The 71,709-nt window shown below is 42.5% G+C and overlaps 3 protein-coding genes and 1 long non-coding RNA gene across 5 annotated transcripts; 1 reads left to right on the top strand and 3 right to left on the bottom strand.

The window, feature by feature from the left end:
• Positions 1 to 6,215: 6,215 nt before the first annotated feature.
• LOC136751507 (uncharacterized) lies at positions 6,216 to 16,195 on the bottom strand. The gene is made up of 4 exons (XR_010817017.1): positions 15,590 to 16,195; positions 11,849 to 11,935; positions 11,645 to 11,708; positions 6,216 to 11,526 (listed from the first exon to the last, which is right to left on the bottom strand). It is a non-coding gene; the product is annotated as an uncharacterized LOC136751507 (long non-coding RNA).
• Positions 16,196 to 17,753: 1,558 nt separating this feature from the next.
• On the bottom strand, positions 17,754 to 24,678 carry LOC136751505 (beta-galactoside-binding lectin). Its single transcript, XM_066707170.1, has 4 exons — positions 23,987 to 24,678; positions 23,081 to 23,157; positions 22,678 to 22,837; positions 17,754 to 20,404 (listed from the first exon to the last, which is right to left on the bottom strand). Exons 1-4 carry the CDS (start codon positions 24,140 to 24,142, stop codon positions 20,237 to 20,239), a joined length of 561 nt encoding a protein of 186 aa, XP_066563267.1. The 5' UTR covers positions 24,143 to 24,678; the 3' UTR covers positions 17,754 to 20,236.
• A 115-nt stretch (positions 24,679 to 24,793) lies between these two features.
• LOC136751506 (beta-galactoside-binding lectin) lies at positions 24,794 to 34,706 on the bottom strand. Its single transcript, XM_066707171.1, has 4 exons — positions 34,601 to 34,706; positions 26,955 to 27,034; positions 26,263 to 26,434; positions 24,794 to 25,688 (listed from the first exon to the last, which is right to left on the bottom strand). Exons 1-4 carry the CDS (start codon positions 34,604 to 34,606, stop codon positions 25,542 to 25,544), a joined length of 405 nt encoding a protein of 134 aa, XP_066563268.1. The 5' UTR covers positions 34,607 to 34,706; the 3' UTR covers positions 24,794 to 25,541.
• Positions 34,707 to 37,182: 2,476 nt separating this feature from the next.
• On the top strand, positions 37,183 to 67,183 carry LOC136751504 (GTP-binding protein 1). 2 transcript variants are annotated; one of them, XM_066707167.1, is made up of 12 exons: positions 37,183 to 37,406; positions 37,982 to 38,179; positions 43,229 to 43,683; positions 47,403 to 47,751; positions 48,038 to 48,161; positions 48,412 to 48,526; positions 49,461 to 49,605; positions 49,709 to 49,891; positions 50,058 to 50,193; positions 51,050 to 51,228; positions 51,335 to 51,496; positions 64,458 to 67,183. In XM_066707167.1, the coding sequence occupies exons 2-12, from the start codon at positions 37,991 to 37,993 to the stop codon at positions 64,560 to 64,562; spliced, it is 2,142 nt and encodes a 713-aa protein (XP_066563264.1). In that variant the 5' UTR covers positions 37,183 to 37,406; positions 37,982 to 37,990; the 3' UTR covers positions 64,563 to 67,183. The 2 variants fall into 2 exon arrangements, with proteins under 2 accessions (XP_066563264.1, XP_066563266.1); XM_066707169.1 differs by lacking the exon at positions 37,183 to 37,406 and having other exon boundaries at positions 37,657 to 38,179; positions 43,229 to 43,340; positions 43,503 to 43,683.
• Positions 67,184 to 71,709: the final 4,526 nt, after the last annotated feature.

The following is a 71,709-nucleotide window of genomic DNA, read 5'->3' as shown; positions in this document are numbered from 1 at the left end:
TGGTGGAGAGTTTGGAATCTGATTGATTGATTGCTTCTGTGGACAGGTGTCTTTTATACAGGTAACGAGCTGATTAGGAGCACTCCCTTTAAGAGAGTGCTCCTAATCTCAGCTCGTTACCTGTATAAAAGACACCTGGGAGCCAGAAATCTTGCTGATTGATAGGGGATCAAATACTTATTTCCCTGATTAACATGCAAATCATTTTATAACTTTTTTGACATGCGTTTTTCTGTATTTTTTTGTTGTTATTCTGTCTCTCACTATTAAAATACACCTACCATTAAAATTATAGACTGATCATTTCTTTGTCAGTGGGCAAACATACAAAATCAGCAGGGGATCAAATACTTTTTTCCCTCACTGTATATGCAACCAGGTCAATAGAGAGTAAAAATCCAGTGAGGCAGTCACTGGTGGAAAACAACAAACATGTACTACTCTCTATTAACCACGCAGAGAGACAGCACCGGGCTAAACGCACCGAGGTGCACCAAAACGCACAAGCGCTGGGGCCTGCGGGTAGCGGAGCACACTTTGCAAAGTCAAGGTCGATGTTAAGATCACACTGGATACAGCGGAGCTGTACTCTGACTCAGGACTTGCTGTGGAGCGGCACCGAGACGCGGAAGCACCGAGGCGCACCAGGCTGAAGATCGGCAGGGCCCGCAGGTACATAGCGTTTAAACATACTGAGGCTGACTAAAGTCACACTGGACACAGCGGAGATGCACTCAAGCACTCAGTGTGCAGGCGAGAGCCATTTCCCTGAAAACAAAAACACTCCTAGAGCCCTAGGAGGAAGGGAAATGCGATCCTAATCTTTAGCCGCAGCCGCGGGCTACAGTTGATGGTGTAGTCGGGGAAGGTGCCACCTTCCCGGCTAGGAATCGGCAACCGAGGACCGGGGGGTCCAGGGACCAAGGGGGCCTAGCAGACTTTTTTTTTCTGCGCTCAATTGCCTGAAAGGAAATTGATTGCTGTGGAAAGAAACCCTGCTGATGAAGGGGGATTAGACACAGCAATACAATTTAATAAGACAATGAAAGTCTATATGTAAATTGTCTTTAATGTTCACGGATCCGTGGTTCGAGTCCCAGTTGTGAACGGCAAAAGAGGAAGAATGGGGGTGTGTGACCCACAATTATAGCAGACGGAAGAGGGGGTCTGCTGTGGGGGACACACACCCCCCCGGTCCGGTAGGCAGCTTTGACACACGTTCACAGAGTTCCATGATTAACTGCATAGCCCCTCCCCCTTTGGTCGGTTTCTCGACTCGAAGGATAACAGCCCTGACCCGTCGAGGCATGGACTCCACTAGACCTCTGAAGGTGTGCTGTGGTATCTGGCACCAAGACGTTAGCAGCAGATCCTTTAAGTTGCGAGGTGGGGCCTCCATGGATCAGACTTGTTTGTCCAGCACATCCCACAGATGCTCGATTGGATTGAGATCTGGGGAATTTGGAGGCCAAGTCAACACCTTGAACTTATGATTCATCAGACTAGGCCACCTTTTTCCATTGCTCCGTGGTCCAGTTCTGATGCTCACGTGCCTATTGTAGGTGCTTTCGGCAGTGGACAGGGGTCAGCAGGGGCACCCTGACTGGTCTGCGGCTACACAGCTCCATACTCAACAAACTGCGATGTGCTGTGTGTTCTGACACCTTTCTATCAGAACCAGCATTAACCTTTTCAGCAATTTGAGCTACAGTAGCTCGTCTGTTTGATCGGACCACACGGGCCAGCCTTCGCTCTCCACATGTATCAATGAGCCTTGGCTGCCCATGACCCTGTCGCCGGTTCACCGCTTTTCCTTCCTTGGACCACTTTTGATAGGTACTGACCATTGCAGACCGCGAATACCCCACAAGAGCTGCAGTTTTGGAGATGCTCTGACCCAGTTGTCTAGCCATCACAATTTGGCCCTTGTCAAAGTCGCTCAGATCCTTACGCTTGCCCATTTTTCCTGCTTCTAACACATCACCTTTGAGGACAAAATGTTCACTTGCTGCCTAAAATATCCCACCCATTGATAGGTGCCATGATGACGAGATTATCACTTCACCTGTCAGTGGTCATAATGTTATGGCTGATTGGTGTATATATTATGTACAAGATATACAGTACTGTGCAAAAGTTTTAGGCAGGTGTGAAAAAATGCTGTCAAGTAAGAATGCTTTCAAAATAGGCATGTTAATAGATTTTATTTATCAATTAACAAAATGCAAAGTGAGTGAACAGGAGAAAAATCTACATCAAATCAATATTTGGTGTGACCACCCTTTGCTTTCAAAACAGCATCGATTCTTCTAGGTACACTTGCACAGAGTTTTTGAAGGAACTCAGAAGAACTAACTACAGTTCTTCTGTGGATTTAGGCAGCCTCAGTTGCTTCTCTCTCTTCATGTAATCCCAAACAGACTCGATGATGTTGAGATCAGTGCTCTGTGGGGGCCATAACATCACTTCCAGGACTCTTTGTTCTTCTTTACGCTAAAAATAGTTTTTAATGACTTTTGTTGTATGTTTGGGGTCATTGTCATGCTGCAGAATAAATTTGGGGTCAATCAGATGCCTCCCTGATGGTATTGCATGATGGATAAGTATCTACCTGTACTTCTCAGCATTGAGGAGACCATTAATTCTGACCAAATCCCCAACTCCATTTGCAGAAATGCAGCCCCAAGGGGGTGTCAAGGATAGGCTGCAGCTGGTGGGGCTGGGCTGTGGAGACAGACACACTTCACAGGCTGTGAGATGACATGGAGCCTGAAGAGCTGGGCAGGGGCCAAGAGAGACAGACACACAAGGGGAAAGACGGGTTTGTGGTCCTGGGGCCAGCAGTGCTGCATAAGGGCCTGGAACAGCTGCTGCACAGCATCAGTGGGAAGAGCATTCTGCACAGCTCAGAGAAGTCTAGTTATGACTCTCAGTGACCACATACTCATCCTGTCAGCCAGGCTGTTCACAGGACCGACATGAAGCTGCTGGAGAGCAAATGTGGGCAGCTAAACATGGGGTTCCACAGCAGCGTCTCTTCCAACAGCCATTACAGGCTGCTACTCAGTGACAAGCTCTGCCACACCTTTAAAAACTCGGTGAAGAAAGGGCGTTGGGAGGTCTAGTAATTAAAACATGTGTCTGTCATAACCCCCCTTCCCCCCACCCCCACAGAATGGCAGAAGCAAGTAGTGTCCAGGGAAGGGGACACTGGGGATCTGGAGGATACAGCAGCCTCTGGGCCCCCTGAAGGCACTCAGCCTGCTGTTGAAATCAACCAGCCCCTTCCTCTCCTCCTGGTATGGCAGTTACAGCACAGCCCATCCCAGAAGAAATCTAGGAGCAAGGTAAAAGTGTGCCAGACCATACAGACTACCATGTTAATAATGAGCGCTCTCCCCCTGAAGAAGAGCCGGGGCAGTAGCCAGTGCCAAATATCTGACTTCCTTTTGTGGAGAGGCAGTGAGGAGAGCCTGGGTGTATGAGTAGGAGAGAAGAGCGAGCAAGCAAGAGAGTGAGAGAAGTGAATTGAAACAACGGTAATGGGACTTTGTGCATTAACTCTGTTTACAGATACAGATTATGGACTTGGTTTGGCTGCTACTCTGTTTGTTATTATTATTAGAGTTTTGTGTAGTGAGGGACCTGCAAACCAGTTTCGTTTAGGCTTGACATGAGTTAGGTTTTTGTTTTGATGCATGCACAGAGCACTGTACAATAAATCTGCACTAATTACACCACATCCCCGCCTTTGTGTTCATTAAACCAAGCCTGAAGCCCCAACAGTGCTGGACTTACACCCCACCCCACACACACACACACACACACACTGCCACCATACATCCTCGCATCAAAGCTTCGTGGTATATGGGTATGGCTTAATTTAGAAAAAAAAAAAGCTAAATTGGTCATCCATAAAACAACATATTACTGGTGCCACTCCACTGGTGACACTTCCATTTTTAGGGTTTAGAAAAACGATTTCAACAATAACTAATAATCCTATTATACTGAATACAATCAACTGCTGGTGGGAGAGCCATACTCTCCTTGGTCTCCAAGACATTTTATTTAGAAACACCCCATTTAAAGATAACTTATCGATTCCTAAAGATGTAGTGAATGGGATTTTTGAAGTCTGGAGAAGGAAGGGAGTTGAGCATCTTGGAGATCTGTATAAGAACAATATTTTTTTAAGCTTTTCACATATAACTGAGATATTTAGAATACCCAAAACATATTTCTTTAAATACTTTGAATAAACTCAAAAATGTTTCCAAAGCTTCCTGAATCCCCATTAGAATAATATTTACAGTTTTTCCCAATTGTTTACACACTAAAATTGGAACATGAAATGCAATCACCGAAACCTGAAAATTGCAAGCACAATTCCTGCTTTACACTCAGTTTCCAATTCTGTATCACACTTTTTCCAAAACACTAAACACAGTTCTCTACATTAGGCACAACATTCAAAATTAAAATCTCTGTAGTCCCTTTGGAAAGCAACACCAATCACAATGCCAAGCACTATACATCAATTGGCAACACCCACTCCTCACACGTGTAAACACTAATTGCTGAATTGTTCACTTAGAAATCAGAGCTTTAGCACTAGAAAAGGCCTCAGATGAGCTCTCCTGTTTTGGAGGAAAATGGAAGTCAATGGTGAAGCAAGAGCTAGAGGTCAAGGAGTGAGAGTAAGAGGAGGAAGAGGAAAATGAGGACGAGGAAGGACAAGTTGTCTCAGATGAGATCAGGGCCACATTGGTTGACCATGTGCTCAACCATGGATTGAGTATGAGGGAGGCTGGGCAGAGAGTTCAGCCCAACCTGAGCCGCTACACGGTTGCATCTATCATCCGTACATTCAGAAATGAGAACCGGTAGGTTACCTACCATCTACACTATGCTCTTTATGAATGTATACTGTAGTATACTGCAGTCTGTCATACCATAGGCCTATGTTACTCAGTGATTGTTGGCCAATGTTACAGTAATGTAATTTCATATTGAAAGAAAATAGATTATTTTAGCTTACTGTAACCAATCATATCATATCTGTGGATCTTCTGCAGAACTGAGAGATGGTCAGGCCATGGTGGAAGACACAGGCTGTTCACACCAGAACAGGAGACTGCTATTGTGAACATGGTGGTGGCAAACAATACCATTAGACTACAAGAAATCCAGAACCACATAATTGCTGAAAACACAATATTCAATAACATTCACCAGGTTGGCTTGTCTACATTGGGCCATGTATTACAGAGCAACCGAATCCGGATTAAACAGGTCTACAGGGTGCCATTTGAGCGAAACTCAGAGAGGGTTAAAGAACAGCGCTATGAATATGTGCAAGTAAGTACTATACTGTGAATTTACTATCATATCAGCACTGTATAGACACATTACTGTAATCCAGTGTATTGTGCCTCAGCATATTAACTGCTCTAGGTCTATTTTACATATTGTTTCAGAGAGTCTTGGAGCTGGATGCCACTGCAATTCAGCACATTTATAATTACATTGATAAGACTGGCTTCAAGCTAGTCAAAAGAAGGGGACAGGGACGGACCATTATCGGCCACCGTGCCATTGTGAATGTCCCCGGAGAGTGTGGAGGGAATATCACCATGTGCGCAGCTGTTAGCCAGCAAGGCGTCCTCCATCACAATGCCAACCTTGGTCCCTACAACACCGCCCTTCTCATCACAGTCCTGGACACACTACATGGCATCTTCATTCCAGCCGAGCAGAGGGGTGGACCAGAGCAGCCCAGGTATCTTGTCATCTGGGACAACGTGAGTTTCCACCGGGCTGCTCTGGTCATCAACCACCCACAATTTATTGTTCTATACCTCCCACCATATTCCCCATTCCTAAACCCAATTGAAGAGATTTTTTCGGCATGGAGATGGAAGGTGTATGATCACCATCCCCTCGCACGTAGGCCTCTTCTCCAGGTAATGGAGGATGCACGTGGATGCGGGGGCTTTCAGCGTCTGGTTCCGTCACTCCAGAAGATTCTTTCCCTGTTGTTTCGCCAGGGAGAACATCGCTTGTGATGTAGATGAGGTGCTGTGGCCAGACCAAAATAGGAGGCGGGATGCAGCCTAATTTCTTTTGTCTTACATTTTGCATGTGTTTTTGTCTTTTTCTGTTTACAGTTTTGAAAGAATGAGCCACTTATTTTTGTACAGAAAACCCTTTATTTTACTGAATGTTTTTCCTGGTTTTCTCCAAAGATTCAGCAAACGTGTAAACAATAGGGAAAAACTATAATTAACATAACATTAACACCCAAGGGGTAAAAATCTAGATTGTACAATGTTCTGAATATTACAGTTTTTCTCGATTGCTTAAACACTACAACCAGGCTTTTGAACTAAAATTTCAAAACCATAACGCCATTTATCAAAAAGCACACCCATATCCCTAAACTATAAACACTATAAACACATGAGTCAGATTTTTTGAATTGTCACTGCAAAACAGAAGCAGGAGCAGGAGCAGGAGCAGGAGGGAGGGAGGCTGGGCAATGAGTATAGCTTCACTGTCACTTCGATCATAAGAACCTTCAGGGAGGAAAACAGGTAGGTGTACTTCAGACTGCTCTCTACTGTAACTTTTGAGTGCTGTACTCTGCTGTTACAACATATACATGTACTGTAGCTGTTGCACTATACTAATAAAAAGAAATGCATCAAATTGCCTCACATACAGATGGAGGTTCTGTATGCTTCCATTTTGTAAAAAGGATGTTACAGTTACAGTAATCAGTACTTATATTTTTGTAGGACACAGACGATCACCTGGTGGAGGCAGGCTAAGGCTTTTGTCGGAGGAGCAAGAGTGAGCTGGTAAATATGGTCATTGCCAACAATGTAATCCGGCTGTGAGAGATTCAAAGGAGAGTGATTGAAGACAATCACCCATTTCGAGGGATAAATGCCATCAGCCTCTACACAACTGATCGCATCCTCCAAAAGCACAGGTTCCGGATGAAACAGGCCTTTACAACATCTTTCTGCTGCACACTCTCCCTTTCTAAACCCGATAGAGGAGGTTTTTTTTGGCATGGCGGTGGAAAGTGTATGACTGAGAACCTCACATCTGTGTTCACATGCGTGCCAGGGGTGGATCAGGCATGCAAGAGGTTTTTACCCTGCTGCCTGGCTAGGGCCAATATAGCCTGTGATGTTGATGAGATTCTCTGGCCTGTCCCAGACCAAAGATGGGATGCTGGAGCAGAATAATTTGTTTGGTGTATTGTACAGTACATTAAGGAATAAAAAATGTCCAAATATATACATTTGTGTCTTTTGTTGTGTTCGTCATGTGAAAAGGTTTTTGAGGGGGAGAACCACAAGCAACATAACTTACTGCCGGTTTTTGTAGTATTGTTTTGAATTTCTCACTGGTGTGTAAGACTATGTTGTAGTGTGTGTGTTTTTGAGGGCTTGTGTGTAATGTCTGAGGGTAAAGTTTGTTTTTTCAGGAAGATTGAATGGTTTTGAGTGGAGAGCTTCATTTTGACCTGAAAATAGGAAGTTTGGGGAATTGGGAGAGAAGTTATGGATTTGTTTAGAGTTTCGAGAAAAGGAGGCATAATTTAAAGAAATGTTTAAGCAAACGAGAAACTATAATTTGACATACAGCCACACTGGGATTAAAGTTAAATGGGAGAAGGACTTGCAATGTGAATTTACAATGCAGGAGTGGGAAAAATTACTGGAGAATTCCTAGCAATAACTAACAAGCACTAAACATAGACTAATGCAGACTGATGCAACATACTGCGTCATACCTACTACACACCAAATAGATTGCATCAGTTCAATATAGATATTACTGTGAACTATTGTGCATGAGATAAATAAATAAAAACTAAACAAAAGAACAGAATTAAAACAATGACACATTTGAAAGAAAAATAACAATCAATGCATTAGACAAATAAAATAAAAACTATCAAACATTCAAAACAGCAATAAAACCAGTGCCTTTTTAAAATGTTAGGTTGCGAATTCAACCCTGGTTATCTGAATAAGGAAGCACTGCCCAAGGGGGAGGGGTTTCTGTGCACTTCCATAGGAACCCAATCGAAACATCACTATCGAAGCTGCCATTGGCCCCTGCGCACATCACTCAGAACTCACATCCTGTTCCATAAAACATGATGTCAGTGCAGGTTTGTCCTCTTTTGCTGGGAGCTAGGACTCCCGCATGACCTTGCAACCCTTGGGCAGTGCTTCCTTTTTCAGATTACCTATCGTTTTCTTTCAAGTCAGAAGCACTGCACAAGGGGGAGGAGTTACTGTATAACAAGGGAGGAGGCAGAGAGATCCATGTCCGCCCTGCCGAACTTGCTCCACAGTTGCTCACAAGCGGGTGGAGGCGCCATTCTGAGACTGGGGGGCCTCCCCGAGAGAGGAGGTCCGCCGCCGTGTTGGACAGGCCTGGGAGGTGAACTGCTCTGATGGAGTGGAACAGTGGCTGCGCCCACAGAAGCAGACAGCGTGCTAGACAGTACTGTGTGAGTGACCGGAGACCTCCTTGCCTGTCGATATAGGCAACCACCGCTGTGTTTTCCGTCCGAACCAGCACGTCTGTCCCATAGGACTGGCAGGAAACGAGACAGTCCAAGGAGTACTGCTTGTAACTCCAGGACGTTGATATGGAGGGCCCGTGCGGGCTCCGTCCACCTGCCGCAGACTCCACGTCCGTTGCAGACTGCTCCCCAACCTTGCTTGGAGGTGTCTGTTGTCATGACTGCTCGTTGGTAGACTGGCCCCAGGGGCACACCGAGGGTCAAATTGTGAGGGCTCCACTACCAATGGAGTGCCTTCCAGCATGCCGGAGTGACTGTGACTGTGTGTGCGTAATCAACTCAAACCACTGCTGCATCGTCCTCCATGGAAGGAGGCCGAGGTGGAGGTTCTGTGATGCTACCTCTAGGAGGCCTAGCAGCCTCTGGCAAGGGGACACCCTGACGCGAACTCTCAGTCAGAAGAGGGAGAGACACGCATGTATAGAGACAACTCTTTCTGGCGCCAGCGCATAATTGAAGACGTTGACCCCCTGACAATGCAAGGGGGCAAACATGACATCCATGCACTTGGAAAAAGTGCATGGGGCTAGCGACAGGCCAAAGGGGGGAACAACAAACTCGAACACTTGGCCATCTTAGACGAAGCAGAGGAACTTCCTGTGTACCTGCGCAATAGGGATGTGAAAGTAAGCGACTTTCAAATCCACCGTAATGAACCAGTCACTGGGCCTGATGGCCTGGGACATGGTGTGCAGGTTGAGCGTGCTGAAGCGGTTCAGGCATCTCCAATCCAAGATAGGGTGGAAGCTGCCCTTTTCCTTGGGAACTAGGAAGTGTGGGGATTAGAATCCCCCCTGCTGCCCCAGTGGGGGTGCTTCACAAATTGCTTGCTTCTCCAGGAGAGTGGCGATCTTGACGTGAAGTGCCACACTGCAACAGGTCCCTCACTCGCAGCCACACCACGCCTCAGAAGGGGGGAGGACAGACCTGAAACTACGGGGAGTAGCCAACTGTTACAGTTTGGAGTTGCTGGGAGGTGTACGGGTGGGCCAGAGACCGCTGGAATGGCACAGGCTGGAGGCACAGGAGGGGAAGGGGGCGGAAGTCCGCCAGCCGTCCTAATGGTGCATGTCATGCCAGACCGCCGGGGGTCAGGTCTTTCACGTGCTTGCGCGTGGGCACTCGTGTGCTTGGCTGCAGGGGCGCACACTGTGGGCACATCAGGCGGGGGGGGGCACGGCTGCCATGGGGGGGAGCAGCTGCCGTGGCAGGTGCGGTCGCGGCAGCCGGTGCAGCAGCAGACGCAGGTGGAGAAGCGAGCGTGTTCCCGTCTCCAAAGCTGCGTGTCTGGAGGAGGAGACGGAAGGGCTCGGGGAGAGGCAGAGATCCAGCGCCACAGAACCCCTACTGTCAAATCGCCAGAGTGGGGGATCGCCGGGCGTGGTGGTGATCGTGGCGGCGCCCAGTGGAATTTATTATTCTGACAAATTGCAATAAAAATTTAAAATTAATACCTGGCAAAGGCAAAGAAAGTATTAAAAGCTTAATATTTAATACAAAATGCAAAAATGGACAATAAATGAATCATTTTGTAAATTAAAACTATTCTAGTTAAATAAATACAAATGTATGACAATAAAATAACCCCTCTCCGCTCATCCAGACACACATTAACAGCAAAATGATAAATATAGGAATAATGTTAATTAGAACCATCTCAAAATACATTTAAAAAAAAAAAAAAAAAAAAAAAAAAAAAAAACGTATAACTTATGCCTTCTTGCCTTCTTGGATCATTCCCTGACCTTTAGCAAAGTCTCCCTTACTTTATCAGCTTGGTCGCATAGAGCTTGATGCTGTTTACTCGGCTTTCCCAGGACTTGAGAGTGAGGTCCACATGCTATTTAAGGATGGTCCATCACTGAGTAGAACCTGAAAAGAGGTTATAAACTTTCTGAACTATATCAAAGAAGCTAGTAGCCTCTGAAGACCCTTTGGCTGCATCTGCCACCATCAGGTTCAGGGTATGTACCTCATAAGGAACTTACAAACCACATAGATTTTTCTCCAACAGCCTGGCCTGCACACCTTTACTTCTTCCTTTCATGTTGGCACCATTGTCATAAGACTGTCCTCTACAGTCCTGAAAGGCAATTTTCAGATCCTCCAGTCTGTTTAGAATCAGTTCTGATAAACCAAGGCCTGTGGATACAGGGGCTATTAGAAAACCCAGAAAATACTCCCTTATCTCTGGTGTTTTCTGAAGACTGACAGTTCAGACAACCGCTCTTGGTGGCGGATATCTGGAGTGCAAATTAAAATGATTGCAAAATACTTAGACTCTTTGATGTTAGCCACCACTGAGTTTATTATTCTCTCACTGATGCAGGAGATAATTTTGAATTGTGTTTCCTAAGTATGTGGTATAATTATCTCCACTGTCAATCCTTCTGACATGCTCTTTTAAAACAGGATCAAATAGGGTAGCTCTACTTCTTTAAGGAAGTTCCCATTGTCATAGAGGTGTAAAGTGCTAACAGACTCAGCTGAGGACTGAATAATACAAACTAACAGAGTCAGAATGTCTCACCACCGCTTCCTCTCGGCTTCCATGAGGGAGACTTCTGACTGATCTATTGTTTGGCCTTTCTTTAGATGGAGCTCAAGTTCCTTCCATGCCATCATTGATTTTGTGTGATCCTGGCTTTGTTCATGTTGCTTCAGTAATGTTCCAACATTGAGAACAATTTACAGCTAAAACAATAGACTGCACTGTTGGTTTTGGAGTAGATAAGGCAACTTTGCTTAATTTTCTCTCCATTGGTGAGTGTTCTGTAAAAGTAATGGTGCTGAAAGCTTCTGTTGTCTTGTCTTTTAGGAAACCTGAAGTCTGGGTCTACCTCTGTTTACAAGTTCAGTCCTTAGTGAATCTGTAAGGGGCAATGCCCACTCAGCAGGATCAATTGGTGGACCTGTTGGAAAAAATGAATACTTGGTTAATTTTAAAAACAGATATTCCTCACAAATAGGTAAAAGGTTAATAAATATGCCAAAACAAGAGCAGAAATGGGCCATTTGCAGTAAACTCACCGGTAGTGTCACTGGCCACGTCTCTCTCCTGAAGCAGAAGTAGCTGTGGAGGTGGAAGGACCTACTATGAAACAAAGAAAAAGAACATCAATTTGACTAAATGTTTGTTATTTAATGAATGGGGTCATCTTACTTCAGAAGGTAAGGTTAATATTTATCATAATGTCTCAACAGAGCAGGTAGGGTCATTTGCAGTAAACTTACCAGCATCAACACCATCGGCACCTCCAGGAGAGGTGAATTGTCCTTGGGGAGCTCTCGAAGATACTCCAAAATACTGCAATTGTGCACCTGAGGAGATTATAGATACATTTATCAGAACTTTATGGACCTTTGTTACGGACCCAGGGTCAGGTGTTATCAAGCAGGGAACACATAGGACGAGATAGACAGTTCTCCAGAAGAAAGTAATTTAATTTTTTTTATGGAAAAAACAAAAAAACAAAAAAAATAGCTGGACAGAATAATGGTAGAAAATCTATCCCTTCACATGAGAACAGAAAACTCCTGAGAGCAGGGGGAAAACAAGTGCTACCCTCTACTCTAGCTACCTCCTTGGAGGAACCCAACCTTCCAACTGACCCATAGCAGTTCTCACACTCCCTCTTTATACCCCAAGGTCTAAAACTCCTCCCCCAAGAACATACCACTAATAACATATAAATATCTCAATATCTAAAAGTATAGACCCAAATACTGTGAATTACCCATTCTCATGATATCAATAAACTAAACTAATTATATCTAATACCATGAAAAAAACAAACCAACATTAGTACAAAGAAAAATAAAACAAAACATTATTGCAAACACCCCTTTCCTATAACCCCTTGAACCCTTCCCTTATGGCCAAAGAATTAAGAGTGGCTACCTTACTACAATAAATAGGGTAATGGCCAAGCATATATTGCACTTCTCCACCATGGCCTCTGTAACCACTTTTACCCTTCAACAACATGACTGCCAACACACCAACCCCAGCAACTCCAGCCCAACTCCCCCTTTCTCTTCACCGCAGGTAAGTTCATAAGAGTTGTTAATACCAACCATGCCCTTCTTTTTTAAAATATTTTTTCCCTTTTTTAAATACAATAAATTACCACCATTAATAACTTTTAAAAAACAGTTTAACTACAACACACTGCATCACACTAAACCAGCGACGAGTAGTGTAGTTGTAATAGTGATAGGATCACTCCCTCATCCTTACATATTGTGTATATCCTACTGTTAAACAAACAATTGTAAACATGCAATGGTCTGTCACAAGCCCAACTCAATGATATGAACAACAGTGGTGTCCTTGATATAGTTATTTTCAAAGAAAGTTTGCTTGTTTTCTATGGTTATGGACAGCAACAGAAGATCACATTACTAAAGTTAATTTTATTTTTTTTATGAAAAAAAAAAAGTATAGGTAAATATTACTTGGGCAAAGAATATTTGTATTGTAAGTCATTTCCTAACAGTTTATAACTTCAGGAGACAGTCTTATAATTTTCAAAGTATGATATGTTTTGTTTTTCTTTATTTGGCATATTTATATTCTAACTATAAAATTGTCCTATGCTTATACTCGTTTATGTAGTTTGTATTTGTATTTTTTACATCTCAAACACTTTACACTTTTAAAATGCTGTGTCCTCTTATTCATGCATCCTCTTGTTCTTTACCATTACATTACATTATTTGTTATTTAGCAGATGCTCTTATCCAGAGCCCCATTTATACAGCTGGGCATTTCACTGGAGCAATCTAATGAACCTTGCTCAAGTGTACAACAGCATTGTCCCACCCAGCATTTGAACCCACAACCTTCCAGTTATGAGTCCAGAGCCCTAACCACTAATCACTGGTAAATCCATTTCAGTCACATCTGAGAACAGGAGGATTGAGATGTTAAAATGCAATATACATACCTTAATTATTTATAACCATTACTGCATTCTACATTTTAAAATGTCATATCTACTGCAATACATTGTCTTATGTATTTTCATGTTAAATTTTATTTTCACAGGGTCTTCTAGAACTGCAGATACTTTTCTCTTGAACTATTGGAGTTAGTCTAAGACAAACTAATAGTAAAATGTTACTGTAAATAAGCATTTACTTTCTAAAAAAAGTTCAAATTTTCAGCATACTGAAAGTTTCTACATGACTACTTTAAACATTTGAGATCATCCACAAAGGCTCTGCAAAACTTGCAACAATCTGAAAATAAGCAAGGTCTCTCTGACGGATGACAATTCTAAAAGTATTGATGCAGAATTTATTTAATTGAAGAAGCCTGTACTTGTTCTGACACAGACACTGGTACTGAATGTGTGGTCTGTGAAAGAGACATGGTAAATACTTTCAGCAATACTTGAGAAATAATCAATTACCTAAATGAGTGCTACCCTATGCATGATTTTATATGATAGTATGTAATCAATCAAACTGTTCTTTATCTTTTTGTTGTTGTTTTGCTTTGTTTATAGGATGAATGCAGTAGTTGAATTTCTCACAGAGACAGAAGTGGCAATGGTCCCTGAATCATGGCTCATCACAATAAATGAGGTACAGTACTGAGAGTGTACATTTTGCATTTAATACACACTATACACTATTTGCTATCAATCACAATTTATACATAAAGGTTTTGTGTTATTGCCGATCCACTACAAACCCTTCTCCCTTGAGTCTTCATGTTTCTTACTGTTCATATTTATGTATGCATGTGTTATTTATTAATTCCTTAAATATTATTTAATCATTATTAAATAGGGTTGTTAAAATAAACACTGTGTTTGTCTTACTTTTAAAACATTTGACTTGTATTTATTGGTATTGTGTTATTTCTAAAGGTATTTCCAGGTATTTCTTCATCGAAGAAGCCATACATAATTATATTGATGCTATTTTGATGGTTGTATGCCTAATGCATTTTGTTTTTAAGTTGTGTACATAGATTTGAGAATATTAATTAAGTTAGAACACAACATTGTAGCAACGTATCTGGGGACTTCATTTTGACTTTGCCACAACGTAATAAAACTTTAAAATAAAAGCTACTTTGCAACAATGTAATTTTAACCTTGTTATAGTTTTAAAATGTATTTTCATATAATGGTGTTTTGTTTATATGTATTAACTCAAACATGCAAAAACAATTTTTTAAATAATACTAATCGTTCATGTTATTTACTGTTTGTTATTGATTGTTGTAAGTTGTGTTTTAGCACACTATGTGTTATTTTCTTGGTAAATCATTTTTGCACCTTTTTGCCATACAACCATGTATTGAACAAATAAGTGCTGGTTTTTATTTGACCTATTTTTATATATATGCACTGTATGTGTTACATAAGGGTCCAGGGATTGAATGTTACACTTGTAACTTCTTGTTCAGACATTAGAGGATTTAAATATTTTGTTGAGGTCATAACACTTTATTTACACCTCCAGTCTCGACTGTCACCCCTACTTTTTGGAGTTCAGATATGGTAAATCTAGCTAGCTCTGGTTATCTCAACGAATTATCAGTGGAGCACTAACTTTAGCTAATGGATTAAAAGGGGCTTCTTACTAAGCAATTGAGAGCTCTGTTGGAACAAAAACCAGCAGGGTCTGTGTTCTGCCAGGACCAGGATTGGGAACCACTGAGCTAGTCTCCTGCAGTCTGTGTGTTAGGCTGTGGCACCTTCTAGTCGGTTGAAGCTCTACTGCAGGCTCTCAGCCCCACTGTTCAGTCAGGCTGATCTGAACTGATTTTCTGTGTTTAAAATGCGTTTCCTATTGGCTGCAGAGGCATTTAATAATTGACTTAGAGCTTAGAGTTAATTGACAGTCAGTGTCTGGAGAAGAAGGGTTAATTATCCACAGTTAAAGACACTGCGATTGACAGCACACTGAGGGCTGCAATGGGGGTGATAAGGTACAAAAAGCCAACGCAGCACCCACCCTTCATGTCCAGAGTGGAGTCTCTGTGGGTTTTCAACTGCTGTGAGGGAGGATTGTGCTTCTGTTCCTACTGGGACAGAGAGAGAGAGAGTTGTTGGCTTATTATGGAAGAAATAACCTTCAAAAGCTGTTCTTAGAGAGAGAGAGAGAGAGAGAGAGAGAGAGAGAGAGAGAGAGAGATCTACCCACGAGTGCGTCACTGCAGCACACTGATACAGCCATGTATCAAAATAAACTACTGTATTTTTGTATTTTAAAAATACTAAAAATACTTTTACAAGGGAGCATGAAATCACTTCGCAAACCTTCCTTCTATTCCTTCCGATTTGATCTATCCCTTCACCAGTATACTGACTCAGTTGATTAAGTAGACAATGTTTGATAGCAACAGCTTTGCCTAACGAGTCATGTGATAAATCTGACATATGCAACCAGTTAACAGATCAAATATTCACATATCCCTGTGATCACCCAGATGAAGGTTAGTTTTAAAGTAACCAACAGTTTAATGTTTAACTAACAGTTTGCTAATGACTCATTCATAGCAACTAGTTTCTAAGTAATTAATCATTTGATTGTTAATCATAAATATAATAATAAATTATGTGTCAGGCAGTCATTCATGCAACTAAACAGCTACTTCAATAAGGGTACAATAATTTATCAATCAATTATTTATTTATCAATCATTGGACACCTATTTGGAAGTTGAAAACAAACATTTTAGCACTTTGTCAACAATTATTAAATTATCAATATGTTTTGATTTTAAATGTAGCCAGAAACGTAATCAGAAAGTAGCAACAGAACTTGTCAAGGAGTATTAACCCAACTCCAACCACTGAATCTATTGAGAGCCTCAGAATATAGGTATAGAGGACACATACACATTAATAGTGTAGTAAGAACATTTACTTAAACTCCGATAGAGAATACTACAGACCAGGTATTCCAAAACAGTTCAAACGTTCTAATGAAAACAGTCAAACTTATGTGTGAGTGTGGGTGAGAGAGTAAGCGTGTGATTGAGTGAGTGTGTGGGTGTGTGTAAGAGAGGGAGTGTATTGAATGAGTGTGTGTGCCCTGTGGCCTACATTGCAGAGGTTTCTTTAGCTACTGATGCCTTTAAGCACAACTAACTTTTCAAAACGTGTTTCATTTAGACGTCGTCAATGGGGCTGATTGATCAGTCCAGCAAAGGAAAATAAACGCTCTACTGGAGCTGAGGATGGGATGATTGTGTTAAACCTCACAAAAAGGTGCTTGATTAGGGGATACTGCTCCAAAGATGCCAAGTCCCTCCTTTGATCCTCAAAGAAGTGCAAAGACTCCAACTCCAGAGTTGGCTTCTGGAAAACGTCCACATCCGAAAACTTAACATAGGCTGAAAGTAGCAAACTAACGTTAACTGTGAGGACTGCTACTTGGGTCAAATAGTTAGCCAGAACATTATGTAAATTGGTAAACGATTTAGCCTAGGCTACTAAAATGGACACCAAAACTTAACATGAACTGTTAAAAATTGTAGAAATGTATGCTAAAAATCGATGGAAAGCTGGCAACCTACACATTTCTCACCTTGACCTTCTTCTTCGGGTATGGATCAATTTTCTGTTCTGATCTCAACCAGTCTGGGCAAATTGTAGGCACCAATCAAAGGCAGCATTTTTATGATGTCATCATGTAGACTTCTCACAAAGTATTTTACAATATTACAAAATACAAAACACTAAAGTATTTTGATTTGAAATATGAAGCCATTTTCATCAACCCTATCAAATACAGTGAGGGAAAAAAGTATTTGATCCCCTGCTGATTTTGTACATTTGCCCACTGACAAAGAAATGATCAGTCTATAATTTTAATGGTAGGTGTATTTTAACAGTGAGAGACAGAATAACAACAAAAAAAACAGAAAAACGCATTTCAAAAAAGTTATAAATTGATTTGCATGTTAATGAGGGAAATAAGTATTACCTACCAAATAAACCTACCATTAAAATTATAGACTTTTGTCAGTGGGCAAACGTACAAAATCAGCAGGGGATCAAATACTTTTTTCCCTCACTGTACAAATTACAAAATCCTATTTTGTATTTGAAATGCATATTGTATCATAAATACTGCCCATCCCTGTTGATGGTCCCTTAATGAAACAAACAGGTCTCCAAATTCTTTTTTATTTTTTTCAATATTTGTTTCCATTCTTGAGCAAGTGCTGAGCAGAGAAGATCAGACATTTGAGAATGCCAAATAACCAGAAAGTTAAAAATTAAAAAAAGATTAAAAATTAAGTAATTATTAAAGATTTTGAGAACTTAAATTCAAACCCCTGGAAACTGAGCCAAGATTGAACACTTATTTTCTTTGCATCTTGTGCATGTTTTCTCAATCGGGAGATCATGCACATCAGGACAGAGGAGTTTCAGTGTAAAACCAGGCAGGACTTTGTATACACAAACAAGTGAAAAGAAGCAAAGAATATATACACTCGCCTAAAGGATTATTAGGAACACCATACTAATACTGTGTTTGACCCCCTTTCGCCTTCAGAACTGCCTTAATTCTACGTGGCATTGATTCAACAAGGTGCTGAAAGCATTCTTTAGAAATGTTGGCCCATATTGATAGGATAGCATCTTGCAGTTGATGGAGATTTGTGGGATGCACATCCAGGGCACGAAGCTTCCGTTCCACCACATCCCAAAGATGCTCTATTGGGTTGAGATCTGGAGACTGTGGGGGCCAGTTTAGTACAGTGAACTCATTGTCATGTTCAAGAAACCAATTTGAAATGATTCGACCTTTGTGACATGGTGCATTATCCTGCTGGAAGTAGCCACCAGAGGATGGGTACATGGTGGTCATAAAGGGATGGACATGGTCAGAAACAATGCTCAGGTAGGCCGTGGCATTTAAACGATGCCCAATTGGCACTAAGGGGCCTAAAGTGTGCCAAGAAAACATCCCCCACACCATTACACCACCACCACCAGCCTGCACAGTGGTAACAAGGCATGATGGATCCATGTTCTCATTCTGTTTATGGCAAATTCTGACTCTACCATCTGAATGTCTCAACAGAAATCGAGACTCATCAGACCAGGCAACATTTTTCCAGTCTTCAACTGTCCAATTTTGGTGAGCTTGTGCAAATTGTAGCCTCTTTTTCCTATTTGTAGTGGAGATGAGTGGTACCCGGTGGGGTCTTCTGCTGTTGTAGCCCATCCGCCTCAAGGTTGTACGTGTTGTGGCTTCACAAATGCTTTGCTGCATACCTCGGTTGTAACGAGTGGTTATTTCAGTCAAAGTTGCTCTTCTATCAGCTTGAATCAGTCGGCCCATTCTCCTCTGACCTCTAGCATCAACAAGGCATTTTCGCCCACAGGACTGCCGCATACTGGATGTTTTTCCCTTTTCACACCATTCTTTGTAAACCCTAGAAATGGTTGTGCGTGAAAATCCCAGTAACTGAGCAGATTGTTAAATACTCAGACCGGCCCGCCTGGCACCAACAACCATGCCACGCTCAAAATTGCTTAAATCACCTTTCTTTCCCATTCAGACATTCAGTTTGGAGTTCAGGAGATTGTCTTGACCAGGACCACACCCCTAAATGCATTGAAGCAACTGCCATGTGATTGGTTGGTTAGATCATTGCATTAATGAGAAATTGAACAGGTGTTCCTAATAATCCTTTAGGTGAGTGTATATTCACATTCTTGCAGGAAGATTGTGTAACCCATGTATGAATTTAAGCTTTGTGTATTGCTCCATAGAGGCCAGCTACAGTAGTTCTGTGTAGCTGATTTTTAGAAAAACATTTTCATCCAAGGCCATAGAGAGAACAGAAGACAAAGAAGAAGTGTGTGATAAAGTTTGGGGAACCTCACTGACATAAGCTAGTTGCCTGGCAACCAAAGGGAGTCATCTTGTATATGATAGTATGTTCTTTAGAAAAACGTTAGATGTGTCTTCCCAACTGTCCATCTCCAGAGCGCTTTGTTGTAGCTGAATAAACTATTTTGGTATTATTCTAGTTCAATCGGGCCCTGAGTATTCCTTGTCCACCTATCTATTGAAGGAGTTCATTTCTCCCTATCAGTATCCAGATTTATTCATACCTTACATTTATTAATTGAATACAACTAAACAAAACAAAACAAAAAACATAATATGAGGTCTTACACATAAGTAAATGCAGTACTACAGTTTCAAATAATAATATATTTCAGTCAACATGGAATTGTAAAACAGTAAAGCAGGCAAAGATTAAACATGGTGTAGTGCTATAAGAAAAAGATATAGACAATACATGTGATAACTGTGATACATGTTAGAACACAACAGAACTGAAAGAGCTTCACAGAGAAGCTGCATCCAGTTCAAGACACAGCAATTCAGCGAACAACATAGCTGTAGGTAGCAGTTAATGTAGCTAAGCTGTGAGTGAGTGGAGCAGAGGATTACACAGAAGGGTGCTTGTGTACTGTTGTGTTGTATTAACATCTGATGGACTGTTTTGGGGCAGTGAGAGTGGGTGCATTTAAGTGCAATGCAGGTGCCAAGAGATTTATATTTACCAATTCTTGTAATTTTTTTGTTGTTGTAGCTGTTCTGTATTAAAAGTGATGGATTAGACAGGTGCTAAATCTGTCCTGTAGAATCAAGGAAAACTTTAATGGAAATGATCTGGATGTCAAATTGTGTTGTCACATAGCTGTAAGCGTCAACTCCAAGGCGATTGGGAAAATGTATCACTTTGCCGCCAGGCAGCTCGATCTCAAAGGATGAGCCCTTGTGAGTGATGGACATCTGAGGGAGAGAGAGAGAGAGAGAGAGAGAGAGAGAGAGAGAGAGAGAGACAGAGACAGAGACAGAGACAGAGAGACTGTATGCAAAAGATTTTTTCTGCTGTTCATTCATCACTTAATATATTCATTTGTCTTCTAAAGTCTACTGGTGTGGCAGTAGCTTAAAACTTGTATGTTTAATTAGATAATAATTTTTTCCACATTTATAAATTACAATAAAAAAAATGAATAAATGTTAAATCTCTGACTTGTTTGATTAAAAAAAATCTAAAACTTCCAATATGGGTTTTGCCAACAAAATATTTAACTTTTATATAAATATTGTGATGCCGTGCTGGGCGGCACGGTGAAGAACCGTCCCGAACTGCCCTGCACCTCACAGTACCCCCGGGGAGCAAAATTACCAATAAATAATGGACCTGACCGCTGTTCCCCCTGTGACTGTCTACCACCATCAATAAAACAGTAAGCACCAGGCTTCCTGATGTGGAGAGGCAGAGAGCCTGAGTGAGCTGAAGAGAGCGAGAGCAGAGCAGTGAATACAGTACCTGGAATTAGTTAATAAATTTAGATTTAGATTTGATTACAAATTACAGACTGTATTGTTTTCTAGTTTGTGTTTGTGGTTATTATTAGTGTATGTTTAATAAGGGACCCATTTGTGTGTTTAGGTTAGGCTCAAATAAGAGTTATGCTTTGATTTAGTTTCTGTGCGTCTGTTTTGAGCACCCATGCACTGTAAAATACAAGCCCATCTTTTTCTCACAACCCGTGCCTCAACCTCCCCCCGAGAGCCGATGATGTATCCACCCTACAGTTTTAAATCTTAAATATCGGACTTCCAAAAAAATATTTTGCTTTAAAATAAACCTTTAGCTCAAAACTATATTATTTTAACAATTGCCAAGAGAAAACATTTAACAAATGTTAAAAATGTTAAATGTTAAATATCTGGTTTGCTTTTTTCTCAAAAAATGCAGGTGTCAGAATTATTGGCAAATGAGTTCTGCCCATCTGTTGTTCGTCAGCCTTTTTAGCCAAGCCAAGTAGAGGTGTCGATTGCGGCTGAGCTGCTGCATATTCATGCAATGACCAGGTCATCAAGTTGTGTTTTCGTGATGCTGTCAGTGGACCTAGTGGTCACTGATCCTCTCAGTGACAGACATGCTCAGAAATGCAACCCAATTAAAATTTTAAACAATATCACCAAGCTGCGGCTGGGGTAGGAGTATTATATGTGGCGAGCAGCCAGGGTGTCAAGTAGTAAACTTCCAGAGATTTTTTCTTTTTTTTTCTTTTTGGTACACTGGCCCAAAATACATAAATAAACAGTAATCCCTGACAGCTATCGATAAGTGCTGAAATGCCTTATTTGTAACACCTTGTGAAAATTGCCGTTTTAAGCACAGGTAGACCTGCATTGTTTTTCCATAATTCATGCCTGGAAGGGTCACATGATCTCAGTCATAGGAATGTGCTCAAGGGCGGAATGTCAGATAAATAGAGGCGCTTTGAATTATTAAAAAATATATTTTTCTTTGCGGATCTTAACTCATGTGTCTGTTCCTGTGTTCCCAGGTACTGACTAAATTATACTTAGTACATTTAATATAGTTAAATGTGTTATTTTGAATACAATATTATGATGTTTCTTGTTGTAAGTAAGGTTAGTAAGATAAATTCATTTTAAACAGTCTGCAGTCACGATAGAAAAAGTATCTTTCCAGAATAATTATTTGAGCGCCTATGGAAGACACACACTGACTTGAGCCTATAGGATACTGTTTTTATATAAGGCAATGTTTATATAATTATATTGGTTACCACAACTGAACGACATATATTCCACAATAAAATAAGTGCTTTCAAGTGTCTTATCAAAATAGAAGCTTAAAAATGTGCTTCATAATAATTTAATGTGTTCATTTGATTCACAGGATGAAATTCAATTAGTAAATGGGAAAGTTGAATGGCAAGCTGTGCAAGCTGTATGTAGAGTGAGTACTATTCCTCTTTGTAATTTGGCGGTCGGAATTAGTGTTCCTCTTCATAAAACAAACTTAACTTGCAAATTTAATTATGTGGTACACTATCTTCAGGTAAGCTATGTGGGTAAGCTGTTGAGCTTAGCTCCAGATTTTCTACCCCTGCCAAATTCTACAGATCAATCAGTTTTTTCCTTAAGTGAGAGAGAAAGAGCTCTTCACCCTATGGATGTCACACAGCCCTAATCCCCTCCTCCCCCAGTGGATTCCCTCCCTGTAGGACCCTCACCTTGAACTCCTTCCCCGGCTGGAAGGGGAAGTTGGTCTCACGCTGTTCCTGACCCCAGCTCCACTTCTGCCTTGAGTTGAGCACAATGTGACTCCCTGAGAATCGAGGGTTGAAGTGCAGTGCCAAGTCTTCATCAGAGTGCCCAATCTCAATGGCAAATCTGCCAGGGCGTGGGATGAAAATATACAAATAAATTAATTGTAGGAAAAGGAAAAAAAAAGGGGGGTGGCGCAGGTTCTATATGCATCTTTAGTAAGTGGCAAGAGCTTGGGTAGACAACTGAACCACTTATTGCTTGAATGGCTTCAGATCAACTTTAGTCAACAGCTGAAGAAAGTTGCTGGACTGGAGCTGTGCAGGAACAGGGCCTAGCACAGCAGTAGGGTCACTGAATGTCACTTACCTGAAGGCACCTAGAGGGATATACCCTCTGATTGTCATGGTTTCTCCTTTCCTGAATGTCTGCCTTTGCTCAACATTCTGCACACAAAAATAAATAAAACTAAAATGTATTATTCAGCATCTCGGCTAACTTCACTGATCTGAATCTTGGTTCAGTTAGTGGAGACAGGGATATTAATTTAATATGCAAAAATGTGCTTTTCTATAGAAAACTGAAGACTCTGTGGACCTCTGGGACCGAGGGCCTGATTAAATCAAAACTTTGACCCACCCACTAATAGAAAACTATACAGAATTGTGCTCAGTTGCGGCTTCATTTTTAGTAAGATGACACTTTCTTCTAATCAGAAATGTAACCGCTATGATGTACAGGTTTGTAGTTTGCCGACTTTGTGAACACTGCTGTAGCTCAGAGGTCAGTACAGTACAGCAGGGATCTCCGTCAAAAAAAAAAAACAAAAAAAAAAACATCGTTAGCACATAATATTTATTTCTTGGCAGACGCCGTTAACCAGTGCGACTTACAAAACAAACTTATGAATTAACAGAAGATTATTTCTTGTGGGATATTTTTCTACACATGCTGCACGAAGCACTTTCAATGTAATCAATCGCTTTACATTTGCAAGTGAAATTTGGTTGTGAATGCACTGAAGGATGTTTGACCTAGCCATTTCACATTACACTGTTTTACCAACTAAGGAATTGATGCAAAGTACTGCAAAAATCTATGATTCAGTAAAGTTTGATTATGTTAAAACATTTCTCACACACATTTCAATTACCGCTTTCCATGTGATAGGCATGTCAAATGCGTAGTGTTTGTTAATGTTTTATATTTTTCTATGTAATAAACTGATATTTGGACACGAACGTTTTCTACGCGCGCTGACAAAACAGCACTCACATCGCCTGCGCAGCGGCGGGACAGAGCCAGCAGCAGCACAGCCGTCACAACCCGAGGTGCAGTGAGTGAGGCGCGGCCTCCCAGGCCGAGGCGCCGCCGCCGCCGCTGTCCATCTGTCCGCAGCCCCGGAGTCAACACATCAGTCCCGCTCCTCATATCAGCTGGGCAGGGCTTTTAAACTTTTAAATAATAAAACCAAACGAACAAATAATACTACTGATAATCACGGTTTACATAGAAGTCCTGTTTATGTGTAAGTTATTAAAGTGTTTCCGAATTAATGAGATCGATATGTAAGCCTTATGTTGGATATATACTCTTTGCACAATACAACAATGCTCTATCGACTCTCTCTAATGGCATCCGACTGCGTGTAACGTCAGCGGCGCACAGTACCAGCGCGCACTCATCACACCCGACTCTGGACAGGCGATTCCTCAGTCATGTGACTCCGTTCGAGACAGGCGTTTATTCTTAGTGTGGTGTCGTGTGTTTTTTCATTGGTAAACGGCGCTATATCATATGCAGTGGTATATAGAGGCACAGGTGATGAAGCCATTCAAGTTTAAGTTACTTATTGTGAGGGAGAGAGAGCGCCAAGACAACCCCTGTTGTTTGTCACATGATAAACCCAAACCCACCTCTTTGACGCAGTGTGCGGGGATGAGTTTTAGCTGTGTATGTGTGTGTATTTTCGATGTGTGTTTATACCCTGTGTGGGTGCGAATGCGCACAATTGTGTGTTTTTATATGCATTTAGGAAACTTAAAAAAGCAATACAAACAAATCAATAAAAAAAGACCCAGGAACGGTTACACAAGAGAACTTTTAATAGTAAATAGAACAGTTGAGAAATGGGACTGCAAAGCAAACAATACTGATTCCTTTAGTTTTCCCTGTGGATATGAATAGCTGATGGGGATTTCTAGGTATTGCAAGGTGGAGGTGGGGTGAGGTGGGGTGAGGTGGGGTGGGGTGGGGTGGGGGGGCAGACTCTGCATTGAAGCAAAGCAAAAGAACAGACCAACCAATTAAAAAGCTATACTAGTGTTCAGCTGCAGATTTCAGTGGTGATGAGATATCTGTGTGACCCCATCAAATAACAGCAGTGTGAAGAGGTTAGCATTTTTGTCCACTGCAGGTAAGTTGAAGATTACAGAGCTATTGGTAAGTGTGTGAGAGAGCATGCTTGTGTGAGTACCAGTGTGTGTACATATTCTATGGTCGTGTGTGGTCCTGGGTGCATGTGGACACACAAAGAACATAAAGACTAATTTAAACAGTACTCAAGGTTCTAAGGATTTTAAGCAGCACTCTAGCACCAGACCCCAGTGACTTGTGTACCAAGTGTAAGTATGTGCACTCTTCCTGTGTAAAACAGTCTAACGTTCAGGACAGTGTTTTCACTGCAATCTGGAGATAGATATTACTATGCTTTTATATAGGCGAAGGTCTGTGACTGATAGATATTAGAGTCAGTCTGCAAATGTTGTGCTTCCAAAGGAAGAGAAAAATACCCAACCTCTGTACTCAGTGCTGAACCCTGGCAGACCCCTTATTTGATATGGATGGACACAAGCTGGACTTCGCCTTCCAGCTGCATGTACAGGAACTGGTCGTCTCCCAGGCGATTGGGGAAGTGGATCACAGAGCCGTCAGAGAGCTTCACCTCGAATGAGTCGTTGTTGTGGGTGATGTAGACCTGAGAGAAAGAATGAGAATGAGCGTGGAAAGATGGAGAAAAAGAGGGAGACAGTTAATACACACTGCCTGGACACTGCAGTTCACTAACACGACACTAACAGAGAGAGGGAGCTTGATTTGCACACTTGCTGCCCTTTGAAATCAGCGTGTCAAAGTGGAGCAAGACTGACTGAGCTGAGGAGTGCCTCCAGTGACACCATTTCACCACATGAGGGCATAGGCACCAATAATAACAGAGTGACAGAATAGGAATCATTATAATACAGCTTTTTTACTTTTTTAGCAAGTTTCTTTAAACCATTTAAAAATCCATTATAAAGTATTTTATTGACGCTTCAGTCCAAACAGTGCTGGCTCCAGACTGGGCCTCAATAGTATTCTATACTATACTATAATCCACACAGCGCTCACTCCAGTCTAGTCTCCTATTCAGTACGATATTATTGACCTCACACTGGGGAGGATGAAATTAATAACCACTGTAAATCTTGAACAGATATTCCCTCCCATAGCTTTTCACAGTCCAATGCAACCAACTCTACCCACCCCTTGCCAATAGCCCTGCATCTCACCTTGAACTCCTCCCCCTGCTGGAAGGGAAATGAAGACTCTCTCTGCTCGCTGCCCCAGGCCCCGCCCTGCCGAGAGTTCATTACGATGGTGCGCAAGTCACCGTGGGCGTCGAAGCGGGGGTTAAAGTGCAGAGCCACATCATTCTCTGAGTGACCCAAGTTGATGGCAAACCTGCAGGAGAACGAGGGAGGGATTCCTAGTTGAATTCACTGGTTCTTAAAAATTGCAGTTTCAACCACAGATGCCCACCATAACAGGAATTTCCCAGCAGCCCTTGCTTAGCGAGTTAGCTGTGCAACAAGCATAGTACTGTGGAAAGAATAACCCTAGAGCTGCTCGCTCTGATCATGGGGGGACTATGCTCAGCAGCCCACAGAGAGTGGAACAGAGAGCTGGCACACTGAGCCTCTTGCCGAGAGAGCAGAAAATGTCTCACTTTGTTCTAATGCAGCATTTCGGTTCAAATGTGGGAAAACGTTTGCCAGCCTCAGTCACCCATTTCCTAGGCTGTTGTTTGCACAGTGACTTGACGTGACATCCCTGAACCGATCGATATTTCACGATTAGATTAGAAAGATATGTCGATATGATTGTGCAGATGTATTCCTCATTGTTGGCAAGCACTGCAGGCACCAGTCAACACAGCCATTAGCTACCCATTATGGTGTGCTGCTAGCTGGCTGTCACTCACCCACTGCAGCCTGATTTGGGTTTCCCCTTCACCTTCAGGGTCTGCCCTGCTCTGAAGGCCAGGTTTTGCACCTTAACATCCTGTTAAAAAGATAGCAAGGACAAAGAAAATAAATTATTGTTCTCAAAAAAGGAATCTATCAGTGTCAATCCAGCATTAACTCTTACGAAAAATATTAATTTTTCACTCATATATAGCCCTGACTCAAACTGAATGTCCTCCCCACTTCTGAAATGAAAATTAAGCCACTGACTCCATATTAACCCGACTAATATCCATAGGGCACTGTATGCTCACTACAGTCTGCAGCAGCTGGCCCACAGGCTCACACGAGCATCACCATTACAGCATCTGGTACATCAGTACTGCGCTGCACGTTTAGTCTGCCACGAGTCAAAACTGGAAGAGGAGAGAGAGTGCAGGCGAGATCTGAGACTTTGGCAGCCACCCAGACATATGTTTCCCATCCTCACACACGCTCATTTATTTTTCCGACTGATACATACAAATTTATATACACATAATTTTTTTGGGGGGGAAGATTGAGTATTTGGGAGGTAGTGGAGCACTCTTTCTATAAATACACATGTGAGCAATCCGACTTGTGGGGAATTGCAAGGGGAAAGGAAGGGAGAGAGGAATGAAGAGAGAGTGAGAGGGAGGGAGAAAGGGGGAGACTGTGTGGGAGGAGAGAGATTAAGAGAGAGGGAACAGTTGTGGGGGTGAAGGGAGTTGGTAGGTTGGGATTTTATAATTTTTTGAAAATCCTTGTATTCTAGGTCTGGAATCATATTTTCCAGGATGAAAGGCGGGGGGGGGGTGACTGTATGGCAATTAGGGTCCAGAGAGTTGAGTCAGTGGGCCTGTGAATATACTTCTTCTATTAACTCAGTCACTGCGCTCCCACTAATATTACAGATCAGTGTGTGAAAGTGTGAGTTTTTTCGGAGTAAGAAAATTGGTCAGTCTAATCCAGCACTTTTGAGTAGTGGTTAAGGCTCTGGACTCATAACTGGATGGTTGTGGGTTCAAATCCTAGGTGGGCAGTGCTGTTATACCCTTGAGCAAGGTACTTCACTTAGATTGCTCCAGTAAACTGCCCAGCTGTATAAATGGGCACAAATGTATGTTTCCCTGGATAAGAGTGTCTGCTAAATGACAAATAATGTATACCAGAGATCTTACACAATGGCCAGTGTTTTCTGGCTTTTGTTCCATCCATCCCAACCCCGCCTGCCCCTCACAAATCTCCATCCATTCCATGCAAGAACAGCATTCCCATCTACACCTGCTCTTAAACAGTGCTGTGATTCTTCACGTACATACTTGTTTCTAGTAATTGTGTTCCTTCAACTGGTGGAAATTCTACATTGTAATATTGAAGGAAGAGAAAAATAAAAAAGTAAGACCAAAAAATCTAATAAAAACAAAAGTAAAAGCAAATGCAAAAAGGGAGAGTAAAACAAAATATGGAAAAGAGAAAATTAAAGATAAAAATTAAAAGAAAAATAATACATTATACATGGGGCAGGGAGAGGAGAGACTGAGCCATCAGTGGTTAAACAGAGGAACAGAGGGAGAAAATGGGCTGGAGTGGGAGCAGTCTGGCAGGCGAAAGACAAAGTGTTGCAGATTCTTTCCCAGTGAGAAGCAGTACTGCCATAAATGGAGTCAGTGCACATCTGGCTGAGGGCCATTCCCAGAGCTGCTTTCTCACAGGCTTGTGTAACTCACCTTCACACACTCATACTCATGTGCACACCTAGATGTACACTCATGCAGACACACAAACAGTTGTGCAACAATTAGTCAGTATTAGCACCCATGGATATCTGTTTTAACCAAATTATTTTTCTTGCACAATCACTCTTACATGTGATGCATTTAGAAAATGTTAGTATTAACTATTAGTAAAAAGTAATGGTAAGAGTGATTCTAAACTGTGGTTTGTACTTCTTGTGCATAGCTACTAGGATTTAGTAGCATATAACCATTGTATTTTTCACTTATTGCATATTTACTGTATTTTGAAAAGGGTATCTTGTGAGAACTGTAAGTTAACCTAGATAAGGTACAATGTTAGTAACTGATAATAACGAAGGAGAGGTTGATTAAGATAAAATGATGATTGTACTGGAGATTGTATTGCATTCTCACTCTACCCAGAGAGGAATGGCCAGGCAACTTGACTGTGGTCTACATAATTGGAGAGCTAAAGAGCATGCAAGTTTACTATATGACAATAAGCCTTTAAACACGGGACAGTTGTGGGGGAGGGGGGGGTTAATATTACGCAAAAATATGTACAAGGGTCAGATTGTCGGTACCATGATAAGATAGCAAGGCGATATAGGGTGCAACACAGCACTTGGTGATGGTTACGGCATTGACAGGTAAGGGTCATAAACGCATCCCCATCGATTACAACACCTGTGAGGATGGACCATAAATGCATAAACGTGTCTCTATACTTCCATGTCCCAGGATGAGGCTGGAATTTTAACGACACAGAAACTCAAGATAAGGATTTTGTTCGTTTGGTTTGCTTCTTTTATGACAGGAGACTTGTCAGCCATCTGGTACAACCTGGTACCCTGGTATAACACAACCCGTCTAAAATAAAGTTGCATCAACTTGGACAGTAACATTGTGTGCGACTTTGTAATACAGTGACCACAGATCAATATGATGTTATTGGGACATGAAATCATAGACTCCGGAGGAAGTTGTCAGAACTTTGTGAAAATGTTATAAAATTACTTCCTACTACAAACCAGAGAATCAATACTCACAAATAAATGAGAGAATGAAAATATTATTTTAAGTGAAATAACAAAATATATTGTATGCATTCTGGCAATGTAATACAATTTCTCTTGCTGTGTATTGAAGCTCTATAAAGGGACCTGTTAGAAGTGCAGACAGCATTCTCAGTCTGTGTCACAGTAACATTAACCAATGTACTCAGGGGTCATACACTTGTGTGTGTGTCTATGAGTGTCAGTGTGTGTGCATGAGTGTCTCTATGTGTCTGATGTCAGTGTGTGTCTATACATGTGTGTGAGCTCTGCATCTATAAATGTGGGTGTGTGTGTTAAACAGATGATGTGTCTACTTGCACACATCCGCTTTAGCGTTGTTTAGTAGTTTTAGTAGTTTTGCACAAAGCACCATTAGACAATTAAGTCAGTACAGAATACAATACAATACAACTCAACAGTTAAAACAAGCTGAATGTAACACTCAAGGGATTAGATACTGTAAACAAGTGTGTGGGTGGGTGTGTGTGTGTGTGTGTGTGTGTGTGTTGGGGGGGGCGGGGGGCAGTTCCCTAGCAACTGCTCCTGCCACTGTCCGTCTTTCGCACAATCCCAGTCAGCCCTAAAATCATTTCCTTACCTAATGTTTATTTTTCACAGCAGATGAAATGCAAATTGCCCCAATGGCTGAATCATTCGCCACACTTAAGTTGAAGACCAGACGACAATCCATTCTAATGATTGCAGTATCATTAATTTAGTTTGAAGTTTATTTCCTGTGTTTGTTATCATGCCAGCCTTTGCTTAGATTCCTGTTCGGTGTGTAACTCTGCTTGGTGGAATATGTAATGCATTGTGACTGTGTTTTAACAAAATCCATCTGTGCAGGCTTCTACAGGAGTTTAGTGATGGAGTCTTTGTGACTGCTACTCATGCATTGGGTTACATACCATTTTGGTTTAAGGGCAGATAATTGATGTAAAATGTACAAACAGATCTCATCTCTTTTCTTAAACTTCTATTAAAAACCTTGACATTTTGAACTCCCATAATTGTGGTGCAATTTTCACACATCTCTCCGGGTAAAAAGACAAACATGTTCATGCATTTCAATTAAACTTCAATACACCTTTAAAGTAGTTTTAAAATCAGAAATTATGTAATTTTAAAAGAGTTTGTCTTTGTATATAGGGGAAAACTAAACAAAAGTGCTTTGCAAATTCTAATTACAATAGAACATGGAGCGTTTTACCAAAATACCAATTCTCACACACACACACACACACACACACACACACACACACACACACAGTAAGAGATGCATTTGTTTAGGATAATCCATAAATAAAATACTTAAACAGATCTATAGGTGAGCTTTGTTAAAAACAATATAAGAACTGAGCATTTCAAAGCTTTTTACAACATTAATATACAATACACTGTTCATAGATGTATAACATTACATTTGGCTGTATTCTCTAAAGGAACTGTATCTATTTTTCTGCTTGCATTCTAATTGTGTATTTTCATTTAAAAAAAGGTAACAAACAAAACAAAAGTAAATTCTTATCTGTATCTCATCTCATCTCACCTGGTTTACTTTGTCAGTTGTGAGGTTTTTTTTCTCTCTCTCTCTACGTGTACAAGACCCCATAACTTTATCCTACTTGACTTTTCCACACATGCAACTTTTTCTTTCAGCAAATTGTGTCCGCACACACACATACAAAACCAGAAAATGATGTACTCCTACTATAGCAGCATGCTTCCCTTGTTCTGTCCTTTTAATCTTGACTTCTTTTGTTGGTCTATCTGTATCCCCCTCACTCTCACAACACACAATCCCTCTCTGTCTGCCCCGCCCCATTGCTACTTCAGTAGCATCCTGCTTCTCACTGGCACCAGCTCTCTATCGAAGATTATTGAAGACAGACAACTGCAACTCCAGAACCTCTACACTCTGTCCCTTACTAAGAAGGCCACCCAGGTCTACAATGACTCTAATCACCCCCTTCATTCATCATTTCAGTTGTTACCATCTGGCAGGAGACTCAAGGTCCCATTAGCCCGGAAGAATATATATATTAAAAAAGCCTTCCCCCTTCAGCCCATGAGCACTGTTGCTATTGGAAATGTATTTTATGTATTTTAGGTGTTTTTTATTGTTGTCCTGTGTTGTGTTGCCAGAATGCCGAAGGCAAATTTCAATTTTATGTAAATAAAGTTTTCTAATCTAATCTAAGGTGTAATTTACACCTGTGGCACACTGCTTCTCACTCCCACTTTTTTAACAGCCACAATGCTCAACTCACACAGAACCACACAGCTCTCCCTCTCTGTCATTTCGGTCAGATACTGTAATGGATAGATTGGACGTCCACAGCCATAATCTTGTTGTGCGTGTGACATGAAGCACTGCAAATCTTACCACTGTTGTAGTGTGATCAATGACATGCTGTGCACTGTAGCACCACTGTACTGCAGCTCTCCGAGACCAGCCCATGTGAATATATTCCTTGTTGACTAATTGTCAATTTCTGAATAGAGGTGGGATTGTGGGGGTGGGGGGCAGGTCAGGTGCTGTGAAGAGATGCTTGTCCAAAAAGTCTGAAATGCACGATTGACTGATGCTGATCATGTGCCATTCAGGGAATGGTAGCGGTGGATGTGAGGGAACTGCCCTTGCCCCTATCCCTTAAGTATACAATCCCTTCAGTGTTACATTCAGCATTTGTTGAACTGCTGTATTACCTGAACTTAACAGGGAAACCAAGGGGAAAAACTACACTTAAGCTGACACAGTAGACTGCAAGTTCACTGTTCAAGCACAATTGTGGTGTTGTTCTGGACTGTTGCTGCTCTACCTTGTGGCACAGAGCAATGTGATCTTTGCCACACTTCTTATGAAACCCCTCCACACTGTGTAATGTCTGCTCTTTGTAGCTTTTACTGGGCAAGTGCCACTGTCACAGGGGAAACAAAATCGCTCACTTCTATACACCCTGCCCATGCAAAATGACTGTGGCCTTCAGTTATCAGTACATACAAGGGCATTCATATAGGCAATGGGAATGTAAGTAACATCTATATATAGATATTACTTATCCTATATGCACAGGAAATAAACATTGTCTCACAGGAAAGAGGTGAGTGAAAAAGTATCAACTTTTATTTTCCTGTCTATTATCATATCAATCCATCTAAATTAAATATATACACAACTGGCATTTGAAAAAAGGTTATTGGATGTTTATGGTGAAACTTTATTTTAAAAACACTATCCCACTTTTAACTCTACCACTCGTGCTCTTAAGATCTGCTGAAACACTATGGTGTGAGGAGACACTTGGGTGGCCCCACCCAAGATGGCCACCCTCCTTTCCCAATGGTCAGCGCACACTGTCCCTGGTCCTGGAGAGATACAGCTACGGGGATTTTTCTAGTCTGCATTACAATCCTGTTCTGACTTAGTGAGTCACTCTGAACTGGACTTCGCCTTCAAAAACTAAAGCTTATGAGAATTTGGGACACTTTTAACATGTAGAATTGGGGCTGAGTACAAGGCTGACGGGGATCTCTGCCGACTGTCAAAACCACAGTAAGAAATTAAGCAGACGTCACTATGATTTCACGTTTTTGGATATTGCTGATCAGTTGTGACCAAGCTCAGTCAGCTATATGCTTGCATATTATTCATTGTATTATAGCACCACTGCAACAAAGGGTGCGAAAAGACTGCAGCCTGTTTTAATAGAATTGCACACTACTTGGCGGGGTTGGTGCGATATGGGGTCGCAGACTGTCGGCTTCCACAGCCCCGTGCAAACATTCCTGCCTTCGTTAACCCTGTCACTACAAAATGACGTCGACGATCTACAGTGTGTGCATATGGGTAATAGCAAACGAGTAGCTCGTTTCTGTGATTTAAAAACAATAATATACGTATATCCATATAACTATATAGCCTACACAACTCGCAGTATGGAGGTGTTACATCTGTTCTCTCTCTCTCTCTCTCTCTCTCTCTCTCTCTCTCTCTCTCTCTCTCTCTCATATGAGTGTCTACCTTTCGTTCCGCGCAGTTGGTCGTTCTGTTCTGCGTTGCATGCGGTGTACTTGTCTCTTTCTATCTAATTCATCCATTTATTTATCTGCCTTTAAAAGTTTACTGAAAAGGACGAGAAGGTTAAGAGGAATGGAATGAAATGTGTTAATTTGCTTTGTAAAGCCTCGTGTGATTTGTGCCATAATTAGGATAAGTAATAAAGGTCACCAGCGTCCTGATGCTATCGGTCTTTGTACTGTTCTTGCAGCACTGGGAGTAGAAGTAAATACGCGTCCCCTTTAAAACATGAGTTAACTACGGCAGGCGACTTTTCACATACAATGTTGAATGCTGTAGTGATAACTGGATTGTTTTTCCATACACAATGCTGAAAGTATCCTCAAGTAAAATTAAAATGACTTGCACAGTCCTACTGTACTGTATTGTACCGATGTGTTGCATTCCTCAGCGGCAAAGCTTATATTTAAATTTCTAAATTAAGTTACAGTCGGGTTACAGACGGGCTATAGGAGGTGACATACAACTTTAATTATAGTAACCTACGACACACTCCTATAACATATTTAACAAATGCATATACCGTATATAGGGTATATAGACCATATGTGGGTGTGTAACTACGTGTAAATCAGCCTTTTTGTAAATTACGAATTACTGTATCTTGAGTAATTAAGATAAAAATAACATAAGTCCATAAGTTTGCCATTCATAAACAAATCAAAATGTGTAATCCTGGGGGGGTAAATTTCTATATTTGTACTTTGAATACTTAAACATTAATAACAATATTTATTTAATATATTATGCATTTATATACTCACTGCCATCCTGATCCTCTCTCCTGCTGCCAAAGGGTGAGAAGAAGCCCTCTGCCCCTCACAAGGGACTGTTATATTGCGAAGACCGGGTGATTGGCAGCTCTCTCGCCCAATGTACAGGTAGCTGAGGCTAGACGCTCTTCTTCAGCACCAATGGAAACGGGATTAAGTGTAGCAGGTCACCCACAAAATAAATGTTTCCAGATTGCCGACTACACCACACGAAAGATATAGAGAAAGAGATATGAAATGTGACGGCACAGTGTTCATTAAATCAAAGTAGCTCAATGAGACATTTTAATTTATATCTTACAGGACTGGCCACCGTGGGCGTTTTCTAATATCAAATTAACGGGTTTTAAATGGGCGGGTGACTCGGCAAAATTTGATTTGATTTAGAAAACACACGCACAAAAAAATAATTGTGTGCCTGACAGACAGAGACACAGTGACAGAGAAAGAGGGACAGGAGACAGAATGATTGGAGCTGAGAGAGAGGGAGTCCAGTCCCACTGACACACACACACACTTTGCTCAGTTTTCCTATTCTTCATTACAACTTCTCTTTATACTTTTTCAGTTTAATACTTGAGGGAAACAAAGAAAAAAGCAGAACAAGGTTTTTGGAAGCTTCCAAAACATGAAATGACATAGATTGCAATAAAAAAGAAACTGCTGCAAAAGAACAGGCAGCAACTGACCACTGTCTGCACAGTTTCAATTCCCTAAACCATGGTCTGAGTTCCCTTTTAATCAAGAGTCCTTGAACTATCTGATTCTGGTCCTGTTCCTCTCCACTTTTGTAGAAAGCGATACTATTGTGATCACAAGGACTGCAGGGCACAGGAAAAGGGGACCCAAGTGCAAAACTTGTAGAGGTGGCTGATAAGGCAAAAGGGCTAGTTGAGGACAAGGAGCGAGAGACCAGGCTTAGAAATCGCAGGCAGAGCTGACGAAACTTCGCCCCGACTGAGGGAAGAGAGGGGATTATAAAGGGAACAGGAAACCAGGTTGGGAGGTGCAGGAGGAATGGGAACAAGTGTGCACATGGTGTTGAGGAATGTTAATAGGATGATTGACGGAAGCTGGGAGAAGTGAAGGAAAAGCAGGGAAATGGCGGCCTCTACCGGGGATAGAGGGTGAGTGCTAGGGAGCCATGACAGATACATTGAATGATTGACTGAAACACTGGGCAACTGACTATTCAAAAAAAATTCTTAAAAATTCTTAATGAACCAGGAACAACCTGGTGAACTGCAGGGCCAGGTCATGTGACAGGACAGACAGAGAAGACAGGTGAATGGACAGGGGTCGGGATTGTGTAAGTTGGGCAGAGTACACATGCCACACCCAGGGCATATTAACAATAGAGAGGTCATAAAACTGCATGGGAAAGCACCACATGGCTCTCTGTCACTGGCTCTCAAAGCCAATAGCCCACTTTAAGACTGGTGTGTTAGGAAATGCCACCTGCAATATAGCAATTTATACCCTGCCTGCTGTCTGGATCAAAGTGCAGTATGATACAGTGTGCTGTGTGTGTTATTCGTTGTAACTGCATTACTGCTTCTTACTAGTATTCTCTAATGTAGATTAATATTGACACAGGACTGACAAATCTATATACTTATTGTTATTAGGATTGGGTGTGGCTTGATCATTTGATTGCATTCTGGACCTCAACTTGTATTGTACTTTACTGTACTGTAGCTCTGCAGGACCTGGGCTGGAGTTCCCTTTTGTACTGTACTGTCCTGGAGAGCTAGGGTCTTCTGGTTTTCATTTTTACTAAGATCTGGATGACTCAAATCGATTTTTTTTGGTTGTTTATTATAGTTCGCCAATTTCCCAGGTCTCCTTTAACAGACCATTTGAATTTCCCTCGCAAATCGTTTGAAAGCGTCGCCCTCTAGCTGCGAGTAACGTGTACTACTATTGGTGGTGTACACCTGCAACCTGGATTTTATTGTATTAATGGTAATAACATAATGATAATTGTATAATGCAATCAGTATGTATTGCAAGACTGTGAACATTAGAGTAATTTAAACCAACCTTTAAAGTTATATTGTAGTGAACAATGTTAACACCCCCCTTCCTTCTACTAAGGCCTCCTGTCTTAACCCAGTTCAGTCAACTGGACTTATGACAGTTGTCTCTCTGGGGCTGAATCCGTGTCTCCTCAGTCGACTGACAGCTCCCCTGACACACCAGTAGAGTGTAATGGACAGTGTTTATTACACTACAGCAATGGCAGCATCACACGGTCTCTAACGAAGGAGGTAAATACTTGTCAAGGGTGACACAGTGCCGACGTAACATATTGTGTAGTATAATAATTTCGTTCTGTGCACATGCAATACATAGTTTAAATTGTTATACAGAGATACAAGAATACAGCAGAAGTCACGAAAAATAGCAAACATTGCTGCTGCGCCACAAAGAATGGCAGCCAGTTGTCTATATCGTTTATTCGTAATTACTTGAAATTTTGTTTTGGGATGAAAAGGTGGAACTACAGTGATCAGACACAAGCCGGAGAGCGCATGCGCACGGGCGCACTTGTTCCTTGCTTACGTTTGCATCAGCTTCAGGTTCGGGACGTTGACGTCACTAACAGTGGCCGAACTGGTTCAGAAGAGGAGGACGTAGGCTGTACGGGCGAACCGAGAGAAACGGGCACGATACAAATCCGCACATATACACACAACACACACCCCTCCTCCTCCACACTCTAACCGAGTCTCATCTCCCTATTTCTGAGAAGGTCTCTGCAACACAGTGGCTGCGGGAATATCGACGTGAACAGGTTTGTCTGACCCCTGACGCCGCGCAACGTAGCGCAATAGAGGCGGAGAGAGTGGTCGTGTGCACCGTGACCCTGCCCGCCCTCCGTAATGATATGCAAGCCATCACCGTCTGATTGGATTAACGTGCCTGGCATATTCTTTGCATATTCAATGTAGGGGGCGTGGTCATGCTTAAAGGTTTAGTGGCGAGAGACGCAAAAGGAGTATATTTAATGAGGGCGGGGCTAATTGTTATGCAGTAGCTAGTTTGCATGTTCGAGGGCTGGGTTGAGTGTGTGTTAATACCTCCTATTTAGTTGAGAGCCGTAAACAAACACTAGCAAACATGTATTTTTTTATCGTAATATGTGCAGCGGCTTCGCTTTCTCTCGTTTAGTGTTCAGTGAATTAATGCACAATTTCTTCAAATTATGTCCTCTTATATTCTGACCTGCCCAATACTAGCAAAATTACACCGTCTGTTTGACAAACCGGTATCTTTGTGAGTTAGCTTTGAGTTTGAGTCTCTTTTTTTTAATTTAATTTTTTATTCATATATATTTTTTGTATTATAAATCTATCATTTACCCACAAGTCGGAGGGGATGGCTTCGGTATCGGTTTCGGAGCCGAACCTGAGCCCGGGACCCATAGCAGCTGTCGAGCCGCCGGTACCCGCTTGCATGTTCGCTCCTGAGCGGGGATGCGGAGAGGACGCCGACGGGGCAGAGTGCTGCGACGACGGGGATATCTTCAACGGCGAGCCCGGGGATCACTTAGACTTCACCAGTAAGGTAGGCCTGAGTGTCTTTTTTTTTTTTTTTCTTTTCTTGATTTGGAGAAAGCTCACTGAAAGACAACAGACTGAAAACCCGTAAAACTAATTTAGTCACTCTTTATTTATAAGCTAGTCCATGGCGTATGTGGAGTAATTATTTTGAATGATAATGTTACTTCTCTGTGTCTCTTGAGGTTGTAAATAGTACCTGCTATAGTAGTGTAGATGGAGTCGTGATGTAGGCTACCCAATCGATTGAATGACACGTCGCCATAATAGTCACTTTATTTACAGTAACTTATGGCAACAAACCCATCGATTTCTAATAATAATAATAATATGCAATTGTATCTAACTTTTTATAATCCGAACTAGAAAGGTCTGATTAATTTTCCTCCTGGATGTTTTGTAAGAAAAAGTGCGAGTTTGTTGTGATATGTGTCAGTAATCATAATACTCAGATTGACGTAATAATACTACACGGGCACAACTTAGTACAGACGACGTCGTAACTGTTTGTGTGAATCAGGATAAGTTGAAAAGCACTTGACCGGTGCGTGAAACTTTTTTCCCAAGTCAATCCTTAACGTTTAGAGACTGCAACAGCAAGCCCTGCCATTGACGGACAAACCGCCACTGTACCCGACACAGCTGTGTTAGAGAGCGGTTCTGAACTTGGCTCGGTTCTGCTCTAGCTAACCGATACGGAGACTTTTAGTTATAGTTATAGTTATTCCTATACTTGTTTGACCTCTTCACTCGGCCCCTGTGTTGTATAGCCCCCCACTCCCAGCTCTCCGCTTTTACCTATGTACTGTTATTAACAGTACAGCTGCACTGTTCTCCACTTCCCACTCCCACTGCCCACTAAAGAAGATAGTCACTACATACATGCTTTTTGTGTATTTCTTTGTTCTGTTACATGTTGACTCTCTCACTGAGACAGACCAGGAGAGACACTGTATACTGTAGTATATAATAACATACTATATTTAGTCACTGGAACTCAGCAGGAGAGCGAGAGACTGGGCACTATACCATACCGTAGTATGTATTTAATCACAGAATTGGTAGGAGAGACAGACTCTGCACTATACTATACTGTACTATACAATACCATACTATAGTGAGTCACTGGGACACAAAGAGAGTGAATGATAGAGACTGGGAACTATACTGTTTGCCTCTCACTGAGACAAAACAGCAGAGACTGGACCCTTGTACTATAATCTACTGATCTGGGTCTTTGGATTTGTAACCTATGCACAGAGCATCTACCCAGACTGCTGCAGTTAGCCAAAAAACTAGAAGTAAATTACTGTATATATGGATAAGAGCATATACAGATGGGTGACAAATTAAAGGAAAAACCTGAAAGAGACCACTCCCATCAGGATAGAAAATACATGCATTAGTGCAGGGAAATGGATTGATGTGTAAAGGCCTGTAGTGTATCAGGCTGATGCTAATTGCAAACAGCGATGCAATACTGTCCTGCACCGTGCAAGAGACAGATGCAAGTCCATAACCCTGAGAGGAGTCAGGGGAAGGGACTGGCCAGCCACTCCCTCAGCTGATGAAATTGTACTGAAATGAGGGAAAGCTCAGGGCACATACAGTGAGGGGAAAAAAGTATTTGATCCCCTGCTGACTTTGTACGTTTGCCCACTGACAAAGAAATTATCAGTCTATAATTTTAATGGTAGGTGTATTTTAACAGTGAGAGACAGAATAACAACAAAAAAATCCAGAAAAACACATTTCAAAAAAGTTTTAAATTAATTTGCATATTAATGAGGGAAATAAGTATTCGATCCCCTATCAATCAGCAAGATTTCTGGCTCCCAGGTATCTTTCATACAGGTAACGAGCTGAGATTAGGAGCACTCTCTTAAAGGGAGTGCTCCTAATCAGCTTGTTACCTGTATAAAAGACACCTGTCCACAGAAGCAATCAATCAATCAGATTCCAAACTCTCCACCATGGCCAAGACCAAAGAGCTGTCCGAGGATGTCAGGGACAAGATTGTAGACCTACACAAGGCTGGAATGGGCTACAAGACCATCGCCAAGCAGCTTGGTGAGAAGGTGACAACAGTTGGTGCGATTATTCGCAAATGGAAGAAACACAAAATAACTGTAAGTCTCCCTCGGTCTGGGGCTCCATGCAATATCTCACCTCGTGGAGTTTCAATGATCATGAGAATGGTGAGGAATCAGCCCAGAACTACACGGGAGGATCTTGTTAATGATCTCAAGGCAGCTGGGACCATAGTCACCAAGAAAACAATTGGTAACACACTACGCCGTGAAGGACTGAAATCCTGCAGCGCCCGCAAGGTCCCCCTGCTCAAGAAAGCACATGTACAGGCCCGTCTGAAGTTTGCCAATGAGCATCTGAATGATTCAGAGGAGAACTGGGTGAAAGTGTTGTGGTCAGGTGAGACCAAAATCAAGCTCTTTGGCATCAACTCAACTCGCCGTGTTTGGAGGAGGAGGAATGCTGCCTATGACCCCAAGAACACCATCCCCACCGTCAAACATGGAGGTGGAAACATTATGCTTTTGGGGTATTTTTCTGCTAAGGGGACAGGACAACTGCACCGCATCAAAGGGACGATGGACGGGGCCATGTACTGTCAAATCTTGGGTGAGAACCTCCTTCCCTCAGCCAGGGCATTGAAAATGGGTCGTGGATGGGTATTCCAGCATGACAATGACCCAAAACACACAGCCAAGGCAACAAAGGAGTGGCTCAAGAAGAAGCACATTAAGGTCCTGGAGTGGCCTAGCCAGTCTCCAGACCTTAATCCCATAGAAAATCTGTGGAGGGAGCTGAAGGTTCGAGTTGCCAAACATCAGCCTCGAAACCTTAATGACTTGGAGAGGATCTGCAAAGAGGAGTGGGACAAAATCCCTCCTGAGATGTGTGCAAACCTGGTGGCCAACTACAAGAAACGTCTGACCTCTGTGATTGTCAACAAGGGTTTTGCCACCAAGTATGCGTTTTTCTGGATTTTTTGTTGTTATTCTGTCTCTCACTGTTAAAATACACCTACCATTAAAATTATAGACTGATCATTTCTTTGTCAGTGGGCAAACGTACAAAATCAGCAGGGGATCAAATACTTTTTTCCCTCACTGTACCTGTGACTTCCTGGTTAATACACTGATTGCTTGACTGACATGCCAGACTGATACACAAATACCCCGTTTCTGCTAGCCACGTTCAGGTGCACCTCAGCATGGCCGTGCTGTAACTGTGCACCTACACTATGCCCGATAGCGTTTCCACTCATTGTCATGAAGTCCAGCTGCCCTAGGAAGGTCAAAACGCTTCCTGGGACACTCAGCATTCTGGGATTTAGTGTTTTAAACTGGAGACTGAAATACCTCTAACATTAAAGTGCAATAAGCTTTGGGCTGAAACGTTTTGACAATATCTAACACAGTCTTATAGTATAATTTATACCAGATATTCAAAAGTACATCACATTAAGTGACATCACTTAATTTCATCTAGTTTATTTTGTTTACCGGCGCATTGTAAATAACTGTGTTACTTCTCCCTATATCATGATCCGATTAACATTGACATTAACAATATAGCTTAATTTAAGTATTATTTATCTGTGGGAGAATTAACTGTGTTTCATTATTAAATTACAGTTCGCTGGGTTTAAATCTGTCCCATGTAGCCACTACATATCTATATCATGAAATATACAGTGTGACAGTCACAGCCAGTTTCTTAAGCAAAACAAATACATGTGTATAGAAATACAGCTACAACACTCTGGGATCATAACTTTCTCGAACAGTTTTTTCCACAAATTCAGTTAGCATGTTTTCTCTGTATACCTCCAGCTTTATCAATATCGCAAAATAAAGAATCGCACAGCTTTCTATTTTGAATGGGATTCCTTTAAAAAATATCTTTGACTCCGTAATTAATGGATCAGTTGTATTAACCACTAAGTTTTGTAAGGTTTGTATTTCTGCAGTCCGTAAAGCGTCTATACTACTGCTCCAGATTAATAGTTTTCCCAAGGTAAACACACACATTCCTTCTTTGCAAAAGTTTCTACCGCATTTCTCGCATTGAGAGCGACCGCCATTACTGTAGTTACAATTTCAGAAAGCAGACGCCTTGTGTCAGGTGTGGTGTGGAAACGGTGTATAACAGTCAGTCTAGTAGTGGGTCAATGAGAAAATCATTACTGCCCCCCCTGGTGCCTCCTGTATGGGAGAGTGTCCAGCTGTGTTGGTGCCTGGGGCCGGGGGGCTATCCCTGTGGAGTAGGGGACAGACCCCCTCCCCCACCCACATTGTCACTCTTCAGCTCTGTCTACAGCATTATCATTGGGTGAGCTACAGCAAACTGTAGTGTGTGTACAGTGCTCTATAGACATGTCATGTTAATATGGAGTTCTAGAGTAGCTCCAGCTGACTGTCTATAGTGAGTAGAGCACTGTACAGTACTAATGTAGTTTCGGTGTGAGGATGTCGGTGTGCTGTAGCAGACCAAGTGTCTGTACAGTGCCTTACCACTCGACAGTAAATAGTTTGGCTTCAAACAGGGCATGCCAGCCAGACCTATTGATCTGTCCCCCCCCCCCCCCCCCCTTGCAGCATATGCCTTTGAAGAGGCCTACACAGTTTGTCTGCAGGCTGTGTGATTGGGTAGGGGAGAGAGCCTTTATTAAAGCCCAGTCTTTTTCTCTGTCTCTCTCCTCTCCCTCTCTCATCTCATGTCAGTGCAGTGTTGATGTACTAGTGGACCTGTATTAACCCCCCTCCTCCCCTCTCTCTTTCCTTTCCCCCCAACTACCCCTCTGTTCCCCTCTATCACAACCTCCTCTCCCATTCCCCTTGTCTGTCACCCTCTCTTACCTGCACTCCTTCATTCCCACTATCCTCACATTCTTTCTCTCCCCTCCTCCTTATCTCAATCTCCCTGTCTCTCTCCCCATCATGCCCCTTCTCCCACTCACACTGCCTCACTCTTACCCCGTCTCCCTTCCTCTCCCCCTCCTCTCTCTCCATCCTCTCTCTCCATCTGACAGTTGGCCCTGGTGAGTCCTAGTGGGGAGCAGTATGACTCTTTGCTCAGGCAGTTGCAGGAGCGCGTGGAAGAGGGCTGTGGGGAGACCATCTACGTGGTGGGAGTGGGGTCAGGTCAGAGCGCCCTCACTGTCTGTCTGTCTCTGTCTCTGTCTCTCTCTGTCTGTCTGTCTCTCTCTCTGTTTGTGTGCATCTTCCCTCTCACACTCCCTCTATACCTCTCCTTCCCTCCCACAACCCTGTCTGCCCCCTCCCCTCTTTCTCATCCTTTCTCAGATGGGGGTGACTACGGGCTGTGTGAGGCGGACATGCAGGCCTCGGTGGCGACAGTGGAATCCCTGTCACAGCAGCTGGGTGCCCACACCGTGCTGCTGAGGGAGCGCACTGAGGCAGGGGGGCGCGTACGTGACTACCTCATCCGCCGCAGCGTGGGTGAGGCAGACTTCCTGGAAGTCAGGTGAGGCCACAACCCCCCCCTTTAAGCAATAAATCCTTTTCTATATTTTGTTATGAGATTGGAGAACACATTGGAAGGGATCTTAGACCATTACTCCAATCTTTCCAGATCCTTGATTATCCTTTGATCTTTGCTTATGATTTGCCCTCTTCAATTCAAACCATAGTTTTTCAATGGGATTAAAGTCTGGACACTGAGATGGTTGTTGCATAATGTTGATTTTTCAGGTCAATTAACCATTTCTTTGTAAATTATGATATGTACTTGGACAGTGTCTTGCTGGAAGTTCTGTTTGGGGCCTACTTTCAGCCTCCTGGCACCAGATTATTGGCTAAAATGTCCTGGTATTTGGTAGAGTTCATGATGCTGTTGACCATTAGAAGCAAAACATCCCCATAACATAAGCGATGCATACACATCCTTCTTTCAATGCCAAACCCACCGCTGGTCTGTGTCGCCAAAGAGCTCTCAAAGGTCTCATCTGACCATAGCTCCCAGTTCCAATCCAAGTGCCAATGCCATTCAGCAAACTACAGGCACTTATATCTCAATATAGGTTTTTTTCTGGCAACCCTTCCAAATAGGCTATTACAGTGGATTCCATAAGTATTGTAACATAGTGCCAGGTGTAGCATTACTGGGCCGGCAGGACAGAACAACACCTCCCAGAAGCCCCGGAAGGATGATTCATGCCTACTGCGCCACTGCATGGAAGAAACCAGTCTGCACCTGGCAGAGCAGAATTGCATAAATGCGGAAATGCAGGTGGGCAGTAGGGTGTTCACTGACTGTCTACTAACGTTGTACCCCAGAGAGCCCGGGAGGGTAAGCAGGCCCAGCTGGCTCAGAACAAGGTCCTGATTTGCCCCTCCTGTATGGAGAAGGGCCATGATGAGTCCATGTACCCATATGAGAAGGGTATGGACTTGATGATTGTGCCACCTGTGTCCCCCGAGCCTGGGAGGGAGGAGACACCGACAGACCGGGATGATAAGCTCCCGCTGCCAGAGGTTTCCACAGAGGAGGTGGAAGAGTAGCTTGGGCCACAGGATGTCCTGGTTGAACAAAACGGTGCAGAAGAGGAGATGCTCGGAGCAGAACTACAAGATAAACTGCTTTTGCCAGCCCCAGATGCTATATTGCAACTGCCACACCCAGAGGGGGACATGGAAAGGATGCTAATGCCGTGGGGGACACACTGCTGTCTGGACCATAGGAGGGGAAAGCTATGTGTGTTGAGCTCAAGAGGGAAAGTTGGTGCAGAAGCTTTGCTGCCTCCAGGTCCAGGAGAATGGAGCTGACCCCTGGAGCCTCTGAATAACCCTGCAAAGGGAAATTATGGGGGGTGGTCCACCGTGTCCCCAACTTCCGCTTTCCATGTCGACACTTGCTGGAGGGCTCCCTTTGCCTCACTCCCCGGTTGCTTTCCTGGTCCCCCTGCCCCTTGTCACTTGACGGGGCATCCTGGTTGCTGCTGCTCGGCTGTCCACCACCTCCTCCCCACATTGTGCCATTGCCACTGCGCACCTCCTCGGCTCGCCCATTGTGGCTGGACGTCGCTGTGTTTGCTCTCCATCATCCCTTAACCCCCCCCTTGCCGTTGGTGTTCCTGGAGCCCTGGCTGCCCTCCTTCAGCTTTCTGTTTCTCAGTGGCCTGGTTGCTGCACCTTCTGGATTGGACTCTGGAGGGGTGGCCATGGTATTGCAGTCATGAGGGTTGTGCTATGTAATGTAGTGCTAGCTGTAGTATTACTGGGCCGGCAGGCCAGCACTACACCTCTCAGAAACCCTGGAAAGATGATTCATGCTTTGGAAGGATCTCCCAGATTTGTCACTTTTTTTATGTGGAGAGTAGGAGTGGGATGAAGCAGTTGGAAGTTGGAGCAGAGAACAAAGAGGAAACGGAGAACACGCAAACCTAGTAACAAACTTTTGGCTTGGAAACTTTTGACTATTCTTTTGGATTTGTGATTTTGACTTGTTTGCTTTGTGTCTTTTGATTCGTTGTATGTTTTCAGTCAGTCCAGCACAGTAATAATTAAATCTGCACTATACTCCCTGTTCCTGTGTCTATTTCCTGAGGGCCCGGCATCGTTACAATCCCCCCACAGTGTCACAGTATTCACCCTAATGGACTTTTGTACATTTTGTAGTGTTCAAATGTGGAACTAAAATGGGTTCAATAAGGATTTTTTGTGTTACTAATTTACACAAAGTATTACATAATGTTGATGTTAAATTAACTATAACTATAAACGTACGTGTTCATCCCCTTTGCTATTACACTTAAGCTGTGGTCCAATCAATTGCCTTCACATAATTATTTGAATAGAGTCCACTTGTGTGCAATTAAAGTGTCACATGATCTCAGATTAAATGCACCTATTCCTGGAAGGCCCCAGAGTATGTCAGAGAGCATACCCAATTACATCATGAAACCAAGGACATTTCAAAACAAGTACGAGAGAGTTCTGGAAAAGCACCAGTATAAAAAAAAATAAAAGCTCAGTTAAATCCATTATGATTTTTTTTTTTTTGTTAAACATTGAAGGAATATGGCACAACTACAACCTGGCTTTCCACTTAAAATGAGCGACTGGGCAAGGAGGTCGATGGTCAGAGAAGTCACCAAGAGGCCAATGGTAACTGAATTAGCTACACAGGTCCACGGCCAGGATGGGAGAAACAGTTCATTTGATGATTTGTATACAGGTGCTCCAGAAAGCTGGGCTATATGGAATAGTGGCAAGAAGGAATCTGTTGCTGAAAAAAGGCCTGGTAAAATCTCTCTAGGAATATGCAAAAATATGTGGCAAAAGATTCTGTGGTCCAATGGAACGGAAATTGAACTATATGGCCTAAACGTATGGCTGGAGCATACCCAACACAGCACATCACCCAGGTAACACGATCTTTACTGTAGTGTGGAGGTTTGGAGACTTGTTGACCCCACTGACCCCAAGATGCAACCAAGTTCTGTAATTCTCCAACCATGGTCTTTGGATTTTATCTTCTGCACTGTGCGTGGGGGCAAGATGAACTTGCTTCCTCTACCAGGCAGGTTTGTCACTGTTCCTCTGGTTTTGAACTTCTTGTTTATTGACCTAATAGTAGTAAGTGATATGCAGTGTTTCCTCTACTATGACACTGACAGCCCCCCCCCCCTTCTTGAATGACAGGAAAAACACAAGCACACATACTCTGTCCCTCACTCTCTTTTACTATAGCTAACCCCCACTGACCCCTGGGTTGATAAGCTACCACCACCCCCCCACCCATTCAACAATTCAGTAACAAACTACTGTGTCTGCAAATGCAAATTTCTGAGGGGAAACACTGGTATAATTTGGGGTTTTAGCATTTTTTTTTTTTTTTTTTTACCTGTTGGCTGATTTATTTGGTTGGTTAACTTCCATTTGCCTCATCTTTTGTAAGATCTTTGTCTTTCCCCATGTGATGGATGACATGGATTTTACATGTGTGTTACCTCATTTTTATACCCCGGTGAAACAGGAAGCCATGGAAGGCCACTACAAAGTTCATTAAGCCTGAGATGCACTGTTAATGCAGATTTTATCATAAAATAAAGCTCATTACTTGTTTAGTATATATGCTCATCTTTATCAAGGGTGCCAATCAGTTTGGAGGTGACAGACCCAAACACACAGCTAGCACACACCAACAGACCCTAACATACTTCCCCCCCCCCTCTCCCCCAGGGTGGCAGTGGTGGGCAACGTGGATGCGGGCAAAAGCACTTTGCTGGGCGTTCTGACCCATGGAGAGCTGGACAATGGCCGCGGTTTCGCCCGGCAGAAGCTTTTTCGTCACAAACACGAGATGGAGTCAGGCCGCACCAGCAGTGTGGGCAATGACATCCTGGGCTTTGACCACTGCGGCCGCGTGGTCAACCAGCCAGACAGCCATGGGGGCAGCCTGGACTGGACCAAGATCTGTGAGCGGTCCTCCAAGGTCATCACCTTCATTGACCTGGCTGGCCACGAGAAGTACCTGAAGACCACTGTGTTCGGCATGACCGGCCACTTGCCTGACTTCTGCATGCTAATGGTGAGGGTGCAGAGGAAGGTAATGGGAGGGAGGCAGGGAGAGAATGGGGGTAAGGGAGGAGGGGCTGGGGGATCGGATGGAGTTAAATGGGACTAAAAGGCGTGAGGTAAGACTGGTGGTTAATGGGGTGGGGTGGGTTCTCTATACAGTGTGTGGACAGCATCTTCAGGATATGCAGTGTATGTATACAGTTCATGTACAGTGTGATCAGTGTGTCTACAGGCTCTTCAGTGTGTGTACAGGGTTTTCAGTGTCCTGTGTGCTCAGATTGTCTCTCTCTGTGCAGGTGGGCAGCAATGCGGGCATTGTTGGCATGACGAAGGAGCACCTGGGGCTGGCGCTGGCGCTCAACGTGCCCGTGTTTGTCGTCATCACCAAGATAGACATGTGCCCTGCCAACATCCTGCAGGGTGAGAGAGAGGGAGGGGGAGAGAAAGATAGACATGGACATGTTTCTTTCCAACATCCTACAGGGAAATAGAGGCGAGATGATGGGGAAGAGAGTGAGTTGAAGCAGAGGAGACAGGAAATAGTGTCACTGTCTCCCTTTCCCTCTCCTACTTGTCTCTTTTTCTCCTCTAATCTCCCTGTCTTCCCCCTCCCTCTTTCGCTCTTACTCTCTACCTCTCCCCCCCCCCCCTCTCTCCTTCTCACTCTCAGAGACTCTGAAACTGCTGCAGAGATTGCTGAAGTCCCCTGGCTGCAGGAAGATTCCAGTGCTGGTGCAGAACAAGGATGATGTCATAGTCACCGCCTCCAACTTCAGCTCTGAGAGGTGAGCAGGGCACAGACAGTGACGGACACGCACACAAACACTAATGTTCACTGACATACACATTTGCTGATACATGCACTTACACACATACAGCACTAATGTGCGTACTTGCTACCCAGAAAAGTTGTACCATTAGGTCCATAAATATTTGGACAGTGACACAGTTGTCATAATTTTGGCTCTGTACGCCACGAAAATTAATTTGAGGGTTGCTACATACAAATTGGGTGAACAGTGTAGGAATTAAATCCATTTTTATATGTGGTTCCCCCAATTTTAGGGGCTCAAATGTATTTGGAGCCCCTAAAATTGGGGGGACCACAAATACAAATGGGTGTAATTCCTATACCGTTCACCCAATTTGGATGTAACTACTAAATTAAAGATGAAAGTCTACACCTAAATCACATCTTGATTGTTTTCTTTCAAATCCATTGTGGTGGCGTACAGAGCCAAAATGATGTCAATTGTGTCACGGTCTAAATATTTATGAGCCTAACTGTATGTTTGGTCCCAACTGTATAAGTTGAGAAATGGTGGAAGTGAGTTGAGGCTGACGGGGGTGTCAGTCTAGCAGAGCTGTTGGGGTATAGCTCTCAGGGGATGTGTTTAATGTATTTTTTTTGGGGGGTGGGGTTTGTTTTCCTTTTCTTCCAAGTGCTCTAACCTGTCTTTTTTTCTCTTGTTTTCTGGTCCATCTCCTTCTGCCTGTATGTCTGTCTGTGTGTTTGGGTGTTGTTTCTGTCTCGGTCTCCCTGTCATTTCTGTTTGTCCCACTCTCTCTGTGTCCCTGGGGAACCTTCCCGCTGTGTCATTCTCTGTGTCTCTCTCTCTGTCCCTGTGCCCATCCTGGTGTGTCCCTCTCTCCCTGTGTGTCTGTGTGTGTGCTTCGGGCCCTCCTGGTGTGTCTTCGGGTATGTCTTTGTGCGTGCAGGATGTGCCCAATCTTCCAGATCTCAAATGTGACTGGGGAGAACATGGACCTGCTGAAGATGTTCCTGAACCTGCTGTCCTCACGCACAGCCTACAGCGACGAGGAGCCTGCCGAGTTCCAGATCGATGACACCTACTCCGTACCGGTACTGATAAACGCACAGTGACACTGATACACACACACACACTTACACACACTCACTCGCACAGACTCTTGACTCACTATTACCGCTCTCCACTTGCTCTCAGGGTGTGGGGACAGTGGTGTCTGGGACTACTTTACGCGGATTGATACGTCTGAATGACATCCTGCTCCTCGGACCTGACCCCCTGGGCAATTTCACCCCCATCGCTGTGAAATCCATCCACCGCAAGAGGATGCCAGTGAAGGAGGTGAGGGGCGGGCAGACTGCCTCATTCGCCCTCAAGAAGGTGAGACACCCTCTTCGCATAGTACAGAATAGGAGCCAGCACTTATAGTATAGTGGTATAGGGGCCCAGACTTAAGCCATCGCTGTGTGGACTATATAATATAATGTATCAGACAGTCTCTGCAGGCAGTACATTAGTGCTTGTCTCTACTCCCTCCCTCTCTCAGATCAAGCGCTCCTCTATCAGAAAAGGAATGGTGATGGTGTCCCCACGACTCAGCCCTCAGGCCTCCTGGGAGTTTGAGGCTGAGATCCTAGTGCTGCATCACCCCACCACCATCAGTCCCCGATACCAGGCCATGGGTGAGACACTGTAACACTGGGACGTTCTCCCAGTGTGTCACACTGACACATGCCCACAGATGCATAGAGAAGCACTGAGGCACACTCAGAGACAAGCAGACAGACCCGTAGAGAAAAGACATACAGAGCAAGCTGGGAAAAGCTGAAACGCAAGCAGAAAAAAGGATTGAAGCTGGGATCACACCTGCACAACTTAATTGCCAGGCTCTACTTTTCAAGCATTCTCTGGAGCGACTTCTGCTCATGTGATCTCCTTATGATAACATAACAATTTGTGTTCTCTGATTGGCTTTTATAAATCTGACCACAAAGCTTGTATATTCTGTCATAAAGAAGCACTAAGAAAAAAATATTGGTTGTAAACTTATAAGCCTATAAATATTTCTTATGCAGTATGTTTTTTGATTTTACAAAGTAAAAATCACTATTCACCATATATTTAAAATATGTTTACCAGTAATATACATTTTTTCTGAACTGTAAATAGTAGTCTTTCAGCATGTGGTAAAGTGCTGTACAACTATAGGGGATAATCACAGACAGAGCTTGCTTGAGAAGTTTTGATTGAAGTTTGTGTAGGTATCTCAGTACTGAGAGATCTCAGAGTCACGGACCATGTTTCTTCTGCTGCTTTTTTAAAAAAGGATTTTCTTTTGCACAGCTCAGATGTGGACACCAATATCATGCACAACTGAGCTGTGCGGTTTTGTGAGCAATTGGGTTGTGCAGCTGACCACTCAACCTGGCTTGACACAGAGACAAGCAGAGAAACGACGCACACTGGCATTATGAGGCCACTAGCCTGTCCATGAATAGGGGCTGACTATTTCCCTCTCTCCCTCTCCCTCTTTCTCAGTGCACTGTGGCAGTATCAGGCAGACAGCCACTATATTGTCCATGAACAGGGACTGCCTGCGGACAGGGGACAAGGCGACTGTGCACTTCCGCTTCATCAAGACCCCGGAGTACCTGCACACCGAGCAGCGGCTGGTCTTCAGGGAGGGCCGCACCAAGGCCGTGGGCACTATCACCAAGGTCAGGGGTCAATGGATGGAGGGTGGTTTACAGGGCTCAGTGTATGCCTCATTGAGCTACTGGCTGATGCAATGACCGAGGGCTCATTGGCTCCCTCTCCTTTCAGTTACTCCAGTCAACCAATAACCTGCCCTCCAACGCCAAGCCTCCACAAATCAAGATGCAGTCTACCAAGAAGGCAGCCCCGCCTCGCAGGGAGGAGGGGCCCAGCCCTGCCAATGAGGAGATGGCGATCTCGGGGCGGCCGGCCAGTCCACACACAGCACCGGTGAGAGGGGCAGAGTGTTCTGTTCTTTACCCTTTGTTTTTTTTGTCCTTTACATCTGATTTAGGAGGTCATTCACTAATGAGCACCATTCAGCCCAAAAAACCCACAAAAAACAAACGTGCAGACACAAAAATAACTAATTTCACAAGGTTTCAGCACTTACGGATGTACGGGTACGTCAAATGTGCCCTGGGTCCAAATTGGTATTGACATATGGTGTCTTGAACTTTGAATGTACATTAGAAAGCCTGTGCAGTTCCAGGAAAAAGTATACTGTTACCATTGGATACTAGAAACACTTTTCATTACTGTGGGTTGCTGTCTGCTGTCTACACGAATGTACACTTCATTTTGCTTTTGTGAATTACACTATGTGTGAAATAGGGTTGTTTGAGGGATGTTATAATTTAAATACTTCTGAGAGTAGCAAGGGCGAGCCCAGGGTGCACCTCACTGGCCCTCCATCTCGTCACTCAAAATTTAGGGAAAAAGTAAACAAAAAAGTATTGCAGCAGAATTTTGTTGGTTCACTGTCAATTGAATAAGCGGCAAAGCTGGCGAACTGTGTTTCGCGTTGTGTTCATGTAGTTTAGATTCCCGCAGTCAGCACTTCATTCCCCCCAGTCAGCACTTCGTCAGCACCCCTCCCCCTCCGCTCCCAGTCATCACCTTGTCAGCACCCCCCCAGGTCATCTCTTTATCATAGCTGTTCCAACCCCAAAATAACTACTGGACCCATCTGGCCACCCCAGAAATAAATAACTACCTTGAAAAAATTGTGATTACTACAGCCACTACCTGATCCATTGACAACGGTTTCAGGACAAAGTATAGCACATGATGTTTGATTAATTTATTTAGCAACACTTATTGTTATTGATTAAGCTTATGTGAAGGTTATTAAGGAAAACATTCTAATACTGTAACACTGCCAAAACAAATGTGTGAAAGTTATGGATCCCAGAGTGTTATAGGGGTATTCATAATACTTTATAAATGTATTAGTTGTTCTTAAGAATAAGTCTGCCAAGTTAGCTATAATCCTAATATATATACTAATATAGCTACGACTATTTCATACTGATATGCTAACACACATGGCTATACAGATGGGTGACAAATTAAAGGAAAAACCAACATAAAGTGTCTCAGTAAGGTGTTGGGCCTCCACGAGCCCCAGAACAGCTTCAATGCTCTTGGCAGTCTCTGGAACTCTACTGGAGGGATGAACACCATTCTTCCAAACGATATTCCCTCATTTAGTGTGTTTAAATGATGATGGTGGTGGGGAGCACTGTCTAACACATTGGTCCAAAATCTTCCATAGGTGTTTAATTGGTTTGAGATCTGGTGACTGCAAAGGCCATAGCATATGATTCACATAATTTTCATACTCATTAAACCATTCAGTGAGCCCTCGTGCCCTGTGGATAGGGGCATTGTCATCCTGGAAGAGACCGCTCCCATCAGGATAGAAATGTTTCACCTTAGGATAAAGGTGATCACTCAGAATAACTTTGTAGTGATTTTCAGTGACCCTTCCCTCTAAGGGGACAAGTGGACCCAAACCATGCCAGGAAAATACCCCCCACAGCATAACAGAGCCTCCAGACCCCCTCACTGTAGGGGTCAAGCAGTCAGGCCTGTACCGTTCTCTTGGTGTCACCACACGTGCACTCACCCACTTGTTGAGAATATGGTGAAGGATGACTCATCTGACCATATCACTTTTTTTTATCTCTGTAGGCCAGTGCCTATGGTTTTTGCACCACAGGAACTCTCAGATGTGCATTTGTCTTTGTAATGAGGGGTTTACGCACTGCAGCCCTACTATAATATCCCTCTCTGTGTAGTTCTCGACGGACTGTTCTTGCTGACAGTCTGATCACGTCCTGCACTGACATTCCCAGTCACCTGGGAAAGAGTTGCTCTTCTGTTTTTCTTTTCATATTGCAGTAATGCACGAGCATCATGGTCATCGAATGTGCACTTTGGACCACAAATTCCAACCCTATTTACTGATGTCTTTCCCATAGATCTAAATGCAGATGTAACTTTAGTCACTGTTCCTATTGAAACACTAGCCAGTTGAGCAGTCTTTGTGTCTGAAGCTCCTGCCATTCGTGCCCCAATAATGACCCCTCTTTCAAAGTAATTTGGATCCTTTCCTCTTACCATATTGATCCAAATTAAGGTCAGCTGGGCCTGCTAAGCATTTTTATACATGCCATAGGGCATGATAGGATGTTAATTGCTTAATTGTATCATGCAGTACACCTGTTTGTAGGCATCTGCATTCATTATGTTCCCCCACTCATTTATTCAGGTTTTTGCTTTAATTTGTCACCCATCTGTATATACGCAGGACAGATCTGAGTAACACAAACGTGCACTTTTAATACTTGAACGTAGTTTAATTGTCCCTCAAATAAATAATAATGGAAAATACCTGGGATACTTAATGTTAATAAGGATCATGATACAGGGAGAAGTCATACACATTTGCTATTTTTGTGAACATGCTACTCAAAAAACAAAGGAAACTAGATGAAACGGCAGCAGATATCTGGAAATTAACCCCCCCTGCTGTCTATGAGGATATAACTATAGAAGCGATCACAGAGGCTTCTTTTGATGCATACGATTGCATACTAATGCATACGATTTTTTGTGATTTAATATGGATGTCCTAATAAAGGTGCTTTGCTTTCAGGTGAATTGTATAACAGCACTTTTAGACTTGCAAAACCGAAGATAGACATTTGAAAAGGGAAATATATTAATTAGATTCCCCATTGAACCAGCATATTTTTAAATTATATTAGAAAGCTTCGGCTGCAAAGGGTTAAGATTACTTTCAAAGAAAATTATAGAACCGATCAATAGCCTATATATTTACATCAATATGAATAAGTTTTGATTATAAATACATCGCATACACCTGTAAGCAGACAGTAATGTCATGCGTCACTGGTTTGTTTTTGCAGATTTGTTTACTTCCCGGCATGCATTTAGTTTAGGCCGCTTTTTTGCCTGCATATGTGAACGCACTTAGGCCTCCTAAAACTACAAATGTGAACAGGGTGTCTAAAAAAAAAAAAAAGCTAGACTAAATTTGAGGCCGGCCTAATAAGTATGAACGGGGTAGCATCTTCCTTGGATTTGTAAAAGAATTTTACTGTCCTAAAATAAAGAACATTTACCTTAGTTTAATAATAATTTGTAATGTGTGTAGAAACTTAGATAAGTAAATGTTTTGTTTGTGTGTGCATATTTGTGTATGTGTATGCTTTATGTCCTGTTTTGAACAGGACCCACCTCTAGGTTAAAACAAATCGCTGGCCAAGCAGCGATTTATAGAGTTTACTAAAGCATAAACTTCGGATGGGTGGGGAGACGGGAGATTAATTAATTAATTAATTAATTAATTAATATTAATTATGGGCTATGCAGGGATACATTTCTTTCCCTAATATGAAGGACACATTGGATTCAAAACCAATAGGCTCCTCTCTATATAAACACATTTGTCTGTACAGAGAAGGGGTGGGTAAGGTAAACCAGTGTCACAGACATACTAATAGAAGTGCACATTAAAAATATATGCATATTGCACTCTGTATATGGGTACATTACAACCTGTGATAGAAGCTAAAACAGTTTTTGCTGTGAGACATGACAAGGTGTCCAATAGGTTGTTCACAGCCGTAGTGTCAACACATTTCCATAGCAACTTTTTGAACGAACCTCACTGCAAGAGTATCACTTGTGGGCAGTTAAAAAAAACATTGAAAAATATATAAAACTTATGGGTAAAGCTTTTTCTGTCAAATACACTTATAGAGATGTGTAATTATGAACTCCTCATAGCCTATTAAACAGGAAAATGCATTTGGGAATTTTTTGCTATTATAGTAATTTTATTTGTATCATTGTAGGTTATTTTAGGTTTTTAATATTATTTAGTATTTTTATGACAGGGGAGGATGCTTTTTTGGGCTCCAATGTTTAATTTTTTTTGGCACAGAACATCCACACAAAACAAAACTGAAATCGCACGTTTGTTACACATGTATAATTTTTTTTGAAGTGACACATTGTTTTAAATAGTAATTTGATTCCAAAAAGTGTACAGAGTGCTCCCGCCCCCTGCTCACCAGAACTGCAGAGGCACACTGCATTCCCCCGCTCCCCCCCACCCCGAGACGCAAAGTGCAAATGAAGCAGATTATTGATGATGATGACACGCACACGCACGCCGATACATGTTAATATCGACTATCGGCACAACCCTACTCTCAAGCGTCGTGTCACAAATTGCTCTGGGAAAAATCTTGACGGCGTAGTGACACGATGCACTGGTGTGTCCTGTGCTTAATTCTGCAGATATGTAATACGTTCAATGAGCACATCATGAGAGCTGAGAATTTCATTATTTATTTTTGTTGGTGTTCGTCAAGCATTTTATTACAGCTCAGTTTTATTTTATTTTGCTTTTGTCTTGCTTTGTGTAAGTGCTGATTTACACTGCGAAGGGATCAGTATCTATGAGGCGCTATTAGGGACATAATTCACCCTGTGGGTACATACACTACATATACAGAGATACTATACTACACTATACAGTGGATACACTTTACATACAGATGCATAGACTATACAGTATTCACCCGCCTTGGACTTTTCCACATTTCATTGTGTTACAACATGCAATCAGAATGGATTTAATCAGGAGTTTTTGCCACTGATCAACAAAGAAAATGTCCATAATGTCAAAGTGAAAAATATATAATCTGCAAATTGTTCTAAATTAATTACAAATACAAAACAGAAAATACTTGAATGCATAAGTCAATATTTGGTAGAGGCACCTTTGGCGTCAATTATAGCGATGAGTCTATGTGGATAAATCTGTACCAGCTATGCACATCTGGACATAGTGATGTTTGCCCATTCTTCTTTGCAAAATTGCTCAAGCTCCATCAAGTTGGATGGGGACCTTTGGTGAACAGCAATTTTCAACTATTTCCTCATATTGGACTGAGGTCCAATTGGATTGAGTGGCTTTGATTAGGTCACTCCAGGACATTCTCCAATGTGGCTTTGTCTGTATGTTTGGGGTCATTGTCCTGCTGGAAGATTCATCTTGTCCCAAGTCCCAGGTCTGTTGCAAACTTCAACAGGTTTTCTTCCAGGATTCCTCTGTACTTTGCTGTATCCATTTTGACCTCTATCTTTACAAGGTTTCTAGGCCCTGGTGCAGAGAAGCATCCCTATAGCATGATTCTGCCACCATCCTGTTCTTGGGATGATTTGCGTTGTTAGGATTGCGCCAAATGTAGTGCTTAGCATTGAGGCCACAAAGCTCTATTTTGGTCTCATCAGACCATAGAATCTTCCCCAACTTGGTCTCAGAGTCTCCCTCATGCCTTCTGGCAAACATTAGCCAAAATTTGATGTGAGTTTTTTCGACACTCTCCCATAAAGTCCTCTTTTGTGAAGCACAGAGGCTATTGTTGCAATATGCACAGTGTCTCCCAACTCAGCCGTGGAAGACTGTAACTCCTTTAGAGTTGCCATAGGCCTTCTTGACTAGTGCCCCTCTCGCCCCGGATACTCGGTTTTTGAGGACAGCCTGATCTAGGCAGATTCACAGTTGTCTTATTCTCTCCATTTCTTAATAATGGATTTCACTGTGCTCTGGGGGCATATTCAATGCCTTGACAATGTTCTTATATCCTACCCATGATTGGTGCTTTTGAGGAACCTTATTCCAGATTTGTAACACAATGAAATGTGGAAAAGTCCAAGAGGGGTGAATACTTGTGAGAGCCACTATACACTCACCTAAAGGATTATTAGGAACACCATGCTAATACTGTGTTTGACCCCCTTTCGCCTTCAGAACTGCCTTAATTCTACGTGGCATTGATTCAACAAGGTGCTGAAAGCATTCTTTAGAAATGTTGGCCCATATTGATAGGATCTTGCAGTTGATGGAGATTTGTGGGATGCACATTCAGGGCACAAAGCTCCCGTTCCACCACATCCCAAAGATGCTCTATTGGGTTGAGATCTGGTGACTGTGGGGGCCAGTTTAGTACAGTGAACTCATTGTCATGTTCAAGAAACCAATTTGAAATGATTCGACCTTTGTGACATGGTGCATTATCCTGCTGGAAGTAGCCATCAGAGGATGGGTACATGGTGGTCATAAAGGGATGGACATGGTCAGAAACAATGCTCAGGTAGGCCGTGGCATTTAAACGATGCCCAATTGGCACTAAGGGGCCTAAAGTGTGCCAAGAAAACATCCCCCACACCATTACACCACCACCACCAGCCTGCACAGTGGTAACAAGGCATGATGGATCCATGTTCTCATTCTGTTTACGCCAAATTCTGACTCTACCATCTGAATGTCTCAACAGAAATCGAGACTCATCAGACCAGGCAACATTTTTCCAGTCTTCAACTGTCCAATTTTGGTGAGCTTGTGCAAATTGTAGCCTCTTTTTCCTATTTGTAGTGGAGATGAGTGGTACCCGGTGGGGTCTTCTGCTGTTGTAGCCCATCCGCCTCAAGGTTGTACGTGTTGTGGCTTCACAAATGCTTTGCTGCATACCTCGGTTGTAACGAGTGGTTATTTCAGTCAAAGTTGCTCTTCTATCAGCTTGAATCAGTCGGCCCATTCTCCTCTGACCTCTAGCATCAACAAGGCATTTTCGCCCACAGGACTGCCGCATACTGGATGTTTTTCCCTTTTCACACCATTCTTTGTAAACCCTAGAAATGGTTGTGCGTGAAAATCCCAGTAACTGAGCAGATTGTGAAATACTCAGACCGGCCCGTCTGGCACCAACAACCATGCCATGCTCAAAATTGCTTAAATCACCTTTCTTTCCCATTCAGACATTCAGTTTGGAGTTCAGGAGATGGTCTTGACCAGGACCACACCCCTAAATGCATTGAAGCAACTGCCATGTGATTGGTTGGTTAGATAATTGCATTAATGAGAAATTGAACAGGTGTTCCTAATAATCCTTTAGGTGAGTGTATACTGAGACACAAATACACTCTATACTGAGGTTTTCGCTCACACACTATTTTTGGGGGGATTGAGGAGCACCCTAGGATCGAATATGAGAGTGATACACATGTATCTCTGCACGCAGTGTAACACAACACTTGCATAAAGCAACACAGAAGCCAAACAAAACTAAATCAAAGCACAAATCAAAATCATCCTCATGGAAATACTCACTTACCTCAAACTCCTTTCCATTCCTCATGCATTTCCACTTGTATGTGCCATGTTTGAAGGGTGTTTTGCAAGGATTTGATTTGTATGTGTAAATCAGTTAAAAATCAGATGGCAGTAGCTACTAATGCAAAATGTTCAGCAAGCACCTTATTAGATTCTACACGTATGTGCCTGTAGATTTGCTGTACACTGAATTTTGGCAATATTAATATTAAATATTAAATATTAAAATATAAAATATTTAAAAAAACACTCAGTCATGGTGGCATAGCGCGGAGTTTAGAACTTGCAGGGGTTTCTGGGTAAGCGCAGCCCGCAGAGTCCCGCCGACGCGCACTCCGACGAAATCTCAACAGCGCGTCTCTGCGTCTTTGCGTCCTGCGCGTCAGGCCAGCGCTGATTGGCTGAGCAGCGATATTCTAACAGCCGCAGCCAATCGCTCAGTGCGGGGGCGACCGGTGTGTGATGCGTGTCTGTGTGTAGCGCCGCCGCAGATAAATTATGTGGTGACATACAAAAGTATTTAAAATGCATCCACAAAACACATTTGTCCACATAATGAGTGTTTTGTCCCTCGAACTGCACATTTCGTTAATATAATTCACATTTTATCCCACAAAATGCCCACGTATTTTGTGCTTGGCAATTTTGGACGAAAGGTAAAATGTACTTTGCTTTCCGTCGACGGAATGAACAATTATCATTCATGATCAAACAGGTGACTGATCAAGGCATTGATCCAGAGACCCAGGTTTGCAACGTGATCAGGATTGCATTCCTTTGATTTGATTACAAAGCCCATATTGTCGGCTATATTTATTAAAGTTTTCAGTACGCTATAGTCTATCAAATGAACTGCGAGTCTGGAGAAGAACATATTTATAGCTCATTAATTTTGAGGAGTTTAACACCAGAAACGCTCATATATGTATCTAATTCAAATGTATAGTAACCTATAAGAACGGATATTCAGGAGAAGTTCACATACGCAGAGATGTGTGTATGTATGTTCTAGTGTTAAGTGTCTAGCCAACTATAGCAAGACAATAGAGATCTGCACATACAGGGTGCAGTTTATATGTGTGTGCTTGTAGTTTCTGTAATAAAATAATGTCATTAACAGTATGTTTTAATTTACATCCACACAATCGTAGGTGCACAATAGAAATTGGGTTTCGTTTTCTGTAGATTGCGATGTGTAAATGTGACACTGCCCCCATCGACACGTCAACCTTACGTGCAAGTATGTTGGCAGACAGCTATGCGACCGTCTGCATACGACGCCCGCGCATGTACGCAGAGACGCAGACGCAGAAGTATAAACCAGCCTTTAGTTGGGCAGATCACTCACTCAGTTCCGCCCAGTTAGTTTTCAACAGGTCTTCAGCCGCTGATGATTGAAACCCATCTGATTTCCACTCCGCTGTGCTGTGCTTTGCTGTGTTGTATTGTGCTCGGTTGTAGTGTGGTGTAGTGTAGTCTATTGTATTATAGTGTAGTGTATTGTATACTAGGATAATATATTCAAATGTATAGTGTAGTGCATTCTTACGTGGTGTAGTATGTTCTAATGCAGTGTACAGCTTAGTGCAGTGTATTGTAACCCATTCACCAGCTCACCGCCGATGCTGCTGTGTAGGACACTGACTGATCTCACTTTCTTACCTCTGCTCCAGATGCTCCTGTCCGCTAATCTCTCTCTCTCTCTTTTTCTCCCTGGACCTGGAACCCCCTCTTCCATTCTGTTTACTCATCCTCTATTTTCAAACATCGCATCTGTTAATTTTCCTCGTCCGTTTTCTTTTTTCTCTCCTTTGATCCTCAATTCTGTATTTCTCCTGTTTTTTTTTTTGTTTTTGTTTTTTTTTACTTTTTTCACCATCCTTTCTCCTTTCATTCTTCATTTATTAATGTCCTTCCTCCCTCCCTCCCTCCCTCCCTTTCCTGGCTTGTGCTGTTAGCCAGTGGGTGAGGAGGATGTACAGAAAACAGACTCCAACAAAGAGAATAAGGTAAAAGAAGCAACAAGCAACTAGCCCTGGTCCTGCAGAGAGAGAGCACAGTACAGCAGGGGTCTCCTTTCCCTTCCTCTCACTGTCCATTCTGCTCACTGATGCATTTTCATTAATTAGTAGCAGTAGTTTTAAGAGTAATATTAGCAACTGTAGTAACTCGAATGATTAATTAATTGGGCGCATTTAGCATCAGTAGCATTTGATCCTGCTCAGTAATTGCAGTGTAAACACTCAGCGACTGTACCAAATGCACCTCTCGGGAGATGGTACGGATCTGGATCAAATGCATTTGTAGCATTTGGTCCTGGCTGTGTGGACACTCAACCAGCTCCATGCACTGTGATGGCATGTGTTTTAAAGGCAGGTGGCAGACAAACATCCTTTGCATCAGTGGAGCAGATAAGAGTACACTTCCCCCTACTTCCCTTATTATCAATAGAATATTGTTAAAATTAGCAGTTAATTTATGGTTGCAAAAAATTAATTCATTTAAAATGCTTTTGTTGTGAAAAAATATGCAAGTGAGTTGGTTTTACTTCGTAATGAGAACTTTTTTTTTTTTAAAGCACTGTATTTACAGTTTTTCCCAATTGTTTACACAAGTTTACTGAATCTTTGGCTCATTTTCCCAAAACTCTAAACACAAAATGCAAAACTCTACAAATCTCTAGCAAAAGCAAACACTGCATTCAAAACTTTTTTATCTCTTTCCGAAATGGTTTTTTGCATCATGACATGACACACACACACGTCATATGAGTAGATCTGTCTACCAACCAACAACACACTCATGTGCTCAACACAAAACAATACTATGAATATCCCATCAGTAGTGTTATACTGTAGCTGGTTGTAAAATATTGTCACAGTAATGTATACCTACTCAAATATATATAAATAAACACACACAAATGCAATACATTAACAAAAACATTGTCATTTATTTCCAAAATGCAGTATTTATGTAACACTTTCCATACCCAACAGGAGAAAACCAGGAAAAACATTCAGTAAGATGAAGGGCTTTCTGTAAAAAAATGAAAAATGAAACTGGTTAATTCTTTCAAAACTGTAATCAGAAAAACAAATGCAAAATGTAAGACAAAAATTAAGCTGCATCCCACCTCCTATTTTGGTCTGGCCACAGCACCTCATATACATCACAAGCGATGTTCTCCCTGGCTAAACAGCGGGCAAAGAATCTTCTGGAGTGACAGATCCAGCCACAGAAAGCCCCCACATCAACTTCACCACATGCATCCTCCATTGCCTGGAGAAGAGGCATGCGTGCGAGAGGATGGCGGTCATATACCTTCCATCGCCATGTCGAAAAAAAACTCTTCAATTGGGTTTAGGAATGGGGAATATGGTGGGAGGTAATGTAAGAAAATGGAACCTCCTGTAGCAGTGACTGGAACTAAGACAGTTCAGGTTCAATATGATTTATTACAGAGTCCAAAATATAGATCACAGTATACAAGTATACCGGGTACCGCAAGGCAAAACGGATACAAAGGCTTCATGGACAGGTCAGCTTTTATGAGTTGAACCCCTGTCCAACTCCACCTTCCAGAGTGACAACCCCACCCACCAGAGTATCCAATGACAGCTGCTTATTAGCATATCAAGTGACAATGGAGCCCTCACCCCGCTCTCCCACATTCCAGGGTAACGGCTCACCTGTTCCCCTCACCCATACCTTTCTCGGAGATGATTAACTCACTATTCCCAACAGAGACGGACTGTCTCCTTACTCGTCTTTATCAACCTTCTGTTCCTATTGATACCAGGGACCCCACCTTTGCTCAGCCATCTGCGTTTACCTTCTGTGAATTAGGACAATACCCAAGAACATTTGGGGAGTCGACTTTAAACTGTGGAATTTTATCATGGTGGAATTTCCCCAGCTTCAGCAGTTACATTTTTCCATACAGGTATAGAACACTAAATTGTCAGTGGTTGATGAACCAGTCGCAGACCAGAGCAGCCTGGTGGAAACTCACCTTGTCCCAGATGACAACATACCTGGGCTACTCTGGTCCACCCCTCTGCTCGGCTGGAATGAGGATGCCATGTAGTGTCTCCAGGAATGCGATGAAAAGGGCGGTGTTGTAAGGACCAAGGTTGGCATGGTGATGGAGATCGCCTGCGAACATGGTGATATTCCCTTCACACTGTCCAGGGACATTCACAATGGCACGTTGGCCAATAATGGTCCGTCTTTGTCCACTTCTTTTGACTAGGTTGAAGCCAGCCTCATCATTGTAAATATAAACATGCTGAATTGCAGAGGAATCCAGCTCCAAGACTCTCTGAAACAATATGTAAAATAGACCTAGAGCAGTCAATATGCTGAGGCACAATACACTGGATTACAGTAATGTGTCTATACAGTGCTGATATGATAGTAAATTCACAGTATAGTACTTACTTGCAAATATTCATAGCGCTGTTCTTTAACCCTCTCTGAGTTTCGCTCAAATGGCACCCTGTAAACCTGTTTAATCCGGATTCGGTTGCACTGTAATACACGGTCCAATGTAGACAAGCTGGTAAATGTTATTGAATATTGTGTTGTCTGCAATTATGTGGTTCTGGATTTCTCATAGTCTAATGGTATTGTTTGCCACCACCATGTTCACAATAGCAGTATCCTGTTCTGGTGTGAACAGCCGGTGTCTTCCACCATGGCCTGACCATCTCTCAGTTCTGCAGAAGATCCACAAATATGATATGATTTGTTACAGTAAGCTAAAATAATCTATTTTCTTTCAATATGAAATTACATTACTGTAACATTGGCCAACAATCACTGAGTAACATAGGCCTATGGTATGACGGACTGCAGTATACTACAGTATACATACATAAAGAGCATAGTGTAGATGGTAGGTAACCTACCGGTTCTCATTTCTGAATGTACGGATGATAGATGCAACCGTGTAGCGGCTCAGGTTGGGCTGAACTCTCTGCCCAGCCTCCCTCATACTCAATCCATGGTTGAGCACATGGTCAACCAATGTGGCCCTGATCTCATCTGAGACAACTTGTCCTTCCTCGTCCTCTTCCTCCTCTTACTCTCACTCCTTGACCTCTAGCTCTTGCTTCACCATTGACTCGATCTTCCTCCAAAACAGGAGAGCTCATCTGTGGCCTTTTGTAGTGCTAAAGCTCTCAATTCAGCAACTAGTGTTTACACCTGTGAGGAGTGGGTGTTGCCAATTTGTGTATAGAGCTTGGCATTGTGATTGGCATTGCTTTCCAAAGGGACTACAGAGATTTAAAATTTGAAAGTTGTGCCAAATGTAGAGATCTGTGTGTAGTGTTTTGGAAAAAGTGTGATACAGAATTGGAAACTGAGTGTAAAGCAAGAATTGTGCTTGCAATTTTGCAGATTTGGTTTAGGGATTTGATACATGAGGTTCAGGTTTCGGTGACTGCATTTCATGTTCCAATTTTAGTGTGTAAACAATTGGGAAAAACTGTAAATTCCTAATTGAATATATACATATAATTATGTTTGGACATACATGCTACTGTGCATGCGAAGACCCCTGGGAAGGCTGACCTGATCAAATGATGCTGGTCAAATGTACCGATGTATTTGATCCTGATCAGAAATGTAAGTGTAAAAGCACCCAATAATGCATTAACTGGTTTGTCTGTTTCTGTTTTTTTGCAGCCAAAGCCAGGAGGAGGAGGCCGCCGGAGAGGGGGACAGCGACACAAAGTGAAGTCTCTAAGCAGTGGCACTCCCACATCTGCTGGGGGCGGGGGAGGTTGTTAAACTAACCCCCACCCCCACCCCAGCACCCCTCTGTCTCCTGTCCATTTATTCTTCTGTTTCTCTCCACCCCCTCCCCTCTTCTCCTCTCTCTCTCTTTCTTCCCCACAAGCACTGAATTTAACGACAAGGACATGGTCATTACTATCCACCCCCTCCTCTCATTTTTCCAACATGAGCTGAGGTGTATGGTTCCCTTTTTAGACCACCATGCATCTCTGGCACAGATGTCTCTCAGCATCAGGAAGTGGTCATGAGTGGGGTCAAAGGTCACATAAGGCTGCTGCTTTTCTCAGTGGATTGAAGCATGTGGGGCTCTGTAACATGTACTAAATTACTTGTATTTTATTTTGTTGTTTATCGAGATTCCCTACAACACCAGAGTCTAGCTGTAGTAAATGTCTTTGGGGTCGTTGGGTTCTCCCCCCTTCCTGTTCAGCTGACAGAATTCCTGAGCACACTGAGGTCAGTACACTATAGTCCAATTCAATGCAGTGCAGTACAGTACAGTGTAGAGCAGTGGTTCCCAAACCTGCTCCTGGGGACCCAGTGTCCTGCTAAATTTTGTTTCAACAAACAGTAATTGGCCAAATCAGAGCTTATTAATTTTAAAACATTAGAGAGGTCAAGTTAAATATGAAATTATATAAAACAGCCATATTCACAATTTTGTTAAACCATTTAAAAAGTTGAATGAAGCAAATGTTTTGGTTCAATTAAGGTTTACATTTATCGAGAGTAGGACCGTGAGTCGAGAACCAGTGGTGTAGAGTAATATGATGCAGTGCAGTTCAGCATAGTGTAAATCAATGCAATGCAGTACTGTACAATGTAGTGTAATGCATTGCATTAGTGAAGAGAGAAGCTGTATTCGATTCTCAAGTTGTTCAGTACCAGTTCAGTTCTGTTACTGGAATATGAATTGATGAAGAGTAACTGACCAACCAAGGTGTGACCCCCAGCTGTACTCTCGTCCCTGCACCCCTCTCTCCCTCTGTCTGTCCAACCCGCAAAATCAGGCATTAAAGCACCCCAGTAGTTATAGGCAGCTCTCAGAACGTTTCACCTCCTGTTCCCTTTTCTTTACATCAGGGCAACAAAATTGACAAAAAACAATCAATAGATCATAGAAGGTCTGAGCAGGTTTAACTTTTTTTAATTATTATTTTTTGGGGGGTGGGGAGCTGAAATGTAATTCACCTTTTGTACTGAACAGCAGGGGTCTCCAGCCCTGGTCCTGGTCCTGGAGAGCTACAGTACAGTAGGTGTCTCCATAGTCTTACATTGGGTCAGTGGTGTAGAATGTGTTTGCTAGATTGATTCATGTGGGGCAGGGGGTTCAGAACATCCAAAGCATTAATGTCTTATTTTCAATTTACATCTCCTGTCACACAGCGAATAACCTACAATCCCCCCCACCGAAAAAAAACACTAGTAAGAGTACAACAATCTGATTACAAGCATTAGTAGCATCCATCCATGAACATATTTATTCTGAAAGTGTATTTATTTGGGCGGGGGTGTATGGATTCAAAATAAAAAAAATAATCATAACCGTAGCATCAGACTAACTGGTGTCCCAGTGTCCAACAGCCAACCAAAAACCCAAATGAGTCTGTGGACTTCCCAAACTTTCTGCAGCTGTTACATGGTGATCAAGAATGAAAGGATTGCATTTTTGTGCTAAATCCTTTTCTTTTTTTTCTCAATTTCTTTACAGAGTCAGGTTCATGTTATAATGCCAAACTGCTACTACAGCTACTTCTACTGACTCATGTTATATAGGCCAATTTTGTATTTATATTTTTTCCTGGGGCTGATGCAGAGACTGAGAGACAGACAGAGAGATAGAGACCCAGAGAGAGAAAGAGAGAGATGTATAGAGACCCAGAGAGACCGTAAGACATGTGCACAGGGAGACAGAAAGATGCACACATGGAGATAGACAAGTAGAGACCCAGAGAGAGAGGCAGACAGGCACACACATGACCCAGAGAGACCGAAAGATGCACACACAGGGAGACAGGCAGATAGAGACCCATAGACACAGACGCACAAAGAGAGAGACCCAGAGAGACAGATGTGGCCACAAAGAATGAGCTAGGAGACTTCTGAAACTATAATTTATGTAATGGGAAGTTGTGCGATTGTGTGTATGAATGTGGGAAACTGAGGCTGCAAATGTAGTGTAGATCAGGGGAGAGATGACCTTCCCAGAGTTCTCCAGTCTGCCTGCAAGGTTGTGGGGGTTGTGGGCTGGCTGTGATGGGCTTGTGGTGCTCAGGCTTATATCTCCAGTATCCAGTAGTTTGGTTAAAAATAATTGAATCATTATAAAGATTATTTTTTTTGGTGTACTACAACTCTGTATTTAGCTGCGAGGGACTTGGCTGCATCCTTCATGTGAAAAGTTGTGATACTAGAAGGAATTTTGCAGGTTGATTTGTTTTGTTTTGTTTTGTTTTGTAATGAAGTGAGATAATAAGGCAAAGACTGCCAGGATGTTTTTCTTTTCTTTCTTTTTTACAATGTCCACCCCCCTGCCCCAGACTGTTTTTAAATTAGTGCATGATTTATTTTTTGGAAAAAAAAAAAAAAAAAAAAAAAAAAAGAAACAAACAAAAGTTCAGTGTATGTTAAAAAAAAGAAACTGTGTTGTACATCATTTTAAAATAAAATTTTATCAGGTACTTTTTGTGTCTGGTCTCCATTACTCTCTACTGTAAAGTCTGATGTCTTATTTCAAAGTACAAATTAAGGATATTTAAAACTGTTCTGCACAGTAAAACATTTATCATATTTATATTTTACTTTTGTTTAGTTTTGTACCACAGATCTCACAACCGGCCCGTCCTCAAACTAGAAGTTAGATTTTCAGAGGTAGATTTTAGATACTTAAACATTAGTAATACTGGATTTTGCTTATAATTCTAGAAAATACTTTATTAATATGAAGCTAGTAAAGATAAAAAAAAAATATTTTTATGAAACCCTTAATGTCCCCCTCCCCCTCACTTTCCACATAAAATCTCATAACCAATATCCTAAGAATATTTTTTTTTTTGTGAAAACAGCATTTCAATAAAGTTTTTCGAATGAGGTGACAGGTTAGGACTGCTTAAACTTGTTAAACCTAGAAGTGCCTCTTGGCACATTGTTGTAGTGCATAACAAACACCCAAGAAAAAACAAACTGAAATATGTATGAACATATCTGACCAAAGAAGTTACTATTTCTCAATGCTAATTTAGTTTTGTACAAGAACACAAATGGCTGACACACATTAAAATGGACAAGAAAGTGGAATTTCTCATAGCCGACACCTTGCAATTTATTTAATAGCCGACACTTTTCAGGAGATAGAAAATGTATTCGTTATTTTATAATGTATTTTATTGAAATTCTTTGTTAAGTTGTTTGATATTTAATGTTTTTGTTTGTGGTTTCTAAAGCCAGTTAATTATTATATTGGGAAAAGTTAAATTGAGTTGTAAAATCTGAATTTGTATTATAGAATGGTAGAGGTTAAGGGCATGTCTAAGGCATTTAGCTTGACCATTATTGTTATTATTAATTTTTTAGACGCCCTTATCCAGGGCAACTTACGGCATATAAGAGCAATACAAAAGTGTTACAAATTACAGATCTAAACATAATACAATAACGGGTTCAAAATGATATAGGTAAGTGCATAACTAAAATAAACAGTTAATATAAAATACAAGTCCTACATCCTAGATTGTAGTAACTAAAAAGTACAGACAGGATGAGCTGAAGTCATAGTTAAGAGCTAAGGGGAAGGGGGCACAGGGGAAATCACAATAAACAACACGAGTACTAGCACTGTAAAAGCAAGCAGTATAATGAAAAATGTTATATAAGGTGCAAATTTACAGGAGAGCTGAGCCACTCGGGGGAAGCAGGGACTCCGCTGTCCTGACTTTAGTGAGACGGTTGTTCTGCCACTTAGGGGGCAGGGATGAAAAGGAGTGAGGAAGGGGAGTGGAGAGGAGAAAAAGTTAATCTGGCACAGGAAGACCCAGAGAGGTCTGGAGGGGATGTACAGAGAGATGAGGGTCTGAAGGTAGCTTTGTGGAGTCTGGACGAGACAACAGAAGGGATGCAAGAGGGGGGTCAGAAGAGGGAAAGAACATGAAGATCTGGGTGTCGTCTAGAGAAAACATGGGTTACGATAAGGGGACCCAGAGAGCATGTGTAGAGCGAGAAAAGGAGGGGTCCTAGGATGGAGCCTTGAGGTATGCCTCTGAGGAGAGGTTGAGCTGTGGATGAAAAACTTTGCCATGTCACTTGGTAGGTCACTTGGTCATTGAGGTACTAGGAGAACCAGGCGAGAGCAGTTCAAGAGATTCCAATGTCAGTGAGGCAGGAGAGGAGGATGGAGTGATCGATGGTGTCAGACACTGTGGAGAGATCAAGGAGGATTAGTACTGAGGAGAGGGAGGCCGCCCAAGCACAGCTGAGGGAGTCAGCTGATGGTGAACAGCTCGAGGAAGGACAAGGGAGATGGCGGTAGTTCTGAGGAGAGGTAGGGTCTAGGGTTGGTTTCTTGAGGAGAGGGATGACCGCAGCTTGTTTAAAAGCAGAGGGGAAACAGCCAGAGAGGAGCAAGGAATTGAGGAGTGAGGAGATGAGGGAGATGAAGGGGAGTAGATCAGGAGCAGTTGCTTGGAGGATGTGAGTGGGGAGAGGGTCCAAGGTACACGTTGTGGGTTTGTGACCTAGGAGGAGAGAGGAAAGTTCAGAGTCCCAGAGAGGTGAGAATGAAGAAAAGGAAGGTTGATTAGTAGGAGATTTAGCCAGGATGGGAGAGGAGGGGGGACTGTTGAAGAGCTTGCAGATGTCTGTGTTCTTGGAGGAGAAGAAGGAGGCAAAATCATCTGTAGAGAGACAGGAAGGAGAAGGGGTAGGGGGTTAAAGAGGGAGGAGAAGATGGAGTAGAGTTTGTGGGGGTTGTTGACAGAGGATTCAAAGAGTGATTGGAAGTAAGACTTCTTGGCTAAGGTGAGTGAGAAGGAGAATGTGGACAGTAGGGAGCAGTAGAGTTCGAGGGCAGCTGGGAGTTTGGACCTCTCACACTTCTGTTCAGCGGCGAGCAGATTGGGTCGAGCCGGGGATGGAAGAGATTGAAGGGGAGGGATGGAAAGGACGAGATGTGAGAGGACAGAGAATCAAGGGAGGAGGTGAGGGAGGAGAACAAAGGGGAGGTAGCACAGTTAACAGACAGATGGGAAAAACAGTCAATGGAAGGTAAGAGTGAGAGCAGTGCAGGCCAGGGTGGAGGGGGAGACGGACCAGAGATTACGGCAGAAGGTGACAGAGAGTGGGTGAGGTGGGGTGGGAAATTTATATAGCTGCAATTAATATAGATAGAGAATACATATGTTAAAGCATACATACCCTCCATGAAGAATGGCTTCATCCTTTGGTGACTATCCTTCCATTTAGTGCTGTGATTGCCAGGAGCTAGATCATTTATTTTATTCATATAGAGTTTAACATGTCTGGTCATGCTTTTTGTGTAGAAATCTTCCTTTCTATGGTTTACTCTGTGCCCTCCTGGGTGTTTCTGAACCTCTTTACTTTTCCCATCACCTGCTCACTGCAAGCTGCCTCCACACACTGCTGTATGTGAGAGAGGGGGTCAGCACACTCTGCAGTCCCTGGTCAGGGATGTTGCTTTGGTGTGTAGAGCTGCTGATCGGCCAGGTGACTTCCTGGATGAGTGATAGTGGAGGGGTGAGACTCTGCAGTCACATTTACTGCTGGCAGATGGGGTAGAATCCCCACTGATGTATGCATCATTTAACTTCAGTTTGGTTACAGTATGGCTGTCAGGTGGTGTACTGTACAGAGACAGAGAGAGAGGGAGAGGGAGAGGAGACACAAAAGACCAAATAAATCCCCCCAGGGGAATCTTCCCCTGGCCGTGTGACCCTTCTAGGACAGTAAGTCACATTTGATTAGTGATTTAAGTACCCAACTCAGATATTCAAAAGATGTTGCATTGTACAATGTAATCAGGACTGCATGTAGCAAAGATGTGGCTGTTATAATCGGGGATTTCAATTTCCCAAACAGACTGGGAAAGCCCAGTTGGGACTACAGAAGCAGAAATAGAAATGGTTGAGATGGTAAATGACTGCTTTCTAACTCAATTTGTCAGGGAACCAAACAGAGTGTGCATGCATTGATTTGATCTTTTCAAATGACCAAGATAGAGTCAGAGGGACACTACTTAGAGAACCAATGGCAAACTGATCACAATATGGTTAGCTTTGAGGCATACGTCCAAAAAACAAGGACCAAGTCTAAAAACAATTATCTACAATTTTAGAAAAGCAAACCCTGAAGGTATGAGGCAGTACTTAGAAGAGTTAGACTGGAGCACACTGGATACAGATTCAGTCGAAAATGGATGGTTATATTTTAATAATACACTACTTGAGGCTCAGGAGAAATTTGTACCAAAACTTCGCAAATTGAGGACCAAAAAACATCGGCCAATATGATTTAATAGAAGTATGCAAAAAAATAGAGAAAGAATGTTGTATAGTGCATACAAAAGGGACAGAGATTAAACAATACAAATATGTTGAACTGCAAAGAGATCTAAAGAAAGGGATCAGGAAACCAAAGATGGAAATGGAAAGAAAGCTCTTGGAGATAAAACTAATACCAAAAAGATGTTTTTTCTATACTACAACAGCAAGAGGTCAATAAAGGAGGAAGTGAAACAGATAAAGAGCAAAAATGGAAGTATCTTAGAAAATGAACAAGATGTTGCAAATGTTCTAAATGAGTATTTCACAGAGGTTTTTACATAAGAAAAAAACGGATAACATGCCACGGCTTAACAATCAGTCTCATCAAACTCTAAGAGAGATCAGGATAAATAAGGAGGTACTAAAAGGACTAGCAGAATTAAAAACAAATAAATCATCTGGGCCAGATGGAATATTTTCAACAGTACTTAAAAAAATGAGGGAAATTATTTATAGTCTGCTAATTAAAATATTACAAATTACACTTAGAACAGGGGATGTTCCAACTGACTGGAAGATGGCAAATAACATACCAATCTAAAAGAAAGGGGACAAAACTGAGCCAGGAAATGACAAACCAATCAGTC

The sequence above is a fragment of the Amia ocellicauda genome, chromosome 6, assembly GCF_036373705.1.
Source record: "Amia ocellicauda isolate fAmiCal2 chromosome 6, fAmiCal2.hap1, whole genome shotgun sequence".
Classification (NCBI taxonomy): Eukaryota; Metazoa; Chordata; class Actinopteri; order Amiiformes; family Amiidae; genus Amia; species Amia ocellicauda.
Note: the sequence above shows the minus strand (reverse complement) of the source record. Positions and strands in the feature narration are given on the sequence as shown.

What these genes read in the sequence shown, in the direction of transcription:
- LOC136751505 (XM_066707170.1), bottom strand. Translation starts at nt 24,142, where the DNA reads ATGAGGAGCGGGACTGATGTGTTGACTCCGGGGCTGCGGACAGATGGA. An exon ending in CCCGCCGCTGCGCAGGCGAT is followed by an intron (nt 23,158 to 23,986) that starts GTGAGTGCTGTT and finishes TTTTGTGTGCAG; the next exon opens with AATGTTGAGCAAAGGCAGAC. An exon ending in AGCCGGGGAAGGAGTTCAAG is followed by an intron (nt 20,405 to 22,677) that starts GTGAGGGTCCTA and finishes TCTCTCCCTCAG; the next exon opens with ATGTCCATCACTCACAAGGG.
- LOC136751506 (XM_066707171.1), bottom strand. An exon ending in CCCAAATCAGGCTGCAGTGG is followed by an intron (nt 26,435 to 26,954) that starts GTGAGTGACAGC and finishes GTTCTCCTGCAG; the next exon opens with GTTTGCCATCAACTTGGGTC. An exon ending in AGCAGGGGGAGGAGTTCAAG is followed by an intron (nt 25,689 to 26,262) that starts GTGAGATGCAGG and finishes TCTTTCTCTCAG; the next exon opens with GTCTACATCACCCACAACAA.
- LOC136751504 (XM_066707167.1), top strand. Translation starts at nt 37,991, where the DNA reads ATGGCTTCGGTATCGGTTTCGGAGCCGAACCTGAGCCCGGGACCCATA. An exon ending in ACTTAGACTTCACCAGTAAG is followed by an intron (nt 38,180 to 43,228) that starts GTAGGCCTGAGT and finishes TCCATCTGACAG; the next exon opens with TTGGCCCTGGTGAGTCCTAG. An exon ending in ATGACACCTACTCCGTACCG is followed by an intron (nt 49,606 to 49,708) that starts GTACTGATAAAC and finishes ACTTGCTCTCAG; the next exon opens with GGTGTGGGGACAGTGGTGTC.